Genomic DNA, 72,089 nt, shown 5'->3' on the forward strand with positions numbered 1-72,089 from the left:
CCAGCCCAGGGGAAGATCTAGAATGGAACACTGTTTCATAACATTTTTTCCATCTCTTAACTCATACCCACTTTTTTTTTTTTTAATATCCATCACTTCTCACAATCCCACTGTTTCCTTTTCTTCCTGAAATATATTTCAGGATTTCCATGAATACAAAAGTGAAAGTCACTGGGCAAGAGCATACCCACCACTGTCCCCAACTCGCCTACTTCCTTACTACTTCCAACTTCCATCAATGTATCATCTATGTGTAGACATGTCCTGTCAGGCCACAAGCATGAGATCTCTGGGAAGACAACTAACCATCTAACTACAAGTTAGACAGCATTAAAAGATGCACAGCTTAATATTTTTACCAGTCCTTTAGAGCTTCATAAAAAAAGTTCAAAATATTCCTACTTCCATTATTATTTTGACCGAACCCAGTAACTTAAGAATAGTATTTCTTCTGTTAAATGTAATGCTTCAAATACTGAAATTCCAAAATCCAAGATTCCTACAAGTATTATGAAAATATGTGAAAGTTTAGAAGACTGCAGCATCAAATATCAAAAGATCAAGCACTCAACAGCTGAAAGAACACACACATTAAAAAAAAAAATCAACAAAAAATGTTCCTTCAACAAACTTGGAAGAATGACTTCCTGAGATACAGCCTGGAGGACATGAAGACGACTATACAGATAAATTTTGAGAGCTTTATGCTCAAGGAAAGTCTGACAGATTGGGAAGGATTTAAATTCAGGCTAATTAAGAAAACCTGCAAAATTACAGATTTCCTTGTCACGATGTCTGCTCTGACACCAAAGTTGCAAAAATCAGGTTTCAGACAGGTCGTTGAGACAGCATGGGGACTCTCGTACTGCAGAAGATTGTATCCAGTCTTGTGATGACCAAGTGCTCAACTTCTGCACTCTCTGTAAAATTTATTGCTGAGAACTGCCCTGTAACAGACATTTCAAACACATTGTAAAAACTCAACTTTGGAAAGTGATTTCAAATGAACTTTTTGAGGAAGAGAGATGGCTAATTATTTTTCCCTAATGCACACTCTTATTTAAATCTGAAATTACTAATATGTATTAATAAAGTCCAAGCACAAAAACTTTGACATTTGTAGTTAGCATAGAATCTGCCATGCAACCCACAATTTTCAGAAACAAAGTGCTAATCTACACTTGGGTGTGATCACGTATGATCCAGCCTCAGATTTTCATTTCTCTCATTTCTATTGGTATGTGACACACTAATGTGTAACATCACGAATGTTGCAACATTGGTGCTTTGAATGTCCAAAAGGAAATAAACTCTTGAAAATGTATTTAAGAAGGGGTCTCTTGTTTGCAAAGGAACTGAATAAACTCCCCTTCACAGGAAGCTGTGCAATCAAAGCCATCTTCTGTAAAAGCAATAAGGAAGCAGGATATAACATTTCAAATTAATACCTAATATTATTTAGATTTTTGGAAAAAGGGGAAAGAATGTAGTCATCGAGTTAGACCCACAGTTTAATTGCCGTTTTTCAATCGAGTATTAGAATAAATTTCAAAAGATGGTATCCTCATAAAGTGTTTATTCTAAAACCATCTTTATTTCACCAAAACTGGTATTCCAAAGGGAATCAGAGGTTTTTAAAAAAAATACCACTAATGCCGTTTTCCTTCAGCTTTAATTATTTCTTTTTTATTTTTGTAAGTCAAATGAGTCAATATATTGGTATTCCTAAATCATCCATCTTGCATTTTGATGAGTTAGTCTACCATCATTGTTCTCAGTTATGAAATTTCAAAGTCTCTTTGGAATACTAATTTCATATTTATAGGTTTCAATTTTTTTATTCCATCCTATTTCCCTGAATTTTTTCTCAAGACAGTTGCTGATGTAAAATTTAATATAAAATATTTAGTCACAAAATAGTATTGCTTTTATGCACATTGTGGTAGGATTATTTTTTTTTTTCCAATAAAAACTATACCATCTTCCATAAAATCCTAAACATATTAAGAACTGTGATGCAGAACAAAATTACACAGGGTGAAACAGGTACCAGCACAACAGTGAGATTATATTACATCAAAAAATTTTAATGGTCCCAAATATATACTCAACAACTAAGCATACACTCAGGGGGGCAAAAAAAAAAAAAAAAAAAAAGACACAAAAGTGACCACATCTAGAATTCCACTCAATCTTTAATCAAGAAGGGACAAACAAATCCCCCACCTCCAAAAAAAATTCTGCAGTTTAAAGGGCAAAGGGAACAGATTAAAAAAAAAAGAGGAAACTTTATATTCGGCCCTCCCCCGTAGAGGTTTTTAAAACCTGTTGTAGCTTGACTAAAATGTTCAGAATGTACGATTTCAAAGGCAGGTCTCTTTTATACAAAGAAACTGCTGGCATTCTTAACTAGTGAAGAATTATGGCAAAACCCGCCTTTTCTTCAGAAGTCTCATACATGGTCCAAGAAAGCATATTCTGATTGTAGCAACTGACCAGCCAATCCAGAGTTCCACTAACAAAACTCCTGCCCTGTTGGCTTTTTTTGTTTTTGTTTTTTTTTTTGTTGTTGTTGTTTTTTTTTTGTTTTTGTTTTCCATTTCCTTCCCTGAGAAAAGGGCAATGTGTGGTCCAAGCTGGAGAGCTCAAAGGCATAAGTCTTTCCCCTAAATGAAGTATTTCCCCTTCTTCTGCTCCTTTGAATTGGCACTTGATTGGCAGAAATCCGTTTGTATAGGTTGATCTGTGTCACACACAGTAATTCACAAAAGATTGCTGCTTTGCTGTGGGTTTTTGTTTTTGGAAAAAATATCCTTCCCCCAACTGGTAATGTTCTTCAGCCGTTGCCATTATGATGACTCAAGCTTTGCTTTCTTTGACAAAGGTAAAGTTTCCTCTTTATCTTCATCTTCATCATCCTCTTCATCATCATCAGGATAATCTACAAGCCCAACGAGGCCTCCCTACAAAGACAGGCACAATTACTATAATTAAGAAAATGTTTGCACATCGATACTTCGCGTTTGTATTGGAAAATGATGTTTGCACAGAATATTGCCATAAGCATACTGATTCATGAAGTTTTGAATCAAATGAAGCAGAACAAAAATAAATCCTTCAGTATGAATGAAAATGACATTGTCTAAAAAATTTTTAAATTAATAAACCCAAAATGGGGTTTTACCTATGTAACTGGATAGAAACATGTCCAGTTGAAATTTAAGAAAATCCAAAAATCTACTCAGTTTTGCCAAGTGCCACAGAAGCTCCATCTGTAAAGATGTAAATTTTTTTTTCTACCAAGCATAGCTGACTGCATCAATGAGCAATCTGGAAGCACTTCAGAAACAAATACAGAATATTCTTCAATTTGAATTTTTGAATTATGATACTTTTAGAACACAGTCTGTCTTCACAAAAGCTAGTTTAAATGTGTAGTAACTTAAAGAATTTTTTGTATAATATAATTGAATGAGGTGTACAGGTTACAAAATTTAAACAACTTGGCAGCTGAAAATGAAAGTATATCTAGTAATATTAAAAACTCCCTTGTATTGCAAATAACCACAAATTTTAAGATTATGCGGCTCTGGACCCATGAAGAAGCGGCACGAACTTCTAAAACTTCCTCTAAGTACAGTATGTCACAATTTCTGAAGCTTAACCAGCATTTGACTACAATGGCAGCTACTGGTACTTTAGTTAAAGACCATATTACTTATTCAGGTGTCTAATGATAGACATCCAAAACAGAAAATTTCAACCAACTGTATACCAAAATACAACTCTATAAATAATTACACACATTCTGTACAGCCACATACAACATAACACTGAGTATACTACACGTAAAACAACCGGATCAGATAATTAATGAAAAACCCAATTTGAACACTGTTTCTAGTTTGCAACTGTGGCACATTATTATAAACAATGTACATTTTACTGAAAGAAGGTAGCTTATGCCTGAATCCACGAATGGTTTTTCAGTGCACTGCATATTCAGTGTAACCTGAACATTTTTCTTTTGCCACCACAACTTGAAGTTTTGGAGCCAGTACTGTATGCAACATGCTCCATACGTAAAGACTCCATTTCAGATTCAAGGAAATATACTGTCTGGGAGAGAACAAGCCTCCAGCAGAAATACAGAATAGACTGAACTAAATTCCAAGCCAATTCTATGCCTTTTAAAAAGCGCTTGACTAACTACTGTATTTTTTTCATAAATGAAGTAAATCTGCTTCCCCTTCCTCCAGAGAAGGATTTAGAGGAAGCGTCGCTTAGTTCTTCCATCAGCCAAACTCTTCTCGTTCAGATGTTTTCAACAGAAGGTAATCCAAACACAAACTCTTAAGCCATGTTCAACTGTAAGACAGAAAAAAACCTAAAACCCCATTTGCCTTTACCAGAAGGTTAGGTGAACAAGCAGTATGGTGGCATTAAAAAATAAGGATGAATTGGAGTTATTCCAAGGCTACCTGAGAACTGAGATACATACCGACCTTTCAGAAATGGAAACACTTGTTATGAAAGTAAATTCTCGTTATCTGAACTACGCTGTACCAACACTACCTTATCTGTCCCCCACTGCTGAGAAAACACTAGTCACTATTTCCCCGACTTAGTTTAAGTAGAGTTTTAGCCAAAAATCTGATAAAATCCAACCGCGTCCTAAAATGTATTTAAAAATGCTGGTTTTGGATATTCACTGCAAGTTATACTGACTCTTTTAAACAGGCTTTCTTCTTCTATTTCAATATATTCCAAACCAAAACTATACGTTATTTCAAAAGATAAAAAAGTCATGCTAGGATATTAAAAATTGTTTACATTTTGGCTTACGGCAACCAGCCCTCCATAATACAATTTATTTCTTTCATATGTGCCAGTTACCATTTTTAGTATTGTTCAGAATGATGTAACAGTAGAAATTCTCAGTGGGGGTGGTGGGACATCGTGGACTCTGGCAAAATTTGGCAATGTTTCCAAAGTACTTCTATATTTCTACCTGCCAAATACCCCTGTGCAATTTAACAAAAGTAAAGCGTTGTCTGTATTTCACAGTAAAGATTGCTGCAAACAGCAGCTAGTTGTATGCTTCATACTTTAAGAGTTTGGGCATTAAAACAGCTTTTATTTCTTCTTTTTATATACATGTCAGATCTCCTTAAAAATACTAAAGGCCAGACAAAAAGTACACACAAACTAGACAGTCCATTACTGCTTAACATGCCAGAATTCACACAAACTTGAGAGAGATGCTAAAGTGAATTCCTAGTCTGTAACAATGAAGTCAACCTATGTCCATTCAAAATTACCTTAGTTGTAATAGCTGCCATCTGAGATGTGCTTTTAGAAACTGATCCTGGAGATCCAGGGGACCCTGGGGATCCGGGAGACCCTGGGGATCCAGGCAGATTACTTGCAGATGACTGGCTGGTAAGGTTAGATTTTGTACCACTGGAAAAGGAAAGCTTGAAACTTGGGCTCTGACGACCTGAAAGGTTAGTTTTCAGAAGAACTTCCTTTTCTTCACTCTCTTTTACTGGAGAGAAAAAAATAAACAAAAAAATGCAAAAGTAAAGCAACATTATTGAGCGAAACATTTAATTACAAATCACTTTACTGTGTGGGAAAAGGCTTAATACTTTATGTACAACTTGGTAAAGGTAAGGCATCGTAGACTTTTTTTTTTCTTCATACTACTATACCACCTACCAGCTGTTGTCACTGGCCAGGAATGAACACTTTTATTCTACCAATGATATCACCTGAACATTTACATCAAAAAATTTTGAATTATAAACCTGAATAAAACACAGGAAAACGTGACTATCAGCTAAGATTGTCAGTCAAATGCTTGAAGAAATCACCAACAATATTTTGTATCACTCCGCTTTTAAAGACAACAAAATTTGTTTTGAAGAGGTGGTCCACCAACTTGGTGCCACAATTTCAAAATCTAAGAACTTCAGAATAAATACATGCAAACTCTTCATTGCAGTAGGACTAAAGAATACCAGTTATGGCTTCTGCATAAGCCATATGGCATTCTTCTTCTCATCACTTACATTTTTTCCTTTCCATGAATTTACTGATAGGGTCCATAATATCTTCATCATTTTTAGTTTTGTCAGAAGGGGGCACCACTGCCTCTCCATCTTCCATATCGTCTTCATCAGTATTAAACCACATTTCCTCCTCATCCTCCAGGGTTCTTGCATCCCTTCTGTATCTATGGTTTCTCAAAATGGAACGCATGCTGCAGAACAGTAAGTTTTAAAACTTTTGATTCAAAAAACAACTCATATTAATAATAAAACTTCTACTTGACATTTACAATGACAGCTTACAGATACAAATATTGTAGAGCAATAAAAATACCAGCAAATCATTCTGTAATGTGAATCTTTGTATTTTCAATGCAAATATCATTAAAAACTTTTCTTTATAAAGAATCAAATAAAGTACAATGCTGCTAATAGCACAGACTACTACATCTGTCCAAAATTCTATAGCTTACAACCACCACTATTAAAAGTAATTTTAATAAATGTCACTGAAGTGTTGCATTCAGACTTGGTTTAACAGTTTGCACTGGTAAATAAAAAGTTGTAAAACGAAGAGTTTAGAAACTATAGACTTCTTTTCTGAAAATACTTTGTAACTCGTCAGTATTTGGGGTTCAATGTGTTAAAGAAAAAAAAAACCCAACCCAAAATCTAACTCAAATATGACTCCAGTTTAAAACAGATACATTAGAAAGACACCTATCTCTTTCTGCCACATCCACCTGTTACAATTTTTGGTCACTATCAGTATTTTCCATTCTTCAGAGCCTTGGATACAAAGTACTACTTCTCCCTCCCCATTTGATCTATTATTAGTGTTGGTCTATCTCAGCTCCACCTTTCTTTTCTTTTTTCTCACAGAAGCAGTATTATGGCCTTGGAGGAGAGGGACAGTGATGTGCACCCTGAAGAAGAGGGGGAGGAGAAGCGGAAGAGAGATTAAAACCCCTCTTTTCATTGCTAGATGTTGATTCTAACAGTCAATTTCCAACAAAAGCATGAAACCCTTGACAAATTTCCTGTAACACTTGTTTAAAATTTACTGGCCACAATGTAAGCCTGAAATTTAATGTTTTTCATAAAGCTTCTGTTACTGGAATCAAAATGTTAATAATACAATCTGAGCTTATTCTATTTATAGAAAAAGTCTTGCATTACTGACTGCAGGAAAAAGCCAGAAGGGAAAAATTAGGAAATTACAAGGTATTAAGATGGAATGCTAAATGTACTTTTAAAAATAAATCTAATCCTGAATAATTTGCTTGCCAACACTATCATCTGGATCTATACATACTGCATCGTTTTACACTGCATTTAAATTCAAGTGCTGCTAATAGTGCAAAACTATTACTTAAGTGACACTCTTCTGAATACTTTTGTGGCCCATGTCAACAAAATTTTTGGCCTCCTTCCTTACTGAACTATTCTTTGCTAAAATGTGTAAACAGATTCTTGTTATTTTTGCATTTTATTATTTCTGGGTTTTCACTTAAGAAATTACATGGACTGTGACAGGGCTTGTGCAGCCATTATAAAAGATGTAGGAAGAAGGTAAAAACTGGGCTAGTTGAGCTACAAACATGCGGCACAGCCATACACAATCACTTAGCTCAACTTAAGCCAAGAAGAGACTAATGTTTTACTTCCTATACTGGATAGAAATTACTGAAGGAAGCGGCTAGGTGTTTTTTCCAACACATGCATTAATGTAAGAATCATAGGCTTGAATTTCACAGCTGTTTAAGTGATAAGCTTAGCTGACACAAGCCAAAATAATAACATCTCACCTGTAAAACATTAGTACTCAAAACTGCAGATCCCACACATACTCTTGAAAGTGCTTCAACATTTTACAACAAATCTACGATTATACTCTCATTTTAATTGTACAAGTCTCAAATTTAAATACTGGTTAAGAAATCTTGTAGCAGGAAATAATATAACTTAAAAGTCTGAAGTTTCAAGATGTCCTAGCATGACTAATCAGGATTAATTTTTTAATGTGTTTTCAAACTAATTCAAGACAACAGAACAAGAACAGATCTTGGTAACAATTCTTAAGAGTAACTCATCTATTCACACAAGCAGTCCATTTTGTTTGAATGCAACTACATGTAAAAGTAATACCATTTGCCAAAAATAAATGGAGTAAAAAGTCCTAAACTTCCTATTCTTATACACCCTAACCTTTTAACCTTAGGTAACTGTCCTGAGGAAGGGAACTTTTGCTTTGGCAAACAGAAGGAGTGATTCAAGTGTTACATCAGATTGTTTTTCACTCCATCAGCAAATCTAACAGTGACAAAAAAGCATCCTCTGAAAATTTCTTTGTACATTCTCTCTCAATCATTTTGGTAGAGCTTAAATATCTACTCCCACAACTAACTAAAATAAAAGGAAATCTGATGTGAATTTTTGAAGGAAAATTCCACAGAATGGTAATTCACAACAGAACAATCTTTCAAATCAAACAGTGGGAATCTGTTATTTAAGCAACTGAACTTCAGATACTTGACAGGCTTCCCGCCTCATTACAATAGTATACATAAGTTTAGGATATGACAACTTCATGTTATTACTGGGGGTCCAGCAACTAATATGTTAGCTGAAAGCTGATCAAGAGTTTGAAGCAACACATCTGGAAATCACACTATTAATCAAGTAAATTCAACAATGCCTGAGATGCAAGCAGGAGTCTAAATTATTTACTCTTCCCACTATCACACAACAACCCACCAATATTCCCAAAACAGAATTAAAGCACTGATATACTAATAAGAGCATTTAGTGCATTTTACCTGTCAAGTTTTGGATTATCTTGTCTTTCCCTTTGTTGCTCAAATCGTAGTTTCAGTCCTTTGAATGTCTGCACATAATCTACATCTTCCAGTGCCTTCCAGTAATTTTCAATTACATGAGCCGTTAACGATTTTATATCTTCCTATATGAACAAACAAACATAAAGTGACTTATTTTCATTCAAATGAATTTAATACAATATAAAAAGTAACTGAAATGAGAGATTATTTTTAAACATTCTGTAGGAAGCATCATATTAATTAGCTTATGTAAAAATGAGTATTATGCATATAAGTGTAGTTAAAAATCTAGAGCTTCAAATATTTGATTAGCGAAACAGGCATAATAGCAGCAATTTTCTAGCAATATCTCATTCAATACACATGAATAGAACCTAAAACCCTGGTATAAAAAATTTTATCAAAACCAATTCTAAAAGGTCTTTCCTACTGTAACTTACAAATATTTTTATATTGATAGATTAACTGATACCTGTTGTAATCAGTCAGTTAAATAATATGTTTACAAGATACAGACTTATCATTCATACTGTTTCTTTCCTTGCTACAAGTAAATTACTTATGTAAAAATAATTATTCAATGCATATTTTTCATCAGAAACTAACAACAAGTTTTTCCTTTGTGGCCATATAGTGCTGGTCAAGGTCCTTTACAAAAACCTCCCAACTGTTCTGCTACTTCAGTTTAGTGCTGTGGCTGCCCAAAGCCACTCTAGACAGCTGAGACTAGCACAGGTCTGCATCCTGCAGCAGGAAAATTGCTCCTGTGCATTGTTTGGCTTTCTTAGCACTGCTCAGCCCCTGGAATACACTGCAGAATAAACACCTGAATTACCATCTACTAAGGACAAGCAAAGCAACATAAATCTTAATACTCTGCTTATTTTCTTTTTTTGGTTATATGCTCAAAGGTCACCTCTTATGAATGGTAATACATCAGTAATAACAGAAGCACACATTTTTATTTGAGCTCTTTAAGAATAAACCTGAATGAAATAAAATTGCCAAAAATTATTTCCAGATACCAAGAAGTATTCTGGAAATGCAACTTGGGTATCTATGTGAAAAGGAGGATAAGAAAATAAAAGATGATTTATTTCCTCATAGCATGAACTGTAGAATCAGCACACAATCCCATGGAGTACTGAAAGACCACAGCACAAAAAGTGGTTAATCCACTTTTAATCCACTAGTTAATCCACCTATATGGATTAACTTTGTTCACAGCTTCAAAACCATTTTTAAATCAACTGTTCCATGATGATCACATCACTATGATAGCATAATTCAGGGTACAAGCAAAAAGAAAAGTCTTCTTGAACTACAAGATTAAACAATACAGTAATTATCTTCAGCATATAACAGCACTCACCACTCTGATAAATTCAAACATCTCTATTATGGCAGAGTTCATCAGATTATAACGGGAACCATTATTTAGAAATGCTTTGACCACAGGTTCAAACAAAAAACTTTTCATTATGTAACGGTTATAGAATTCATCCTTTAGTCCAATTATCTTCCTCTTGAAACGAAGGGCACCTGAAACAGAAGTGTTGTCACAAGAATTTTTAAATTTAAATGACAACAACCCAGAAATTACTCAGCATTAGTTAGGGCAATTTGCAATCTCAGCTTTTAAACAGCATTACATTATTAGGACCAGGTAATACATTCAGCTATTCACTGCTTCTCAACAGTCTTGACTATACCGCTGAAGATTACTTATCTATTTTATCATAAAGAAATCCTCCATCATAATTGTACAAGTGAAACCACCTCTGTTCACTGAAGAAATAGTATAATACCATTATAATAGTATAATACCATTCAAATGTAAGTTTGATTACATTTAATTAAATCCTATTTGATTAGGATGCAAACGATCTCATTTTAAAATTGGTGACATTTTCTTCACACACATAGTAAAGCAAAGACTTAATTTACATCCATTTTAAAGCTCTTTCTAAAACTCCAAAGCGTACACAAGCATGTGAATGTCCATGCATAAACAGAAAGTAGAGTATGATCTCACTATAAGGCAGCACATTTGGTTAGCAACTAGGTGTACATGAAAAAAGATTATTCAAGGATTATTCAAGGGTTCTAAAACCACACTCAGGTGACTCAGTTACAAATTCAAAAGGTACTTCTTATTGTATGGTACTGCTCAGTCAACATTAGGCTTTGTTCTACTCTATGTGCACAACAGAATCATAGAAAAAATCTCTTACTTGCCTCCAGAATTAAGTCACACTGCTTTGCTATTACTGTGCTGAGCATGGTCAAGAAACTATCAGAGTTTGAAGAGCAGCACACTGAACTTCTGTGCTGTTTAAAGCAGTCAGATAACTGTATGTCCAATTAAATACCTCTGATAATTTCTACTAAAAAAAAAATATTGAAACTTACAACGGTTCTCTTAGGATATTCAATATTGAGATACCATCTTTTCAATTCACCTCTACGTTGAGATTAAGAAAAAACCTTCTGCTTTTTAGAAAAAAGAGAGTGCAATGCACTGCAAAATTATTTACTAATACTAGCTGACATATCTATAAATTGGTATGACAAACACAGAGTATAATAGTAGAGTTTGTTTATTCAGTCACAAGTTGTCATGATCTGTGAACAGTTTTCTTCCAGCAGAATGAAGATATGCAACACTTCACAATCACAAAATACTAGCTTATTCTTTAGCTTTCAAACTTACACAATGCCAAGAAAGCGTGCTTTGAGGCCATGAGAACAAGTACCCTTCGCAGGATATCTTTGTTAATGATGTAGTTCTTTATGTGGTAAGTATGATGTTCTACACAGAAAGTCAGCAATTCCAGTATTAATGCCAAGAGTTGGGCTGTCTGAAAATCATCTATAATAAAAACAAAACCAAAATAATTAAACATATCTAGGATATTGCCTTCAGAAGCTAACTTCAAATATCCAACTGCAGTCTGGTAAACATTTCCAAGTTCTCGTATATTCCCACAGATAGCTTAGAGAACATGCTGGAGGGTATGTTTAGTCTTTAAAACAGAAATTGAACAAGCCTGTTATGGACTGAATATTTTCTATTTATACAGATATGGCAGGAAACTCTCTTAAACTATAGAAACCATTACATTTTGTCTGTCTTAAATCAGTGTTTGAAGGTTCAGAGAGTATAGAACTTAACACCAACATAAGCAATCAGGCTTATTTAACCAAATCTCATTATGATGTCCACATGTCTATATCATAAAATATTGCCCTATATACAGTACCTTGACTAAGTTTGTACCAAAAACGCCTTTTAACAAAAGTACTATGCAAGAAATCTCAGGCTCTTTTAATACTTCTAAGACATAATCATATCCGCATATACAGAAAAGTAACTCAAATCCTGCTTTTACGTAGACAAATAGATTAAATACACGTTAGATTTAATCTTTTTTAAAAGGTAATGCTACCTTTTTAAAAATATTGCCAGATTGTTGACCACTAAAGAACACAAGTATTTTAAATAGTAAAAAACTCACTTCCAATCTATCTGGAAGCCAGCTGAGATAAAACAGATTAATTTAACTAATCCCTTGGAAATCTATACAATAAATTCAAAAGTTTACAGAACATTTATGTATCATTTATGTACCTCCTTTTAAGTCTATTTTGGATGTGTTATAAAATTAATAAACAAACAGTACTGCTGCTAGTAGTCAGCAAGAACAGTTCCTTCATCACTGATCTCTGCTTTCTTAGTCTGATGTAGAACCAATACCCTCAAATTCAGCACAGTATTGCGATACACACCTTCTCAGGGGCAATTTTGCATCCTCTCTAGTAATCCCTGACCTTAAAAAACATTTACGCATCTTTACAAGTCTATGTCACTGAACAGCCCCATGAGTTACTAAAAAGTATACAAATATTTTAATTTTTGCTGAAGCAAAAGCTGCAGCAAGCACTTTTCACTTCTTAAATCAGATCTCTCTGCTGAATTTTATACTTTATATTTTATAAATTATTCAAATGACTAAATCATGAATCAACGTTTTACTTTGAACTACGTATCATAGTCTCAGATTCTCCTTAAGACAGAAAATGTCCTTTGACAGTTACTCCGTTTTAAACATTGACATTCAACAGCCTTGATGAGCCCAACATCCAGAGTGGCATTACCTTTGCTAGGCTTGTCCTCTGTAGTATTGGCCAATAAAGGGGCTGTCAGAACATGCATACAATGTTTGTAGAAGAAACCCAAGAACTCTGTCTTTTCTGTTTTCTAAAGAATAATAATAATAAAAAAAAATTATATATGTAACATATCACCAAATACTCTACAAAAAAACTGTAATTTCATTTGAAGGTATTTACTTACATTGGCAGTGGCAAGCATGTTTTCTGGATCAACTAAAGTACGAAGCAAACCCATGAGTAGCACTGCCCCTCCAAGTTCTGGATCTGTGTCACAAATCATGTGTTCTATAATGAGGTTAATGAGTAATATATCCTAACAGGAGGGGGGGGAAAAAAAAAGCAAAAAAATCAATTCTAATGCTACTCCCTTGCCCCAAATCTGAAATTATCTTCTAAAAGGGTCACCACCTGGTTAAAAATGACGTTCTATCAAAATCTTGTAAAATGTAAACAACTACCAAACAAAAACCCCCAAACTTAACAGAAACAAATTAACTTTACAGGCCAGTGACACATTCTGGTCAGTGGTTCAACAGTAAGAAGGCAAGCAGTGAAGAAGAATCTTTCAAAGCAACTAAAAATGGTTCTGAAATTAACAATCTAATGTAGAATCTAGTCTGAACTGAAACGTCGAAAGATAACGAGTACAGAGGCAGATACCTAACAGTCTCAAAATTCAACTGATTTCTGGAAGCGTTTTCAGAGTACAGAAGTTTTAATTTGTATCCCCCTTTAGAATACATACCAAGAGCTTTATTTCCGCAAACATAAACCAGTAAATTTTATAATGCTATTGAACTTACTAAGATTATTTTCACCTAAAAATAACCCCAACATGTATTTGCAGAAAATAAGAATAACGCATAAAAGTAGAAAATAACATTTACATTTAGGAATCCCTACACTAAAGTTGCTTGGTTACTACTGTCCCCCATAAAAGAGGGCAGCCGTCAGATTCAAGTGACTGGAACCACCAGCAATATTCCCTGTCCCAGCTGCCCCTTTCTTCCAGTACAGAAGTAGCAGCACCAGCAGCTTCCTGTTCTCTGGCATGTTTTTAGCAGATACAAGAAAAAACATTAACTATCTCCTCCATGGAAAAGGCAGAACGATGTTTTTTATCCACTGAATACCACTTTGAAATACCTTTCTCACTACTAGTTGTGTGCTAGCATTCTGTATTAATCAGCTACAGAAGACCTCTGGGAAATGTAAACCTCTGTCAGAAAGGGTTCTTAAACACTTAGGACCATAATTCCACTTTCAATGTGTGTGATAATAAACTGAACAGAGGTTTCTTACAAGTAAATTAAAAACACATGTACATGCTAAGATCAAAACTGAAATTTGTATTTCGCATTTTAAGGAGGCCATCGTTCAAAAACATTTTGTTTTGCTTGTAGGACAGCTGATGTTAACCAACATGGTGGTTTACGGTAACCTGTTTTACTTTACACACAGTGGAACAAGAATATGTAAACAGGCGAACACTCATCTCACCTGACTAGCAGAACTTTTAAAAACATAGTAGTTCAGAATCCTGTTACCATCATGACCATATTCCATACTTCTTCAGAACTAGGGCTCATGTCATGAATAGAGTTGTAAATACAAAACAGTAATTTCAAAAAAAAAAAAAAAAAATACACACATTTCTGGGGACCCTCTACTTACATCATCATTCTGCTGCGCTTCCTGCATGACAAACTCTCGTACCATGGATGGGTTGTATTCAACCAAATATGAGAATATATCAGTGGCTGCACTTCGTACTTGTGCATCATCCATACCCTGGAAAAGTCAAATAAAATCATTTATGTTTCCTTAAAAGAAAAGGCTTAAATGGAATGAAAAACAGAAAGCATATGGGTTTTAATTCCTACTTACAAGTCATACCTAACTATTACTAAAACTGTATTCTAAAACTGAATTGACTCTAACCTCTTCTTTGTACATTTGACAACTGTTGGGCAAAATAAATTTTATGGTTTCCCTGCCCTTTGGTCTATTTCCCTATTTTCTTTCTTAATTGTACACCAAGAAGCATGTAGAGATAGGAAAGCGAATGACAAAAGAAAAAAATATAAGAATGCCAGGGCACTTACCAATGTCATACTGTAACTGCTTTTAAAGTTTTACAAAAGTACGTTAAATGTTCTGAATCTCAAGCTAAGACAAGACAAATGAAGCAAACACTTCAGAAAACCATGTGACTGAAGTTTGGCATACTTACTTTTTAAAAAAACCTCTCTGGAGATAAACAAAATTGTTATCACAAATAAAATTGAGCTGACTTACCAATATGACTTCTAGTGCTGGCAGTATGCCCATATTTGACAAGGTTTTGAAAAATGCATCTCTGTTTTGAGGTTGCAGTGTTTGAGAAAATGCACAAAACTCTTTCAGAAAATTTACCTGAAATACAGGAATAATATACAGTTAGTAATTAAAAAAAAAAAGATGCACATATCACTTTGTACTAACTGTCCCTTTCATGTATATTTTACAGATTTCTTACCAATTCCTGTCTTTTCTCCTCATCTGTGGCTTCATCTGTTAGTTGTGCAAACAAGTCTGTCAGAAATTTTTCATCTTCCTACAAAGGCAAAACAATACCATTTGTTTATTTAACAAAAGGCATCCAAGTATAATATAAAGTTCTTCTAAACCATGCCTCCTGCAATTAAGAGAACATACGCTTGTGTACTGTAATTAATCATACCAGTATCAACTGTCTAATTCAATTTTCAAACAAATTAATATGAATCTTGTTTTTGAGCTTTTATCATGTTCAACATCACCCCACCCCCCAACACTTCATTCTCAGTTACAATGTATCTTGTATTGTCTTTTGGCTGTCCTTTTTCTATTTTCTACTGCCATTCTTATAATTTTATTTATGACTTCTTCTCTAACTTCCTTCCCCCTTGTCACATGCCCGTCCCCCTAAACCACACTACAATACCCTTGCTTCAACTATTTACATATTTTGATAAACATGAGCTCCCACTCAGCCCTACACACACATATATCTTTGGAATGTTATGAGATTTTTGCAGCAGAACTAAAGCAAGGACACGACGAAGGGAGAGCTGCGTAATAGCAGGAACAAGGTGAGATTCTTTCCCCCCAATGTTGTGAAAAGGGTGAATTCTAGAAACCAAATCAAAAGAACTGTTCCTATTATGTACAGCATTTATTGGGCATTCTGGCTGGCAGCAACCAAAAACCGTTATTTTTCATGCTGCTGTACCTTAGCAAAACTACAAACAGCAGCCAACACATTACAAATGTGTATTCAGACTGAAAGAAGCAGCAATACTTAGCTGCCCATAACCTTTACAGTCCTAACAACTAGAAGATTATTAAAACAGAAATAAACCTTCCCCCAATATTATACAGTAATAAGACAGCACTTGCTTGAAAAAGATACCTGTACATTAGATACGAATAGATTTTTTCAAAAAGCTGCCAGTGTTGTTTCTTGTGAAGTCAGTAACACCACGTGCAATACCCCTCCATCCCAAAACCACAGTGCTAGAAACCCAAGTTGCCTTGCTTATGTTTACACAGCATAAAGCAGAACCACTTCAGACACATCCACATAAACTTTCTTATATTGCAAATTATCTAGGTACCTCATCCAGGCTCACCCTGCAGCCTTGCCGAGAAAATGAGTACCTCAGTTCTGATAGCACACCATGCTAATGCAGCTATAATGCTGCCACAACCCAATCCAGGATCTCTACGTGGCACTGCACAACATAGATAAATCCAAAATAGGCTGGCATGAGCTACTACCCTACAAGGCATTTCATCACGCTACAAGGTAAACCCTATATTTAGGATATGCCACACCTTTCCTCTTGTTTGATACTGTGCTGTGCTTCTAACCTGACCCAACAGTCTAGTGATAATGAACAAAGAATGATTTCTGGACACAATTTCAGGTGCTATTTCTGTGACTGCTTCAAAATCAAAACAAAAAGAGATAGGAGAGACCTCATTTGAAGTTTACTGAAATTCACCGTGGAGGATCAAGCACTGGAAATGTAAAGTTTGACTTTCAGATTTCAACAGTCAAACATGTTCAAAACAACTATTAAGGTCTTTGATTTCAAGAAACATAACTTAATCTGTGATGAAAGAATACAAGGATGTTTGTCTACCTGCTATCCAGCTGTTACATGGCTTGATAAGTTTTCTATTCTAAAATTTAACTCATTAGACATTACAGGTAACGTAACTAACCCACAGCAGAGATACTGACATACTCGTTTACTGAAATAAAAAGAAAAAAACCAAAAACCCAGTTCTTTTGAAGAACATGCAAGTTATTCTCCATGATTTAAGAAAAGGCTAAGTAGTTTGCTTTCATTTCTCTTCTTGCTATTTTGATCAAGATGTAAAACTAATCTCATCTATCAAAACTTTTGAGAAGATGCATGCTTATCCCCAACTGGAAAGTATAACCTCTATTTCCATTCTTACTGTGAAATGAACTTTGCACCTCCTTTCATAATACCTGACAATAAGTGCAAGTCAATACCACAGAAATATCTCAGAATGATCACTGGGAAAAAGTAATGGAAATTTCAGCATTTAGATATGTCAGAGCCATGATTAGCGTGCTTCTGCATAAAAAGGTACACAGTATTACCCAAAGTATGAAACTATTTTTCTAAGTCAAAATGTGGAAGGAGAGAAGCAGACCCTGCACTGCTGGTGATAATACATGGGTCTTGTTTATGACCCACTACAGAGCCCCAGCGACAGAAGTGGCCAGGGAAGCTGCACCTCCAGCACTACATGGCAGAGCTCGGCAGGCAGGGCCTTGCTGGGCAGGACCCCAGCTCAGCTCTCTGATCAGATCCCGCCACACCCCTGCCTGGTTCAAGATGCGGCCATTCGCAGCGAAGGCCAAGCCACTCACCCTGTTACTGGGCTTGCAAACATTTGGGGCTTGTAGAGGGGACTTCCTAACATTGGGAAGCGATGAAGACTTCAGTGCTTACACTTAATGTTTCAGGAAGAATTTGCAGAAGTTCGGTATGTAACCATTTTTCAACCCTCCACATATATACTATAATACAGTACTTTACAATTCTGTATTAAATATAATATTGAAGCATTTCCCACACCATCTGCTCTCCCAAACTCCATTAAATACACTGTATTTTTAAATTAATAGGATTATCTGAAATCTCTAGACCTCAGAACAACCGTGATCTATTTAAAATCAGACGAATTAAGATGGATCCGAGTGATTTGAAACATCCCATACTTACACGGATAATACACAGTAAGTGGCAGTTATTACAAGAAAATAAAAACAACTTATTACTAACTTCGCAGTTATGTCTTAGCCCTGAAATGCGTTTAGGCGTTGTCTCATTCCAGAGACTTAATGAAAGGTAGACAGGTTGTTACCGATGGGAAAAAACCCGACCCTCTCACATTTATAGAAAAATTTGGATTGCAGTGAACATTCTAAATACAAGATTCCCTCTCTCAAGCTGTAAAATTACTGACAAGGGCAGCATATCTAAAGATACATTCCTGAACAACACTACCAGAATCTATGGAAACGCGCAGTCAGAGCAGAGTTCACATCTTAGAAGTCACAAAGCACCAACACCAAATGCTAGAATGACACAAGCTTAAATGTTTCCTGTTTTTTTTCCAACTTGCAAAAATCCCCCAAAATATGTCTGTGAAGTGAACACAGCGCAAATGCGTAATTCTTTACAGTATCTCGCCTCTTCATGCAGACAAGTATCAAAACCCATTTGGATGTACCTTAGAAGCTGTGAAGGTCACAACTGTTTTCCAGGAAAACAAAACTGCAAACGATAGTTTATGGGCCAATTGTAGAATCTAGCTATTTTCTCCATGCACAAAAATTATTAAATGTGCAATACGTAAACTATGCATATACCAAACACTAAGTATATTCATTTATGCTTTTGCAAGATCTAAGTAGATGCTCCCAGGATTTAATACCGTTCAAAGTTCATGAAGATAAAATTAAGCCAGGCCATCTACTCACTCAATCATTTATGACTTTAAAAACAAGAAAACCCACAGACAAAGTAGGATCACAAAAAAAGACACTATTTACATTTGTGATTCAACTTTCAAAGCAGCCCTCCTCCTCCCAAAAGGCACTTCAAAAAAAAAAAAGTATTCTTCAAAAGTAGGCCTCTCAAATATAATTAACTTTCCGTTATCAGATACTTCATGTCTGTGATTACAGATAAATGACGAAAAACATCCCTTTCTCAAAAAAAAAATCCAAGAAACTCAGTGACACCTGAGCTGGAAAAAGAGTATACTTTCCATCCTGTTTTCCGCCTCCATGTTCATTTTAGGCAGAAATAATATTTCAGCCCAGAAAGTGAAACTTTCATAAAATGTTACCAACAAACAGAGAATTACAGCTTCAAACATACATTCCTTCCTGCTACCACACCAGAAGACTTCATAGTTTAAAAATGTTTCAATCTCCTTTATCTCAGACTGCCTTCCCACACATGCCTTCATTTGCTATCAATAAACTACTTCCACTGGAGACAACACACTGAAACAGCAGCGGGATCCACCTGATCGCATTTGGAGTTTCTGTACACATTGAAAATCATTTTCTACAATGAAAAAGTTAATCTCAGAAATCATTAGCATGCACCACTTGTAAACGTCTTTCACTAAGTCATTGCCCCCAGAAAATGGCATCCTTTTACACTTTATTGCAAGGTAAATTCTGCTGAAAGTAAACCTCCAGAGTTATTCCTGAGCCAACTACTGCAAAACAGCAGACCGCAGGAGACGTTCCAATCCTAATACGTTTGGGCAAAACTACCAACATGCACTGACACAATTGTTCCTCTAAAACAACTACAGATAATTACATTTACATCCATGGAGTTCTGTTAAGAATAAGTAACTATCTGTAAAACCACTTTCAAAATTAAAACCAGCCTATTGTTATATATAAATCCAGTAAGATATACAGATGTACCTAAATGCCTACAATTTTTTAGTTATTGAAAAGGGGGATAGGGACTATGAGTAATATGATTTCTGTATTTTAAAAAGCTGATTTACCAGAACAGTAATGCCATGTGATCACTGCTCTACTAGGCACATAAATTATTTTAACGTATATCCAATTTTCCCCTTTCACTCTCCACTTTCCTGAAAATAAAAGACTCTGAAGTCTAAATACACATACTTGAAAGTAACCCTAACAATATTCTGTATTCTGGAAGATAAAAACACCACAGGATCTTGCTGGCAAAAAGAACACGCCAATGAGAAAGGGGGGAGAGAACGGAAGAAACAGTGTTTGCTCACTCTATGGCGCAGTTTTGCAAGTTTTTGGTTTTTAAGAACTGGTTAATAATACAAAGGGAAAGAACTGGTGGCCTCCAGTGTGAACATTAGTATAGATTTTTAAAATTGCAAAAGAGCGTCATATAAAGTAAGAAACACCACTTACCTGTCCCACCCCCACTCTCAAAACTTGGCGAACTCCATGTTTCAGCAAGGTTTCTTGGTGGCTATGACATCTCAAGACTAGAACAGGCTGGAGCCCAAGCAGTAAGAGCATATTAGGAGGGGCTGAAATTGGAAAAAAATGTTATATACCTCTTTCATATCTAACGCACAGCGAATCATAAAATCTGTAACTGAGTAGGTTTCCACAGCAGTTAATTCTGTAGACTGGAAATACTGGTATCATGGATTTACTATCCATCACAACCAACAGTATCTAGTTTAGTGAGATCTTGACGTAGTTACTTAAAATGACAGATCTTAGACAATTAAATCACAAATAAACTCCATTTCCCAGAAAAGCCCATCAGTGTAAGCATTTTTATAAAGATTATGGGAAAGCTAACCTTAATGAAGAAGGAGGGAGGAATACAGTTCATAACCCTAAGTGACAGAGGTGACCCATTCTCTATTTTTGGTTTTACCACAGAACGGGCAAAATTTATTTACCTACCAAAGAAAGCAAAATCTTGGAAGCAGGTATCTTCCATGACTACAGAATTTATATATTTTTTTCTTTCTTTTTTTAAAAAGACGTCCAAAATCTCTCCTAATAAAGCGAGAATTCTTAAGAATCAGCATATTCTTATTTACAGAATTCACTAGTTATAATTGAAAAACTGACCTTAAATGTCAGTGACCTTTAATCACCTTAAATGTCCTACCTTGACACCAAATACCTTAAATAAGACACAGTGGTAATTTTGAGTAAAGTCACCCGGCCTGTCAAAAAGCATAAGGTACAATCTGCAGAGTCTTGTACAAGTTTCTAGTCACTTTTCTGTAACTAAGGTATGGCTGAGTTAATTTGAGATGAGGGTATTGCAAAGTGTCACTTTAGTTAATACACCGCCTGACATGAAAAGGGCTCTTTAGAGCCCATCTTTTTTTCCATGGTGGAGGTAACAGTTTTCCTTCTCCTTTCCTTCACAGCCAGTGAGAGAAAAGAACAGAATATAAAACAACTCAGTTGTACACGCAATAGTTGCGGTATGTCACAGGATACCAGCTGCTCAGAGAGTTAACTTTTAATCTGAGAAGTTTCCTAAAAAGATAGCTCTTTCGTCACACCCTCAATGCTTCAGGAGAGACAACCTAAAGTCAACAGCAGAAGCATAATGACCTGTATTACGCATCAACTAAGAACTTGAGACTCATCTGTGGCTCCCAGTAAACTACCATGAAGCATCCTAGAAACTCTTCAATTAATAATGACTTATAGAAGAAACAGCTTCTTAAGTACACACGTAAGGTTAGCAAGCACCAGGATCTCTAAAAATCTGAAATAATGAATGCCAGGAACTCCAAATCTTTCATTAAACAACACACACACCCCCACCAAAGGACTGCGATACAACCAGCTACAGAAATGCATGTTAAACCATACACTAATGGAAGAAAGACCTTAAGAATTAGTTATAGAAGTGAAATCAACAAAAGCTTGTTGATTTTAGTTTTGTTCTCAGAACATTATTTATTCTGCTTAAAGAAATGAGAAGGAACAGTATCACACATTTTATACATGGACTGTGAGAATGGGCACAGTGGAGAAACGAAAGGGGAGAATGAAACCTTAGGGGGCAGAGATTACAGAAAAGTGCAACCTGACATATTGCTCTATAAATAAATGAATAAATAAATGCCAGGTAAGTAGGTTTAAACCTTGGCTTAGAGCTACGCTGTGAGAACTTGAAAAATAAATCAATCAAGCAAGCAAGTCTTTTAATCTCTTTGAAATGCAACGGGCATATAATTTGTGATAGCCTCTTTTAATTCCCTCAAAATCAAGAATTGATTATCAATGTAAAATAATTCCCAACATCTTATTTATAAACTCAGGGAGCTCCCCCTCGATGCTATAGACCTGTACCGTGAAAGGACTAGGAAATGCAACATAGCACAGGATATATTTTCGTCCTTGTGTGCTACCACTCTTGGCTCCTCAAAGCTGTAGAAAGCACTTGAACAATTTGAAATATTTATTGAACTTCGAAAGTTACGCAATCCTAATTCTTCTGGCTCCACCGCACAGGGAGTATACTTTATTCTCAACCATAGACAGCAGCAACAGAAGTGAAGATAAGGTTCAGAAACCTGCAGTCACACAACAAATCAAAATGAGATCTGAGCCTCTATTTCAACTGTAAACTGCAACTAACAAGTTTCTCAACCATGCTAAACCTTGATATTCTACCCCAAGCTTACCCTACATCTATTGACCTAGCACAGGTTGTAAGAGACAGAAAAAAGGAAAATCAGCCACTAGTCCTCAGTCAAGTTACCTCGGGATTTCTGGGAAACATGCCCTTAATGATTTTGCAGGATCAGGTCCCCTTTCTCCTTGCCCAGTTTCCTTTTCAAAGTTCAAGATCCCTCTCAGAATCAGCCACTGACACCAAGACTCCTGAATAATTCTTCCCTTCCTCCTCCTCAAGCCAAAATGCATCATCCTCAGGCTCCGCTTTTAGCAAACCTTGCAAAGAGGTCAAGATATTTTAGAGACACAAGTCATACTGGATACTCAAGTTGAGACCCCTTAACTGAATCTTTTTCAGCACTCTCTCAAAGTCAAGCTTGTAAGCTTTCTCAAACTGGCCACTCCAAAATGATTAAGGCCTTTTGACTGCTTCAGATACACATTTGTGACTTTGTTTATCAAGGACACACATACAGACATTAAGAGTTTGGTGGTTCAGCTGGGCATAAGCTGGGGTCTAGTACTACTGAAGATGCCCTAGGTGTTCCACCAGGCCTACAGTGACTGCTCCAGTGAGTGATGGTCTGCCTCCAATAAGTGAGGCACATGACTCAGCTGCCAGGCCTGGGTGACGTCTTGCACATCTGGCTGCTTATCAAATACTCCATGTGTAGACATGACAGACTAAAGCTTTGAGAGAGTGGATTAAATAATATCAGTATTCTGATCAACTGAGTGTGGTGGATGAAAAGTCAGGAGGCCTAGTTTTGACAATGATTTGCCATATAAGCTTGCAAAAGGAATTTTCACTCTTCTTTGCTGTATTTTCCATGAAATTAAACAGGGTGCATTCTGAGATTCAACTGAAGATAAATGTGATTAAGTTAATCAGTAGCATCTAGCACTTTGTCCATTTCTCCAGATCAGACAGCCCCTACAAAGACAGTGGCTATTCATTTATTAAACGTTAGGAGCATTAAGATAATGATAATTAACTTCTACAAACCAAAATACATGTGCTGTAACACTTTGCTGAGATAGTTGAAAGCTTTAGGAAGCTCCCATTACAGAGATGTGCCACCTATTTCTACACAGTTCAGGAAGTTCATGGATTGTTGTAGAATACTTAAGACATGTAGGTAAGATATCTAAAGCATCATATAATCTCTTTACATTTGCAGTAATACATATGTCATGAAAAACTGGTAATCCCAAGCAGTATTATTTAGGGACTTTTAAGACAAACTAAGAAAACATTCAAGCACGTAAGGCAATGTTATGTTCTGAACCTGTACTTTCCAAACAACTAATTTAATTTACTTCAAAATTAGAAACAGTTATATCCTGGTATGAGATTGTATTTGTGAAATTTAGGTGAAGTAATTTTTTTTTTTTTTGGTCATGGTAACATGACAAAAATTATCCTTAATTGTAGTGCCTAAAAAGTCCCAAAATACAGAAAAAAAAACCCTAACAAAAATCAACCCTTCAAAATGCAAACAGTACTATTCATTCCAAACAACCTCATTCAGGATTCTACGTTTGCTCCATCTAAATCAGTTACAGAAAATCTAGTCCAAAATCTGAAATTTTAGAACATGTATTTAACAGCTCAGTACTCAAATCCATGCCTTTTATATGCCATACTTCAAAATGACTTTCAGAATCACAGAAGTGAAAGTTCCACTGAAGCACCTCAATTTTTCCATGAAAAATTATCCAACTTTCTCTGCTCAAGTGCAAATAAAGATACTGTGAAATTCTTAAACTTACCTGTAACATACCAACTATTTCCACTTTATTAAAAAAGATGAAAGAATGAAGTGTTGATAGCATATTTTCCTCAAAAACTGAGGGAGTGGGTAGGACCATATCTTGAATATACTGTACTCTGTATGTCTGATGTATTTTTTGCTTCAGCTCTGGATCAGATATAGGAATCACCTCTTTAAATTTTGCCGTTTTAGTCAGAAATTCCCTGTGTTTCCGTGACTGTGATAAAGATGGATCATATTCTAGGCATCCAATTACATCCATTATACATTCCTCAGAAAACATGACTTCAAAAAGTGCAGTTCTGTTCAAAAGAAAAATTCCCTTGATAATTTCATATAAGTGGTGTAGTCCTTCAATGTTCTCCAAGTCTTCGCACACATGAAAAATTTCTAAGAGCTTCTTAATATAGCCCTCATTTTCCAGTGCTAGTGCGAGTTTTTCACGACGTAATGGTGAAGGCAGTGAAGATGCCACAAGTTCTGCAATTTCTTCTAGCCGACTTAATTCACAAGATGGCAATTCTAGACCTGGTGATGACATATCATCAAAACGTTCTTCCTCAGATTCATCGACAAGGTCCTGAGTAATATCGACAGAAGGGTCTTTGCCTTGAACCTACAAAATAAAATGTGTTCAGAAAAGTGGAGTTTAATGTTTACTGCTACTTGAACACTGTTTTAAAAATACCATTTCAAATGTCACACACTTTTTCTTTGTATGGCCAAAACAGAAGTGCAAATGGAAGTTTGACATTGAGTACAGCTGTTTTGAAAAATAAGAGATAATGAAACAATTTCTTCAAACAGAAGGCATTACAAAATTATTTCTACCTTAGATATTTAATTCTATTTAATTCTATTTATTTTCTATAAAAAGGAGGAAGATTAAAGAAAAAAGCTACATTTTCTGAGTACTTCAAATAAAAAAGGAAATTCATAATTACTAATATGGACAACAACTTTTTAATAGACTACTGAACTAAGCTATTTGTTTCCAGTCTTTATTCTCTGCAGACAGATTTTCAAATGCAAACCAGTATTACAATATTGCAGTGGTAGCTTTAAACATTTATCTATAGGCTATTTAACTGCTCTTGATGCTTTTCAAAGCTTCTGCTACCTCAAACAGAGGAGAGAGACCAGTCTTGTTAATTTAATTGTTGTTTTCAGTCCTGGAGAGCTGCAAGTCAAAATCCGTTACCGTGCACTTTCTAAATACTCAACAGAAGCATGGAATCCCCTCTTAAGAACAGAAAACCCCAAACCAACATTAACAAAAGAGTAGTGGAAATCTGGAGCTGTCAGAAAAACAAGGCACAGGATCTGCAGAGATGTCTCTAGAGATACAACGAGGAAACTGCAGAAAGTATGACTTCGTGGGAAAAAAAAAAAAAAAAAAAAAAGAGGCAGATGCTTGGGCACCAGAGTGTTTCAGCTTTAATGACATCTTAATTTTAGAATTTTAGTATCTGCTTGGAGTCTGATGTATCAAATCCAGAAAGGCACTGCTGTATAGAACGGTAGAAGGTACTGTTCTTTTTAATCTTGAAAATCAGCAAAAAAAAATCTGGGAGAAATACTTCTTCATGGATAACAGCAAGCCTATACTTAGATTAAAATCCAGAATGCTGTTAAAACCCACATACTGTTCTGTTTATACATCAGCAACCACTTCCAGTGTAAGTGGTATCAAAGTTTTCCTTTTGGAAGAAGCTTTAATGCCTGAGGAAGCTTAAGATCTTTAAAGTACACTAGACACAAATACAATAGCATGGCCTCAAAACAGGATGTAAAGACACTGGTTTATTACAAATATTAGATCTTTACATGAGGCTGAGGAAGCTGGGCTTCTTATCTGGGTGTTTCCCAAGAACACAATTTCCCCTTTCCCCCATTTTGTTTCTGTCCCCAACTTTTGGTCCTTTGACTGCTATGGTTCCTGGAAATGTTTCTGTACTTATTTACATAAGTTTCTGTACTTATTTACATAAGTGGTAAACTGCTGAAAAGACTCATTTCTAAAAAAAGGAATTATCTATACACATGCAATTATGAAACCAGATTTCTTTTGCTTTATTTCTGAAATCAGTGAGAACAAACTCCAAAAGACAGAGTGGAGAGAGCCAGACGTCTGTTAAGAACAGAAAGAGAGAGCACATAGAGAGAGAATTAGACAAATTTAGAGAAATCCCACCTAATGTAGCACAAAAATTAAAAAAAGGTGTAATGCTTTGAATGGAAGTCAAAACCCAAACAAGAACTGACAAATTGAACTAACATCAGTGAATATATTGACTGAACTCTTTTGGGTATTGGTCAATAGTTAATACCTGACCAAATGTTATCCAGAAACAATACCGACTCAGTAACTACACAGTCATCTGGTCATAGTGGTAAAACATGATGAGTTAATTAGCACATATTAAAATACATACATGCTACATATAAATTGTTTGATTTCTTTAAGCTGTAAGAATTATAGCTGTGAGGTGACAATACAGGGATAGAGCTATCTCCTACTTCAACTATCAGATCAACATTTCATACCCTGACAGCCAACAGAAGCATATCGTCACATTTACATGGAAAAAAGTTCTGCTGAGAAACTACTATTCCCCTCACCTGAAACAGAAGAATGAGATAAGAAAAAGAAGAATGAGAAATGCAGAGAGAGAGATATGAATAAGATACGGTTAAATCAATGAGAAATACATTTGTCCTTGTTTCAGTTGGGATAGAGTTAATCTTCTTCCTAGTAGCTGGTATAGTGCTGTGGTTTGGATTTAGGATGAGACTAATATTGGTAACACACTGATGTTTTCGTTACTGCTGAGCAGTGCTTACACAGAGTCAAGGCCTCTACTGCTCCTCACACCACCCCACCAGCAAGTAGGCTGGGGGTGCACAAGAACTTGGGAGGGGACGCAGTCGGGACAGCTGACCCCAGCCGACCAAAGGGATATTCCATACTGTATGACGTCATGCTCAGCAATAAAAAGCTGAGGGAAGAAGAAGGAAGGGGGAATGTTCAGAGTGATGGCGTTTGTCTTCCCAAGTAACCGTTAAGTGTGATGGAGCCCTGCTTTCCTGGAGATGGCTGAACACCTGCCTGCTGATGGGACGTGGTGAATTAATTCCTTGTTTTGCTTTGCTTGTACAAGTGGCTTTTGCTTTACCTATTAAACTGTCTTTACCTCAACACATGAGTTTTCTCACTTTTACTCTTCCGATTCTCTCCCCCATCCCACCGAGGGGGGGAGTGAGCGAGCGGCTGTGTGGTGCTTAGTTGCCGGCTGGGGTTAAACCACAACAACATTATAAAATTCACTAAGAGCTCACATACATTCTTCTCTCTACAATAAAACTTTGGACAGGTAACCTTCTCCCTTCTGGCCAACCTGGAAAAAGTTAATTATGAAATTAATTGTTATGAAACTTTTTAAGCACTCATTTTGAGCTAAACTTCCTTGGGTGATAATACAGCTAAAAAGTTACGTTAAGCAAAAAGACCTGAAAATGCTCTAAAAAAACCCCAAACCCCTCCACACATAGTTTAAGTTCATATCAAATTTCTGGAGGAAGGAGAAAGTTTTCAAACTAAAAAATGCAAAATTTGGGGGAGGTGGCTAAGACAATAGTTTTTACTTTCTATCTACTGTGTTCAGATTCACCTCTTAGAACTGTCCAAAAATTGTGAACACAAACATTATGACGATTTAGGTTGTCTCAATCTTACATTTATCAAACTTACCTGACATATTTTTTCCCATATTTCATCACATCCTGCTTTTTCTTGAAAGCTAAGTGCCAAATCATAATTTTCAGCTTCAGACCACACAATCAAGGTATCCTTTAAAGAGAGGAAGAGTATTTTCAGGCAATGTATTTCAGATTTTACAAACGTGAATAGTGTTTAAAGAGTAACATTTTAAAATAAAAACAGCTTGATACCAAATTATGACAGGACAGTATTACAATACAAATGTAATCATCATACTTTTTACGTTTTTTTTATATGTTCTGAGATTCTTAGGATTAAAAACATTTTTGCATAAATCAGAATAAGGAAGTTCCAGAAAGATACTGAAAGTTTTAGTTCTTAATTCACATGACCATAATATTGTAAGTCTCAAAAAGGTTGATCTAGAATATGTAATTCTACCTCAATGCATCCTCTGATAAAATATGGTAACAAAAGCAACAGGTTTGGTTTGGGTTTTTTTTTAAATCTGTTTCAACTGGACCAAATAAAACTGCACAACTTTTGTAGGATCAAAGTTACAATCATTTTTCTCATTTTTATAGGTCCCAGAAGACACTGTGCTAACACACAGAAGAGCTACTTAAAAAGTAGCCCCAAGATACCTACAAACTTTAAACAAGAATAGAAACTTGAATATGCACACAGTTAACTGCCTAAGAGTATGCATACGTATTACACTGAACCACGCACATCATTTTTACTCATTCCAAACTACAATTCTGAAAGGATGTTTTGCCCTAGATTTCTAGAAGTTAGTTGAAACCGTGCTTAGCTATGTTTACTACCCAGACTCTTTAGCTCTCATCTACTTACTAGAATAGTTCAAGAGTTTATCAGAGCCCTCACACTGCATGCAAAAACAATATATGGAAGTGGAAGCTGATGCTGCAAACACCAATATCGCACACTGATAAGGTATTTGATGCAGTAGTTCACAGACAGCCTGCTAAATAACTGTTAGAATAAAAAAAAAACAAAGAGAAAAAATATAACCTGCATTATTTACATATTGAATCAAATTTTTGGAAAGTCTTTTGTCTTGCTATAACAGCTAGCTGAAATATAGCCACATTAAATATATACAGCCCCATGAAACTGCATTATTTCAGTTAAGTGCTAAAACATGCATTTACTCACTAGGACAACAGACATGAGAATTTTTCTACTTATATTTCAATGAGAACCATAAAAGAGATTATTTTTGCTTAATTAAGTATAGTTTTTGCTTATAGTGATTATTCCTAAAGGAATTAATTTTAAATATTTGTAAAAGCACTATAAGTTGCCAGACATTTATAAAGTTTAAGACAGTTTATTAATTAGGCTTAATTTATTTCAAATATTAAAATGAACACTGAAGATAAAGAGAAATCTTGCATTTAGATTTCAATGTGCACTTACTAAACTCCTTAAACTAAACTATCATCTAAATAGCACAATCAGCTAGCTCTGTTAGGATTCAGTCAAGCAACACAATATAATCAATTTGCCATTACCAGAGCAGCTATACTGCTTCAGAGGCACTAATGGCTTTACCTTACAAATGGCAAATAGTTTACCTTTTCCTTTTCCAAAGGGTTGAGGAAGAGGTGGTACACAGAAGAAAGGGTTTTAGGAAGACCACCTCCAAAATACAAAAGGAAGAAGAAAGTCACAATTAATAGTTTATTCTCTACAAGACAGGTCATGGTGCAAATACTCTGGTAATAACAGATTGACAGCACCTAGTACCGCTGACTCCTATAGAGTAAGAAAAAAACAGTTCTCAAAAATTTAGAGAGGGAAGGTCCAGAAGAAAAAAAAATTCTTGTTTTTTAACCATCTTTTAACAGTAGGTACCTTACTGCAGCATTTATTGTATATATCAGGTTCAAAATCTAATACATTAAACACTGCAATTAGTATTTATACTGCAGTAACTTTCAAGGCCACTCTCATCAGAGTCCCACTGAGTAGCGCTTGTTTAATTTAAAAAAACCAAACAAATCCCTAACACTAAATCTTAAGTAGACCCTAGCAGAACTTGCAACATTCCTATCTAATTACATTTCCATTTAAGTGAAAGTGGTTAGATTTCTAAGCAAGCCATTTCCAAAAGAAGATCAAAACGTATCTTCTTCTCTATAAAGAATATGACTAACAAATAGGGAAATGACTAAAAGAACACAAATAAGGACAGTGTTATTTACAGTAACTGCAGTAAGTTGAATAAACAAAAGCTCTAAATCTCTGAATAAAATCCAGCACTGGTCCAAGACAGGTCGTCTGTCTTTTTCCTCTGGGGAGAGGAGGGATGGCGGGAAGAAAGCAGGCACAGGAAAAAATGAAAGGGAAGACACAGAGGTAAAGCTGCTTTTGAAAACTATCGTCACAGATGTACAGAAGTGTATTTGGCCATAGTATAGCAATCGTTCTTGTTAAACAAGATCATCTACTATCATACATGGAAGTTCAGACAGTATTTTTTCACCTCTACACATTCTGATTTTTTTTTTTATTGTTTCTTCTTTGGAAAGCAAAACTAAAAACTGCTGAAAGAAACTATTTGAGCAGCAGAACAATAATCTTCAAGTTTGGTTTATTAATATTAGAAAAGTATTTTCCAATTGCCAACATTAACAATTTCAAACTATTAGTTATCTGTTGCCTTATCACACAAGGATTTCATATTATAGATTAATATCAGTGTCTTAACAGAAATCTATCAATTGCTACTCTCCGGATCTTTAGTAAGAGAGTATTTGCTTGTACATCCTTTCTTGCCTCAAAGGGCTTTTAAAAAGCAAACATGAAGCAAAGTGAGAAAAGCACTTCACTCTGTTGCATAATACACAGTTCAAAGTTTAAATTCACTGTTAAATGCAGACAGTTAGTAATGTAATTCCATTTTCTTAATCCTACAAAGTTTATAATCATCAAAAAGAAGAGCAGTACAAGACTTACACATGTAGGAAGAAGTGACTGAAGGAAATTCTAGATGTAGTTAAAGATAAAAAAAACATGAATGTAAGTCTAGTTTCTGCTTGTTTTATTTAAAGGAACCTTTCTATGTGTTTGATCTGAAATCTCCTCAGTGTAATCTGAATCCACTAACTACTCTGGATCTCTCAGCTACGGAATAGGACTATCTGTTGCTTCCAAATGCCAAATCTTACTTCTTGCAACTCCAAAAAGCAAATGAAATTTCTTAAGACTGCCTCCTCCATTCCAAGAGGAAACAGGAGTGTGAATAAATATGCTTAGTAATAGTAGCTATTGGTTAGAAAGGTAAGGAGATGAGTCTTGCACATTACCTCTCTATGAGCATAAAATCTTCAATCTTTTATGATTCATAAAAGCAGTTCTGGCTCTGTTTGATCAAAAACATATCCTTTTTTTGCATTACATACAAAATGTTAGCCTCTAGACAAGGAACTGGATGGGATGACTAAAACATCTAAAATTTGTTCTTACCTAGCTTGTAGTTATACACAATTAAAATGTGAAACTGCTGTATTAAATCATAGCTAGATTGTGTGAACTGAGTCATAAACATGGACAAATGTTTTATCATTGAAGGCTTTTATACTGAGTGCTCTGCAAGAATGCTAGCATTCTAGCTCCTCGCATTTTTCAAGATGCATTAAGAGTTCTTGGCAAGATCATCTTTAAATAGGATGGTAATCAGGAAACTACTTATGTAGAGTTCACGATCTTATTTCAAGTTTGAAAAATCATTTGCTGCTTTGCAAAAAAATATTTTGACAACAGTGCCAGCTGGATGTGGCATCACTACCTTAGCCCATACAAAATTTGCTGTCTCCCTAAGACCATTTATATAAATTTGTCTTTTCATATTATTGTTCATTATGACTGTGCAGATATAATCAGGAATTCTTAATTTTAAGCAAAAATTCTGAGCATGGCCTCTTTTTAGAAGACCTGTGTATTTAACATTCCCATAAAGAGGTATTTATCATTTCTGCCAATGGAGGTTAACTTTTTGCACCCTTATCCTTATAAAGATACAGCCTGAAGCAAAACTTCTTCAGCATACAGTCGGGCATTTCTCTGCTGCTTGTCTCATAAAGCCCACATGGAGCAAGTTCTGGTTAGTAAGACGTTTTCAAGGAAGCACTACTGTGTGCTACAGCTTTATTTGAGACTTCATTCCTAAGAAGCTAACCTTCAAAAATACTACTGCAATAGTTCAAGCCAGCAAGCAGTGGCAATTGTACTTAGATGGACAGGGCTTAGTATCTACCACATGATTTCTCCTCACTTTTTGCAATGATTTCCAAAAGGCTTACTTTCCTTAATAGACAGGTTGTTGAATACACAATATCAGTCTCAAGTTCTCACCGTTAACACTCACCAGAAATCACGCTTTTATTAGATATTAAATTAGTTTTATTTAACTATTAGGAAGCTGATTAGCAGGTGTGTTGTACAGCATTCATACAATCTCCAAAGCAAGCCCTGGGATTTCATAATGAAGAATTTCAGAGCAACTAGTACTCAGGATTTGATTCTGCTGTAAAATTGATTTAAGATTTCTTTCCTAATGTGATAAAATTAAGAAAACTGTTATTGTTTGACAATGCCCTCTCACTGGTGTTCATGTCCAGGGAGAATACAAGTCTTCTCTGTAGCCCCAAAATATTCTCTTGGCATCCCTATGAGATTTAGGCTACTCTCAAGAAGTAGTGATCCCCCAAATTAGATAGGCTTTTCATAAATTCTTGCCTTCTGTCTTAAAAAGCAAGTTAATTTCTTCCTACTAGCCCTTAAATGATTTAGGCCTATGACACTTTCCTGGCGCCCACTGGAACTTCAACAGAGGGAGGTTGTTTCTCCCCCTCTTGGACTGCCTGATTACTAGTCTTCCTTATCTATGCCCTTACATTGTTTATAGTTACAGACACTTCCCTGGACATGCCAAGCCACCTTTCAGCATCTTGCTAGCTAATTATTTACAGTCAAAAGTACAGTTTCATAAGCAGCTTTCTGCTTCTGAAATAAACTACTGTCACTACTCAGGTTTTTTAAGTTAAAAAAAATATATATATATAGTTATCGTGGTAGGCTGCAGCAGAATCTTCAGGCTAAAAAAACTCGCCCCAGTAATGTAATATAAAGTTTCAATTCTGCATTTGGTTTCGTGCATTTGTTCACCTGGATATCTGGATGTGCTAACAAGTTATCCCCAAATCTGGAATAACATATCAAAGGCACACTCAGTCTTTTGGCAGAATGTATTCTATTAGCTTCTATGAAAGCTCAACAATCATACATGATTTTTCAGTTAGCAATTTCATAGCTGCATTCCCATGAAAACACATAGAATAAAATCAGTTTATTAGTTCTATAACAGAACCTCAACTCACTAGCCTAGTGACCACACCCAGAAACAGCAGAAGAATTAGATTTCACAGGAAAACTATGAAGATAAAGGAACATGTGATCATTTAAAATGGATGAACTAACCCATCCCAAAACCAGGAGCAGCCACTCCCCTTGTTTCTCCCCTCACCCCACAAAACCAAACACTTTTGCTTACTATCTTAGCTACAATAGGAACAAATTTTATTGAAATAGTTTCACTGTTGGCTCGCTTGTCCTGACAGCAAGGGTAGGAAGTTCATCTTCTCTGAGCATTCTGCCAGTGCCTTTTTGGATCTTTTCAAAATTTAGCTTTGTAGTAAGTCTGCTCTCCATCATTCAAGGATAGCCACCTTCAAGCTACATAGCTAGTAGATGGTATTCTGGATAAATTTAAGCTTTGTATTCTTGTGAGGAACTGAAAAAGGGACTGCAAAAGCAGAGAACACAAGACACTGAAGTTTCTAGTGCAGAGGCAAGACTTTGTAGCTGGAAGCTGTAAGCAACTCAAGTCTTCCTTGTTTCAGGCACAAAAAGGGATGCAATACATTCTTCATCACTGGGTTACAGGATGTACATGGATCTATCTAAAATAAAGTTGAGGATATAAGTCTTTACTGTTCTATTGCTAAACAATTGCCAAAGCATATTGAAAGTACATTGAAAAGTATATACCCCAGTCCATACCCATATCAGCTTTCTCCCTAGATAAATGCTAGGTATACAGAGTTTATTCCTCCTTTAAGGTTGCATAGGAAGAGGTATGTTGTCCTAAAATACCAGTGCAATTATTCGTTTTCTGAATAAGGATCACTTGTTTAAAAACAGCACCTCTGTCACTAGCATTCTGGAATTGTGTCATTTTAATGCCTTTAAAACAAACTGTAAAAACAGAGCATGGATTGAAGTGTGTAAACTGACTTCACCAGTGTGTAAACTCACTTACAATTAAAATATCTTCTACCTTTACTAGTATATTAAGAAAACAACCAACAACAGAAGAGGAAAACTAAGTATTTTATGTGTGGTCCAGCAACCCACAGTATAATTAAATTCCACTTACTAAACAAAATCTGCTTTTAAGCTGTGTGCTACTTACCCATAATTAAATCCAGTATATTCCATACCAGAGTTATAGGACCATTATTGTAACATTTTAAAATAAGAATACCAATAAAACTTAACACATAGCCCTAAACAACAACACAAGTCAGGAGGCCGAGAAATCTTCTGCCTACAAATCATACCTTAACATAAGAAATACTAGTCCTTTTTCTGAGCCACAGGACATTAGTTTCTCAAGTTGTTTTCTTTCTAGCTTGTTTTCCTCATATGGATTCCTTTCTTCTAGTTCTAGTGTAAGTAATGAGTTTGCCAGGAAGTACACGGTTCAAGAGCATGCAAAAACTTCCACTGGTAGCAACTCTGTTACAGAATCAGATATGTAGACATATCTTTCTTTTTCAACACACAGCAGAAAATGACTCTTCATTGTGACAGAAAGACTAATCTAATTTATCTGACTAGTGAAAAGGTAGTTAAAAGACTGCCTATGTGTTTCATGCTTTAAGGAATTATTTCAAACTTCTAGATGTCAGGTAAATCAGGTAAGTCTGGGAAGACCAGGGACTAGATTGTGCAAACTGAAGTATCTCGGGACCGTGTTGATGTATGAAAAATGAGTCCCCAAGCAGGTCTCAAGATCTGCCAAGTATTCTTCCCCTCCAAAAGGAAAAGCAGACAGTGTTATCTACCACCAATTAGATCAACATTTACGTGCACACAGAGACCTGACTAATCCACAATAAAAGGCAGTCATTGCTTTCAATCCTAAACCCTAAGAAATCTAAAGCAGACAGTTTGTCAAAATTTTACTTGAAGGTCAGGTTCACAGGGTATGGCTTTGGTTTTGTTGTTTTTTGTTTTGTTTGTTTTGTCTTTGTGGTTTCCATGGATGTTTTACACACCAACAGAACAGAGGCAGCAAGGCAAACTTGTACTCAGGTCTTTACACTATTATTTTGACAAATAATGATCTAATGTGACAGTTATCATTAAAATATACATATGTATATGCTGAGATTGCATAATTTGTGATATCAACAGTTACTGAGACACTCCCTTTCACACTGGCACTAATAGTGCAGCATAGGTAGAAGGTTCTTTCACCAGTGGAAGAACTTCACTGTTTATCACAAAGGTATCTATAGGCTTGTTGAAGAACCCAAAGCAACTGGCACAGCAAGTTTCCCCAAGAGTTTAACTAACACACATCTCTCCTTCCCTCCAACCACAAATTACGGTAGTTGGTCCAATAAAAGATTGTTTCTTCTTACAAGCCTCATGTTAGCCTAGACAAAAGTCAGAACTCATCCACTTACTCCATTAGATATCCGAAGTGCCCACAAGTCACACGCTAACTATGTCACAGTAAAAACAGCTCTGATGTACTGCTATGTACCCCTTTAAAAGGGAATGGACATTCACTCTCACAACAAAATTTTGAGATAAAAGGCTGGTAAGACTGTAACACTGGAAAGTTACTTTGAAGTTTTAAGTCTTATATTTCTAGGAGATTTTTCTTGACATTTTATGAGTGCAACTGACAACTGCAGGCAAACTCAAAAGTAAGTCTTCTATCTCAGGCTGCAATTTCACTAGTAGCTGAGGTGACCTAAGTGGCATTCTGCAGCCAAAAAGGAAAGATCTCGCTCGCTCTTCCATCCCACAGTTCCACAAATGGATCTTGTGTGAGGTGGCTTGAACCTTCTGCTGACATAGAGAGTTACCAGTTTTTGAAGAGGGATTTGGAGTACCAAGTTGATTTTCTTGTGGTTTAGCGAGTTTAGGCAGTTCAGAGTTCTATGAGCAGAGCTGGAAATAAGCAACTCTTCCTTTCAGCTGCTAAGCTCCAAGCTTAGCTCATATGGAATCAGGTTTAAACTCTGAACTTGCCTGTTACTAAGGGAAAGGATAAGTAGGCTCACCTGAAAGACTGTGCTACAAAGTAGGATTAATACACGCACCGAGAAAGATTTGGTATTTCCAAGGCTCAGAGTGGAGCCCTACATTCAATCTGTATTAGATACTGCTTTGCTTAAATAATATGAACAATCCACCTGCAAATATAAACTTCTGTCTGTGCAGCACTTGAAAGCTTTAAGAACAGCACTTTTCCTTCTCCAGCACAGAAAACGTACAGTGCTGTTCTAACAGGACAGATTCATGTTTAATATTTTTATTTCTCTAACCATGTTTTCACAATCACCAGTATTGATTTGTGCAGTGCTAAATTACAATACGTCTGACCCAGAGCAGCAATGAGCACAGATATGAAATGCTGTTGCACTGACAGGCATGTGTGCTAGTTTGCCACTGATCTTACAATTTTATGCCTACTTTAAGTAGGCTTCATGTTTGATCTGGCATAAAGCCTACTGATACAAAGTTTGCCCCTCAATGCTCTTTGAACAGATTTGAACCAGCAAAGCAAGTTAACACTAGATCAGCACTTTATGCCATAGAGCTGTGAAATATTCAATGTCATTTTAGGAGTCCTAAAGCTCAAGTTACTGTATCATAGAACCATGACCTCAAGCTAGTCAGGATTACAACTAAGACTTAGCTTGCTTAGCATTTTTGCTGGTCTTGTCCTTTCTTACTCCCTGCAATTGGTTCTCCACCCCACATTGGCCTTACCATTAGTTCAGTACAGACTGTTTATATAGTGCATAATGAATTATATCAAGGGGCAGATACAGGTTAAATTTTCCAAGGAAGGATATTTTAAACCCAAACTGGTTCTCCCTATTCAGTTCAACATACAATCCTACAAACAGCTGCAGCCGCACAACCTCTGGGACTGCCTGTGAGCAAAACTACAGTATGTCTATGCTTATAATAAACTATTAAAGCTGAAGACTGAAGAGTGTTTTAATACATTAACTGTACCTGATGGGATTTTAGCAAGTCTGAGCTGACCAGACTGGCAACTAAATACAATCTGGTTCAGCATTTCTAAACCTCTCAGGGTAATTCTCATCATCCATGACATAAGAACAACAAACAAAGTGCAAGACCTACAGTTCACTTCTCATCCATCTCAGTAGCATTCTTTAGGGGCTCACAATATATGGCTTAAATAATTGAAGCAAGGTGCAAACTAGAGGTGAGAAGCTGCTTTTATGTATACAGAATGCTCTGAAGCAGTAATAACCTGTATGTATCTTCCAAGTAAAAGCCAAACAAAGGTAAACATGCAAATAGCTTTAAAGCCTTCTAGTCTTCTCTTAAATAAAATACACTGAAAGTTGTAGTATCTGAAATATAAAGAAAAAAGGCAGATGATATTAAGTTTCAGATACCATAACTCTCAGGAAACTCAGCTACTTTGTGATTTTCACAACTATGCTTTGTCCGTCTCTCCCAAAGCATTTTTTGGTGTAAAACAGAGTGCAAGTTATCTATATAACTTCACAAAAAATGCAGAGAAGTAACACACATGTCATGAAATGCACAAAAATGTTGAGAACTACTTTGCCTCCTATTTTTGGTACAAGAACATAAGATATAAGTTGCAATAGAGGCAAAAAAAGGACTGTATTGCTGAAGTTAAAGAACTTGCCTTTAAACGTGAGGAAAAAAAAAGTATGTTTACCTGTTGCTTCTGGTACGCAGTGTTCGGGTTAATTTTGGACTCCAAAAGAAGAGAGCCTAGGAAAAAAAAAGTTCCACTTATTTCTGAGTGTACTAAAATTTCAATCTCAACACGAATTTTCTGATCACTTGTTCCTCAAGTAGGTATTAACACCTTTCCTCCCAACAATAAGTCTGTTAAACCCATATTCTACAGCTTTATATTTCATTTTTCCCTCAAAGACATCGTTCACATAGTACAGAACATTCAAGAGTATTTTAAGGACTGGATTTTAAACCTCTTTCTTATTCTGAGTAATGACTTTTCCACAGAAAATTTTTTAGAGATGATAAAGTCTGCAAAAAAATCAGCACACAAAAAGCATCACAGCTGCATTCCGTAGATCTCCTACAGTTGTTTTGTACGAAATTTGCTAATCATGTGGCATTTGTTCTTAAAGTTTAGCTAAAACACTATTAGTTTGCTGGAAAGCATATCTAGAAACTAATGCTTAGAGTGGCAACCATTGTGACTGCCAATACCAAAAAACTTCAGACGTGATAAACTTAGGAACAATGGTTTCACAGCAGCTTATACTGATTTAAGACACAGAACAGCAGTTCCATTCTCATGTCTGTGTTTTCTTGCCCTTCCTTTTGCATAAGCATTAGTGTTAATACATGTCACATTTAAATGGTTCGGAGTGTTGATCTAGGTGAAAACAACCCTTAAAACTACTTTTATTTTTGGTCCAATCACTTCCCTCATCCAACTTGCTGTTCAGCTGCACCAATGCCAGAGCATGAGGGACTCTTTACAGCCATGACTTCAATTTATGTATCTGCAGAGCTTCACTCAACGTACATGAAGTACTGATAAATTAACTTTCATAGTCAGTCTTGTAATTAAAACATAAGGCTGTAATCACCCCTTTAAAGAGGTGCTTCTCCATTCATTTACCTGCTAAAATTTATTCTTGTGTCCAAACTTTAAGAAAAGTATCAACTTCTCAGTTTCATAGGCAGTTCTAAGGCAGTCTTATATTTATATTACTGGAATATTTGCCAAATATCTTCACAAAATCTACACTAAAGAAAAATTGAAATGCTTCAACCACCTTAAATATGGAAGCTAGAGAACCTGAAGACAGGACAAGGAAATAAATCACTTGGATTTGAAAAACATACTTGGAATTGAAAACTGTACTTCCAAATCTCACAGCAGAATCAACAACGACTAGCTGTTTTTCACTACCTGATGAGTACACCAATTATAAAATCCACAGCAAAAAACATGCCAAACCAATGGTTGTTTACTAAGTATCACCATCCTCAATCTTATAGGTTACATTTACAAGAAAATCCACACTCCTTTCCTGAAGAATTGCTACTGACTAATAGAAGATTATAGAATCATAGAATAGTTTGGGCTGGAAGGGACCTCTAAAGGTCATCTAGTTTAACCCCCCAGCCGTGGGCAGGGACACCTTCAACTAGATCAGGTTGCTCACAGCCCCGTCCAACCTGACCTTGAATGTTTCCAGGGATGGGGGATCCACCACCTCTCTGGGCAACCTGGGCCAGTGTTTCATCACCCTCAGCATAAAAAATTTCTTCCTTATATCTAGTCTAAATCTACCCCCCTTTAGTTTAAAGCCATTCCCCCTTGTCCTGTCGCAACAGGCCCTGCTAAAAAGTTTGCCGCCATCTTTTTTATAAGCCCCCTTTAAGGACTGATAGGCTGCAAGAAGGTCTCCCCAAAGCCTTCTCTTCTCCAGGCTGAACAACCCCAACTCTCTCAGCCTTTCTTCACAGGAGAGGTGTTCATTTTTGTGGCCTTCCTTTGGACCTGCTCCAACAGGTCCATGTCTTTACTGTACTGAGGACTCCAGAGCTGGACACAGTACTCCAGGTGGGGTAAGAAAGGTTATTACTTCATGAATTTATAAGCTTTACCAAGGATTTTTATATTCATTAGCTTACTATATATGTGATAATCAGATTAACAAAAAAAAGAATTAATTGTAATTAACAAAGTAACTTACTTGTGATGGCTGCTTCTTCCTAATTTCTAAGTCTGTTGTTCTAAAAGAAGCAGCCTTCACTAATGAAGTTGGCTTGAGAAGCTATCACCCTGTCTCAACTGCTCTTGCACTAAGAGCTGTTTACAAACTAAGGTACAATCCAACAACAAAACTCAGCCCTCAAGGGAAAACAAGACAAAAAAAAAAAAGCAATCTCCCCCCAAAACCACATATACTTCCCTTTCTTTTTTTAATAGTTTTTCCAGTTTTCTAACCCACATCAGCTCTGTTAACAAAGCAGGTTATCTGCTTAAGTGTGACTGCATAACTAAAGAAAAAAATAAAAATCACATACTATAGAGCAGGACAGAGAAAGAAAACATCTAAGATGAGCTTTACTGACGAATCCAATACACTGTGGTACTTAGGCCATAGTCTCAAGCTCTGAATTTTGGGTTTGGCCAGTGAACATCTAAAAACGGCATTCCCTTTTCTATTACGATCATCAGTATTAGGTAGTATTTCACTTCACTCTTACTTTCAGTTTCAAAGCCTCAGCTTCAACTACATTAAGTTTCAGAATACTATTTTGTGCTATTGACTTGGTTGACTACTTTCTAGAAAGTCTTTACTGTCTAGAAATATTTAATAGCAGCAAATACAAATTAGAATCTTGTAAGAATTAAAAGCAATTGATAATTTCAACATTATATTTTAACTGCTGAACACAGATCTACAGACCTGGAAATCCTGAAATTAGCAGAATATCATACATATCTTGAACACCATGTTTGACAAAATACTATCAAAAAAAAATCTTGAAGAGAATTGAATGCAGACATTTCATCTTCCAGGCTAGAAGCAGACACTAGAGAATGACCTCTTTACTAGACTTACCACAAAAGAGCATTTCTTCTTCTCTACTAAACCTGATGCTTGCAGGCAAGACAAATCAAGCCTTACAAGGCTTGACTTGCTTCTCATTACCACATGATTCAACGTATTCCTCACCATTCCAGACAATAACTAGAAAAATATGAATTTGAAGATAGAAACATACCAAAGTGTAAACTGTACTCTATAACCTATACCTGCCCCAAATCCATCCTCCTGGAAAATCTGATGCTCCATTTGTGCAATTTGTTCCCCAAAAGGGGTTCAACGACTCAAAATCAGTGACTGTTCTACTAGTTAGTTCAGTGAGTTTATTTTCATACAGTAAGTTTTACAGGAACAGGCCCCTTCCTGGTATGAGGCAGTCTTAGGTCTCTGTAACTTGCTTCTGGGAACCAGGCAACACTAACAGATGTCTGTAACACAAATATATTATCTAGAAAAAGGTTACAGAAATTTAACATACAGCAAATAATGTCCTTCTCCATTCAAAGTCAGTATCAGTATTGATTCCTAAATACAGTTCAAGATGCTTACTCTTGCATTTGCCATAAACAATTACTTTCTATGTAGGTATTTTTCTCTTGGCACTATCCTAGAATACGTTAAGACTATCCAGTCTACTTTATAAAAATACACCAACAAAATTTCATCTTCATTGACCCAAAGACTCTATTCAAAGTTAGTTAAGACCTGAAAACTCACCTTAATACAAACTATGGTTTTAATAAACCCCCCAAAATTATGCAGATCTAGTTATTTTCTAAATTATAGCCTTGAATGAATTTGTAAAGGTAACTGCAAAACATTGGTGCCAGAAAGTAACATCTGAAACCACCTATAAAGACGAAAACATTCATTTGCAGAATTCTGTTATTTGCCACTGTAATGCAATATAGCACAGCTGGGGTTTTTTGTTACAACACCGTGCTGTGAAAGGAATGCGTGTATAGGGAAAGACTTGCTGAAAAGAGATTACATACAGATATACAATGCTATTTTCAAAGATATTTAGAGAACATCAGATATCCCAATCCAGCAGTCTTAAACAACAAATCTGCAGACTTGTTTACATATATGCATATGGAGGAGACCTGCTGATATGGAATACTGCTCCTCTCCCATCAAACTGTTACGTGGACCCTTCCTCAAAAGGAGAAAAGGTACAGTGTCACTCATTGCTCCTCACCAGTATAAAAATGTTTATGTTTAAATGAAAATTTCAATTCAAGAGCTGTTTTTTGCAAGATGCACACAGAGGTTTAAGTTCTGCAATCAGATCTGCTGCTACTGAATGACAGAAACCAATCCACAGAAACTTAGGAAACAGCTCAAACCGAGGTCCAAGAATGCACTCTGCATTCGCAAGAGACTATTCCTCAGTCTAACACATTTCTGAAGGGTCAAACCCAAACATTAAGGAGAGGGGAGAACCAGGAGAAAAGAAACAAAAAAAAAATCCCTCCCATATTTTTTTCATTTTAACCTAAGGTAAGTACATAACCACAAAATTTTCTGTGTTGCTTTCCTAAAAAATAAAATTCATCCCTTGAGTTTGAGCAAAGTAAAGCAAACTTAAGCCAAATTTTGGCTAAGCCTTCTGTCAGTATTACGGGGTTACTGATACGTAGTCTAAAGAAACAGCTAGGGTGCAGATGCCTACCCTGTGGCAAAAGTCATTAACATACAGAATTCAGAAGTGGCAAACTACAACTTCTGAATAAAAGTGATTAGATAGCTCCTAAAAGAAAGCTGGCAAATACGGCCTCCAATGGGGGAATTCACTTTGGCTTGTCAAAAAGTTTAGTTACAGGACTAGTAAGCTTTAATTAAAAGTTTAAGCCTTCAAATTAACCCAAGATAGTTGAACAGAAAAGGTCACTTCAGTCATCTGGGCTCAGAACAAAAAAGCGATCTGACACCATGCAGTGAAAATCTAGCACATAGACATTTTAAGTATGAAGCAGGCCGCAGCAGCCTAAAATACCATGTGAGAAACAGGTTAAGAAATCAAAGGCTTCTGATTATACACAGAAACTCACATGGAAGGTGATCATTTGTAAGAAAAGAGTTTGCTATTGCTCTACTGCAATTCAAGTAGAATACACTGCAACTAAATCACACAGAGAAACTTTTTAGGGTTTTCAGTAAAAAATTCAACAGTTGTTTAAGTATAAAAAAAAAATTTCCCTGTTTCAAAGCATAACATATCTGATCTGAAAGCAGTTTATGATATTTCTATACTATAATAGATTACTCCAAATTGCCTGCAATGACTCTTAAAGTTTAGTGCCTGGGAGCATTAGATGTCTCAGATAGCAACACAAACCACTCATCTGCTCTAAATTTTTTTAAGATGGTGTTAAAAAAGCACCAACGCAAGAAAAAAAACATTCCTATAGATAAAAAAATTGCACTCTTATTCACTTCTTATTGTTCTAGTTCCAGATAATAGCTTACCTTGGACTTGGCATACTGATTGTAGTTCCCTTCTCTGAACACCCTGACCCTGCCATAAAATCTCAACCGCTTGTAAAGTGACTATGGAGCTACACCAAGTCACAGCTGCACAATCAAAAGACTGAACTATGTGCTAACCCACATGGTCAGCCAAATGAACCTCTAGTAATTCTGCTGTGCTCTGTGCACAGCCGAACTGGCCCTTTAACAGGAGCGGGAATTTCCCATACACAGCAGGAACTACTGCTAACATCCCCCACGGCCTCCCCCACTCAGGAAATGGAGCCCTCAACTTCACGCAGATCCCGAGGTTTTCAGTCAGCTTCCTGGAGTAAGTCAGTAAGAACATGCCAGCACGCACAGGATGAATCTCAGCTCAAACGCTAGGAAAAGCTGGTTTAGAAAAGGAGGAAGGAAGAAGTTTCATTGTTGAAAGAGGAGGAGCTGACAAAGAAAGACAAGACAAGAACGCAATGGAAACACGGAGGCAAATGGTGTATAGGTCAGATTCCTAGTATTTGTATGTTTTTGATAACTAGAAAAAAATAAATCAGTCAACTACCTCATGTAGGTAAAAAAAGCACATGAGGGAACACACAAATTGCATAGTACCTAAAACACAAGTCTAGCATTACCTTTTTCCAAACCATTTGCTCACATGCAAAAATGACTGCATTTGCCTTCAAAATCAGCCCACAAACAATTGATGCTGGGAGTAAACAAAATATAAATCAAATTTTATGAGGTGTTTATACAAGCAAGTTAGAAAGACTAGCCTATTAATAGAACGCACATTTACCCAGGACTGATACTACCTACTAAATTAAGAACTTAAGCTCCACATATTATTCCATACTCTTGAAGTATACATATGCTGTTTGAGAGAGGTCTAATGTGTGTATCCTATTAAATATACTTCTGTGTATTAGGTGCAATTAGTAAGTTTGAGCCAGTTGTGCTTTCATTAGAGTATCTTAGCTATGCAACACAAAGTAATGACTTCATCTTTGTTTTGGGATCATTTATACCAATTTGTATTTTCCTTCTTACAAATGTTCATTTACAACAAATAAGCTGGCAACAACAGTCCAATTCAGGTTCTAATCGGTCTTGAGCATACATATCCCACTGAAAGTCAATAAAGGGATTTTAGTTTGAATGGGCTATTTCTTCACAAGCAGGTTATGAACTGCAGTTCTTTTGCTTTCTTTTCTACAAAGAATAAAAAAAAAAAAATCAGGAAATTGTTTACTGTATAGAAAACATGACAGGTTTTAAACATGAGCACAGCAGCCACATAGACAGAAAGGACTGTATCTACAACAAAATATACTGTAAAGATTAGCCTAAAAATTTAGTGATAACCTTCTCTTTACCTCCCTCCCTCATTTGAAATTAAACTAAGTCTATTTCCATTTTGAATGTTTCCTCTTACATTATGAAGTTGGCCAAACTATAAATGCACCTTCTTCGGTGTAAAATTAAAAAGTTAAATTGGTACTAGATTTAAGTATAATCAAGAAACTACAAAAACCTGACATTAATGCTTATCAGAAGCTCAATTATAAAAATCCTGCTTAGATGAAAGTTTGATTCCTCCATATCAGTTTATGATCTTTGCTGTAGAAATTATTGTACAGTTTGTCAGAACTTTCTCAAGCAGTAAGAATTAATGATTCTCAAGTTGCTTTTCATCCTGGTTCCTACAATGAAAAAGCCAAATAAAGAAAATTGCAAGGTCTGTTGACAGTCACAAGCTACAACTAGATCTACAAGTCACTAGATATAGTAGCTATATATCTAATGAAGCTGTAAGTCATGCACTGACAGACTTTACTAGCAAAATGGTACATGCTAGATATTGCAAAGTATACATTTTAAAATCTACTCTGATCATAGCTGTCATGAACTCACTTAACCAATAATCAAGACTAGCCCAAACATGTAGCTACAGGGGTAGACAGTATTACTCAACCTATACTACTATCATACGTTGTCAGAAAACGTGAAGGAAGTTGATAATGCATTGTTTTAGTTTATTTACAGGAAGATCTACAACTGCTGAAGGACTGAAAACTACTATTCCATAAAAAAATAAATCTCTGAAAATGCTGTTCTGTCCATTGTATTGTCTTTACTACTATAACAACTGTACTTTGATAACTGTTGATAGCTTTTAGAATGTCTTGCATAATTCTTGCTACCAAGGGGGGGGAGGGGGGGGGGGGGAGGAGAAAAAAGGAGGGTGTTAGCCATCCAATGACCTTTTAAAAATTTATACTAAAAAACATGATCTAAGTTTTGAACAACTCCTTTCACGAGGGGATCATTTCCAGAAGCATCTAAGGAAGGATGCATCACAGTATTTGTTTTGAAACTGGAATACATTGGGCATCTAGTGATAGATCACTAGATATCCAAACCCATACAAGATTTACAAGACCTGAACGTATTTTGTACACAACGCTGTGTATTCACTACAACACAAGTGCCTACTATGCTTGCACTTGATGGCAATCTTCCATTTCTTTCACTTGGGCTAACACAAATGAACTATGGTTGATGCCTAATTGCTTTTAGGAATCACATTTGAATTACGCAGCAAAACATTAAGGCAACAGACACGAAGCTAAGCCCAGTTCCTTTTCTGGGTAGGATGAGGAAAGATTGTACCTTCAGACATACACACTTACCATCACTCTCTGCCCTGACTAGCAGGGACATGCCCTTCAGCCTCTCCACATAGCAAGAGGACACATGCCCTGTGCCTCGATCATCCCACTGGCGGTCCTCATTTAGCGTGTAAACCTTCACCCTCCGCCGGGTGTCAGTCATCCTGCCGCCTGCCACACCACAGCCACCACTCTGGCTTGCAATTGCTGGAGGAGCAGGCTGGTCGGGGGCTAGGCCCCCCTCAAAGGAGGGGAGCGGGAAAGAAGGTAGCAGCCCCACACGGGCACGCCAAGCAAGCTCTTCTTACTCCTCTTCAGTGCTCCAACAGGATCCTCATTATCGAGGGTAACAGAGGATTGGGGGCGCAGGAGAAGAGGGGGAACAAGAAAAGAGGTGAAGATGTGAAAGGGGAGCTGCTCCAGGCAGAGTCAGGCGCTGCACAAAAGGCGAGTAAGCCTACGCAGGGGACAGCTGCAGAGAGGAGAAAGGCTCTTTGCAGGGTGAAGGGCAGGCAGGAGAGGCGGTGAAGAAGGGATCCTGGAGGAGAAGTGGATCCACAGGAGTGGAAGCAGCGGTGGACAGCAGATGGCACGGGCGGCAACGGGCAGCCGGCCCGCGGTGACAGGAGCAGGCGACCCTGGAGGCCGGGGCCCTGGCGAGGGAAGCAGGCGGGAGGCTGGCGAGGCCGGGGTGAAGCAGGCGGGGGGAGGCAGGCGGGAGAGGGGCCGCTCGCCCCGGCCTGGAGCTCGGCTCTATTGTGCAGCAGCTGCCCAGGCCCGAAGCCCCTCTCTCGCCGTCCGTCAGCGCGGGGCTTCGAGAAGCCGCCCTCCTTCCCGCCGGGGCTGGCCGGGGCCTGCGGGCACTGCCTGTCCCGGGGCGGGATGAAGCTGGCGGGCGGGCTCAGCGCCCCGTCTCCCCCATGGGCTCCCGTCGCAGGTGGCGGCTTCACTCCCAGCCCGACTCCGCCGCCATATTCTTCTTCCTCCTCCTCCTCCTCCTCCCGGTGCTGCGGCGGCTCAGTTCCGACTCCTCAGCGCGCCCTGCGACGTGGCTGCGCTCCAGGCACTCAGCAGCCCGACCGGTAGAGAGGCACTCTGCCCTGCCGAGGGGGCGAGCGGCGACGGTGCGGTGCAGCGCAGCGCGGCCCGTCCAGCCCGGCTCCCTCCGGCTCCGCCTCAGTCACTGCGCGGCCGCCATCTTGGTTTCACCTCTCACTGGAGGCGCGGGGTCTCCCAGCCAGCGGCGGCACGGGCCGCCCGCCAGCATTTAAAGGGCCAGCTGCCCCAAGCGGGCAGCGGGCTAGGGGCGCGTTCCGCGCCCACGGGCGGGCACGCGCCGCCGGGCCCCAAGCGCTCCTGGGCGCTCCACGCAGCACCAGCAGCCCTGCCGCGCAGCAGCGTGCCCTGCACCGCGCCCAGCACCACCCCCACGCAGCGCCCTGCCAGGATGGCACTCGGACTGCGCGGGCGTGACACGCGTGAGGCCCTGGCCGGGCCGCTACCGCGGGCCCAGGGAGCGGAGGGGCGGCGCGACCCAGGCCGGCGGCGCGGAGTGCAGCGCCGGCTGCCCCCGCTGCCTGCCGCGCCCGGCGGCGGCTCTTCCCGCGCTCTGCGCGGCGCCTCGGTCCTCGCCGGGTGCTGCCGGGGCCGGGGGGTGACAGCGCGGCGGCCAGGCGGGGTCTGCCGGCAACCGCACGTGTGCGCAGGGGGGCAAAGGCGCGGACCCGGGTCCCAGCGCAGAGGAGCCCTCGGGGAGCTGCTCCGCCCCTCACCTCCCTGAGTTGCACCTGAGACCTTGTTTCGGGGTTTCTTTCGTTTGTTGAGCACGGCTGGACCAGTCCTCTCGCAAAAGGATTTTTTTCCTTCTTTTTTTCCTGTCACACATTGCGGAGTGATCCAAAAGTTAAACGGTTTCTGGTTGAGCGGCTGTTGGATCTCCATAGACGGAGATAGGATCTAACAATTGCAATAACAAACAGAAGCTGTCAAGTCTCTGCTTTTGCACTGCTGCCAACATCTGAATGTATGTTTGACAGATTTCCCTAAAATATGCAAAAACACTTGTGCATTTGGGACCCCACAGACACACCACTGCATGAGAGAGTCCATTTCAGAGTATACTCTAGATATGCAACGTAGATGGGAGCTCATTGCAACTTATATACTCAATTAGATCGATCTATTTTTATTTTATACCTTCAAATAACTATTGACATTTGTTTGTCAAAGTGAGTTATACTCACTGGTATATGGGGCTGGTTTGAGCGAAAACCACAGATTACGAGCTTTCACCCCAGAATTAATTACGCATCACAAGGAAGCCTCCGGTCAAGCACTGCTGGAAAAGACAGACTTTCTCTGTCTTCTATTTTGCTTGCCCCATGAGAAAGACAGTCTCCAGCTCCACAATTGATCCTCAGTTTCCTGACGTGCTCAGATGAAGCCATTTGACCCGTGCCTTTAGGCCTGGCTCTGATGCCCAAGGACTGGTTAAGAATACAAATGTCCCTCAAGTATCGTTTGGGCGTCCATAATGTAGCTGAAGGCATGTTGCGCTCAGTTGTTCTCAGTATGGTGTTCTTGGCTAATGCAATGAAAGGTTTGGAAAGATTCAGTTGTCTGAGAACTGCAGATTATGGCCCCTGATGAAGGGAAACTGTCACGCAGCATGTGCGCAGACAGATGCTCGCCGCCTTCATTTGGCGACCTGTGCAGCCCCCGAGGGGATGTGCCTGGGGAGGTGCTGTGCCAGAATTTCTCTTACGCAGTTCTGGAGATGGATTTTTGCGACTTCAAAAAAGATTGATGTCACTTAGGGAAACCTCCGTGGGACCGTTATACTCATTTACAGTTTACAGATTGTACCCTCTTGTGGCCATCAGATTAAGCATAGACCATCATTCACTGTGGTTTTGATTCTTTCAGGGTTTTTTGTGAATTGAAAACAAGAAGTTCAATCAGATTTCAGTTTGCATAGTTTGCTTTATGAAAAGTTTGGGTTTAGCTTCTTTTCATTGGCCTTGTGTTATTTTGATATCAGTCTGAACAATCCTCAGCCCGACAATAGTCCCCACTCGTCAGGTTGTATACCGATTGTCATTATATTTGCCAAGAGCTTTTATTTTTTTTAAACGTTTCCACCCCAGTGATTCCAGAACAAAGGGTGGGCACTGAGGGCAACTTCTCATGCTGGAAAGCAGATGTGAAAGAAAAAAAACACTCAGTTTCTTTTTCTCAGTCATGAGTTAGAAGGCAAAAGTGTGTCAGGTCACGTCTTCCTTATATCTAGTCTCAATCTACCCCCCTTTAGTTTAAAGCCATTCCCCCTTGTCCTGTCGCAACAGGCCCTGCTAAAAAGTTTGCCGCCATCTTTTTTAGAAGCCCCCTTTAAGGACTGATAGGCGGCAATAAGGTCTCCCCGAAGCCTTCTCTTCTCCAGGCTGAACAACCCCAACTCCCTCAGCCTTTCTTCATAGGAGAGGTGTTCCATCCCCCTGATCATTTTCGTGGCCCTCTTCTGGACCCACTCCAACAGGTCCGTGTCTTTCTTATGCTGAGGGCTCCAGAGCTGGATGCAGTTCTCCAGGTGGGGTCTCACCAGAGCAGAGCAGAGGGGCAGAATCCCCTCCCTTGACCTGCTGGCCACGCTGCTTTGGATGCAGCCCAGGTTACAGTTGGCCTTCTGGGCTGCAAGCGCACATTGCTGGCTCCTGTCCAGCTTTTCATCCCCCAGTACCCCCAAGTCCTTCTGGGCAGGGCTGCTCTCAATCCCTTCATCCCCCAGCCTGGATTGACACCAGGGGTTGCCCCGACCCAGGTGCAGGACCTTGCACTTGGCCTTGTTAAACCTCGTGAGGTTCACGGGGGCCCACTTCTCCAGCTTGTCCAGGTCCCTCTGGATGACATCCCATCCCTCTGGCCTGTCGACTGCACCACTCAGCTTGGTGTCATCTGCAAACTTGTTGAGGGTGCACTCGATCCCACTGTCTATGTCACTGATGAAGATATTAAACAGTACCGGTCCCAATACAGACCCCTTGCGGGACGCCACTCATCACCAGTCTCCATCTGGACATTGGGCCGTTGACCACTACCCTCCGGATGCGACCATCCAACCAATTCCTCACCCACCGGACAGTCCACCCACCAAATCCATACCTCTCCAGTTTAGAGAGAAGGACGTTGTGGGGGACCGTGTCAAAGGCCTTACAGAGGTCCAGATAGACGACATCTGTAGCCCTTCCCATGTCCACTGATGTAGTCACTCCATCCGAGAAGGCCACTAGGTTAGTCAGGCAGGACTTGCCCTTGGTGAAGCCATGCTGGCTGTCTCGAATCACCTCCCTGTCCTCCACGTGCCTTAGCATAGCTTCCAGGAGGATCTGTTCCATGATCTTCCCAGGCACAGAGGTGAGACCGACTGGCCTGTAGTTCCCCGGGTCTTCCTTTTATCCCCTTTTTAGAAATGGGGGTTATGTTTCCCCTTTTCCAGGCAGTGGGAACTTTGCTGTACTGCCACGACTTCTCAAATAGGATGGATAGTGGCTTGGCAACTTCATCCGCCAGTTCCTTCAGGACCCATGGATGGATCTCATCGGGTCCCATGGACTTGTGCACCTTCAGGTGCCTTAGATGGTCTCAAACCTGATGTTCTCCCACAGTGGGTGGGTCTTCATTCTCCCAGTCCCTGCCTTTGCCTTCTGCAGCTTGGGTGGTGAGGCTCGAGCACTTGCCAGTGAAGACCGAGGCAAAAAAGTCACTGAGTATCTCCGCCTTCTCCATGTCCCGGGTAACCAGGTCTCCTGTTTCGTTCTGGAGAGGGCCCACATTTTCCCTCTTCTTCCTTTTATCCCTGACATACCTATAGAATCTTTTCTTGTTGCCCTTGATGTCCCTGGCCAGATTTAATTCTATCAGGGCTTTAGCTTTCTTAACCTGATCCCTGGCTGCTCGGACAATTTCTCTGTATTCTTCCCAGGCTACCCGTCCCTGCTTCCACCTTCTGTAGGCTTCCTTTTTGTGTTTGAGTTTGTCCGGGAGCTCCTTGTTTATCCATGCAGGCCTCCTGGCGTTTTTGCCCGTCTTCCTCTTTGTTGGGATGCATCGCTCCTGAGCTTGAAGGAGGTGATCCTTGAATATTAGCCAGCTTTCTTGGGCCCCGCTTCCCTCCAGGGCTTTGTCCCATGACACTCTACCAAGCAGATCCCTGAAGAGGCCAAAGTCTGCTCTCCTGAAGTCCAGGGTAGTGAGCTTGCTGTGCGCCCTCCTCGGTGCCCTCAGGATCTTGAACTCCACCATTTCGTGGTCACTGCAGCCCAGGCTGCCCTTGAGCTTCACATTCCCCACTAGCCCCTCCTTGTTGGTGAGAACAAGGTCCAGCATAGCACCTCTCGCCATTGGCTCCTCTACCACTTGGAGAAGGAAGTTATCATCGACGCATTCCAGGAACATCACGGATTGCTTATGCCCTGCCGTGTTGTCCCTCCAACAGATGTCGGGGTGGTTGAAGTCCCCCATTGGGACCAGGGCTTGTGAGCGTGAGGCTGCTCCTATCTGTCTATAGAGGGCCTCATCCGCTCGGTCTTCCTGGTCAGGTGGCCTGTAGCAGACCCCCACCCTAATGTCACCTGTCCCTGCCTTCCCTTTAATCCTGACCCACAAGCTCTCGGTTGGCTCCTCATCCATCCCAGGCAGAGCTCCATGCACTCCAGCTGGTCATTGACATAGAGGGCGACACCCCCTCCTTGTCTCCCCTGCCTGTCCTTCCTAAAGAGCCTGTATCCCTCCATCCCAACACTCCAGTCATAGGAGCCGTCCCACCACGTCTCCGTGATGCCAATAAGGCCGTAGCCCTGCAGGCGTGCGCACGTCTCTGACTCCTCTTGTTTATTCCCCATGCTACGTGCGTTTGCATAGAGGCATTTAAGTTGGGCCCTGATGAAGCTGTCTTCCTGGCTGGAGTTCCTTTGTGCTGCTCTTCAGGTGCTCTCCTGCTGACCTGTGTTCCTTCTCCAGGCTCTGGGCACCTACTGCTGGCCCTGGCATCAAACTGGTAGGAGTGGGATGGATTGAGGTTCCCCTCCCCCGGCATGTCTAGTTTAAAGCCCTCTTCACCAGCTTGGCAAGCCTATGACTGAAGATGCTCTTCCCCTTCTCTGACAGATGGACCCCATCAGCCCCCAGTAGACCAGGTTTCTCAAAGCGAGTCCCATGGTCTAAGTAGCCGAACCCCTGGCTGTGGCACCAGTCCTGTAACCGTTTGTTGACTCGCCAGATTCGACTGGCCCTTTCAAACCCCTTCCCTTTGACCGGCAGGATCAATGAAAAAACTACCTGTGCTGACAAAAACCCATCATATTAGGGAAACTAACAGCTTCAGGCTTTATTATGGTAAAGATAATTGCTAGAATGAAAGTCAGCGGTTGCCTGAGTATTTAGATATGGCTACATTCAGGATGTGCAAGCAAGGTTACAATCCATACTATATGCACACACATGGACACCAGCTATGTGTTCTTGTTCCCAAGACACATATTTTGACTTGTTCCCAAAAAAGCTGTGGAAATGAATGACTGAGCAAAAGGAAAAATTACATAGAAAAACTGTATAAAGTAGGGGGAGTCTATAAAGAAGATGACATCTATAAAGAAGTCAGGATATTGTGATCAAGAAAGACGGGAGATTCAGAAAAATACATTTCTAGTTTAGTGGGGAAGTGAACACAGCAGTTTGAAATAAATACATACAAGAAGTAGAAAAAAGGCAAACCTAGCAATCATTAAAAGTTATAAAGCATAGAGAAATGGATGAGAACGTCAAGGAATATGCACAGTTGGTAGTTTTAGGAACAGCTCAAGTTTTCTAAATCTAAACACTATTATAGGCCTGTTATATTTATATTTTTAAAAAAAGTTGATATTGGTACAAAAAAGTAGGACTGTTTAACAAATAAACGTTCTATACTTGAAAGAATGTGTGATGTATTTATATCGTATGATGATGACTAAGTACCTTCCTGGTCATTATTAAGAAGGGTATTGAACAACTTTTATTAGAGAGAAACATTTTAAAGTACACAGGTCCTAAAGAACTTGAATTTGAGAGTCCTAAAGGAGTTTGCATGTGTGATCTCAGGAAGCATGAAACCATATTAATTTTTAATAAAGCTTAAATTATTGCAGAAATTCTGCAAGACATGAAGACTGACTATAACCAAATGGCTGACTATAACCAAATGACTAATTAAGAAAATCAATTACAGAACACCCACAGAGGAGCGCCAGTACGGCTGCTCCATCCCTCGCCCGCCACAGGTGTGAGGCTGCCAAGATGGCCGCCTGCTGCGCATGCTCCAGGCCCTGCTAGGTGGGAAGCAGTGGCGGCCTGGGACAGGGATGGCGAAGAAAGGGGCTACTGGCTGGTCTCAGCAGGGGTTTTGAGCCCGATACCTGTAATACTCAGTAAAGGTCAAGTTTCTTGTCTGTGTGACATTAGCAAAAAATCCAGGAAGGCTGTGCTCGACATTGAAGGAGCTGAGAGTTGCAGGAGCACTGGTGACCCCTGGGTTGAAGACTTGTCCTGCACTTCTACCATGGAAAAAAATATTTTGTGCTTTTGGATGATTGGTTCTGTGGGAAGAAATTGCAAATTATGTTTAGAAAATTTTTTATTTTAGTGGATGAGGGAAAGGCTGTGGATGTGGTCTACCTGGACTTCAGTAAGACCTTTGACACTGTCTCGCACAGCATTCTCCTCGAGAAGCTGGCGGCTCACAGCTTAGACAGGTGGACTCTGCACTGGGTAAAAAACTGGCTGGACGGCCAGGCCCAGAGAGTTGTGGTGAATGGAGTTACATCCAGTTGGCGGCCGGTCACGAGCGGTGTTCCCCAGGGCTCAGTTTTGGGGCTGGTCTTGTTCAATGTCTTTATCAATGATCTGGAGGAGGGGATTGAGTGCACCCTCAGTAAGTTTGCAGATGACACCAAGTTGGGCGGGAGTGTTGATCTGCTCGAGGGCAGGAAGGCTCTGCAGAGGGATCTGGACAGGCTGGATCGATGGGCCCAGGCCAATTGTATGAGGTTCAACAAGGCCAAGTGCCAGGTCCTGCACTTCGGCCACAACAACCCCATGCAGTGCTACAGGCTTGGGGAAGAGTGGCTGGAAAGCTGCCTGTCAGAAAAGGACCTGGGGGTGTTGGTCGACAGCCGACTGAACATGAGCCAGCAGTGTGCCCAGGCGGCCAAGAATGCCAATGGCATCCTGGCCTGTATCAGAAATAGTGTGGCCAGCAGGAGTAGGGAAGTGATCGTGCCCCTGTACTTGGCACTGGTGAGGCCGCACCTCAAATACTGTGTTCAGTTTTGGGCCCCTCACTACAAGAAGGACGTCAAGGTGCTGGAGCGTGTCCAGAGAAGGGCAATGAAGCTGGTGAAGGGTCTGGAGAACAAGTCTTCTGAGGAGCGGCTGAGGGAACTGGGGTTGTTTAGCCTGGAGAAGAGGAGGCTGAGGGGAGACCTCATCGCTCTCTACAGCTACGTGAAAGGAGGTTGTAGCGAGGTGGGTGTCGGTCTCTTCTCCCAAGTAACAAGCGATAGGACGAGAGGAAATGGCCTCAAGTTGCGCCAGGGGAAGTTTAGATTGGACGTGAGGAAAAATGTCTTTACTGAAAGAGTGGTTAAACATTGGAACAGGCTGCCCAGGGAAGTGGTTGAGTCCCCATCCCTGGAAGTATTTAAAAGACGTGTAGATGAGGTGCTTAGGGACATGGTTTAGTGGGCATGGTGGTGTTGGGTTGACGGTTGGACTAGATGATCTTAGAGGTCTTTTTCCAACCTTAATGATTCTATTCTATTCTATAAGTATTCAAATCGGACAAGTGAGAACACAGATAATAATAGACTGATTTATCTGACATCAATCACAGACAATAAATGCTGATACAGGATGCAATAAGGAATTCCAAGATGAGAAGATAGCAGTAGCAGCTGATGTGGCTTTATGGAAAAAATTTTTTAATTTCTTGTTAATTACAAAGTTGCTCGTAAGGGTAATGGTACAGACACTTGGATAGTTCTCAGGTATTTTTCTGGAAAGTCAACATTGTATGCTATGAAGAAAGCTCACTCTGCATGGGTCAGATATGGGGCGACCAAAACCAGGACAGTAGCTCAAAAGGAATCGATCAGTGGAGATGATTCTAGATGATTGTGCAGAAATCAAGAGTAGGACTGATGCTATTTAGGATTTGTAGTAATGATTAGAAAGTCAATATAAGAGCTCTGTGAATAAAAACTGTGTATGACTCCGAGAGCCTGGAAAACTTATACATATGGCTGAGGACAGAGTGGTTGGAAACAGACAGGTTCACCTACTGAAGGCTCTGACGGAGGAGAAGAAATGGCTTAGCCTCGGACAGCTGGCAAGGTTACTGGCAGCTGCTTCTGTCTTATTGCAGCTTTACAAATGTCTGTGAGCTCATAAGCACCTCCCAGTCATCACTGCATTTTTAAGGCAAACAATGACACTTTAACTTAAAATTCTGAGCTGTAAACAGTGTTGATTCAAGAGCTGATGGATGAGCAGCTCAGGCAGCCGGGATGGGGGGCACCATGGTCAGCTAGGGATGGCCTGGTTGTGCTCTGACTTACACCTCCTAAATGGGACCGTTCTGAAACAGCCAAATACAAGGTCACACCTATGGGAATAAATAGTAAGGCAGCTCTGAAAGAAGCTAGGCTGCATAGTAAACAAGCAACCCAACACAAACTTCTTATATCACGCTGTATCTATAAGATCTAATACCTTTTGGGTATATTGTAAGCTAGCAAGCTGTGGAAGAGTGTAACATCAGGTCTAAAAGTAGCTTTAATGCCACGTTCTATAATTCTGGTGTCCTCATTAAAAGATTTTAAGAAACTGAAAAGGGTCAGAAAGGACTGCTCTGAAGAATGTTATTTTTTTGCAGATCCATTTGTTGCACTTCAACATCTCGGATTCCTGCAGCATGCACTGTTTTGCAGCATACCCCATGAATCATGTCTCAGATGCTGCTGCTCAGTTTTCACATCCTGCCGCAGATCCCCTAGAAGCAGTAGCCCTGTTCTTGTACCTGAACCACAAACCTGACCCTGTGTAGGTCAGCAGCTAAAATTCTGTGACTCTTCCTCCTACGTAATGTGCATATGAATCCCCTCAACAGAAATGTCTTCTTTTTTCTTTCAACCCATATCGTCATCTTAAACTTCACAGTGCTGAAAAGACCCTAGTCTTCCAAGCAGAGCTTCCTTTTAAGAATTCTGGGCAACTGCATAGTTGTGCAAAGGCTGTATTTGTTTTGAATTCCTGCATGCCTCTCTGGAAATGCTACACTTTATCTAAATATGTAGGCCTCATCATCAAAGACTGAAGAATTTCAAAGCACTGCTGAAACTATTGGATGCAGAGAACATGCCTGGGTCATTTATTCATCCAATAGTGAAAATTCCCCTTTTTCTGAGAAGGGAACTCTGAGACATCTGAATTATACTAGCTGTCCCTATGCAATGCATATTTCTATTTTTACATTTATTATTGTGCCTGTTGACTATATTTGTAAACCTTTTAAATAAGATGTTATTGGGTACTTTTTCTCCTTTTTTTCTGGCAGACTTCCTATTGCTAACTTTTGCTCCCATGTATCCTATTTTATTTTTTCCCCAGGATTTCCAGTACTTTATCTGTAACTCAGACTGCAACAGGCTTCTCTTAGACCCATACGGTTGGTGGTCTTTTGAGAAAATGATGGCTAGAGAGGCAGGAAGTATGAGATCCACGTCATAACCTTGTTTCCGAGAAGCTTTGAAAGTCCACCAAAAATCTAGAAGAGAAAAAACTAGCGCATTTTCCTATTGTGTATCTACCTAATCACCTAAAAAATTACTAACCAATGCAATACTCTCATTAAAATAAATTCCTCATTACCTTAGATGCATCCTGGGTTGAGTGTGGGAACCGTTAAAGCTGTTTCCAGTTTGTGTAAATGAGAACTACACAGGTGGATTTGGAGCGAAAAGGGAGAAAGACCAAAAGGGGAGGAGAAGCGACATTGTCAGAGCCAGAGCAAGACAGCAGCATATGAACGCAGACAGACAGACACTCATCCATGAACACTCACATACAGAGTCTCAGTAGGTTGATACTTTAATTAGAGCAGTCATCTGGGATGACTGGACTGGACCTGTGTAAATTTAGGATCAGGTTCCTGGACAAAAGCTGGTAAAGCTAACAATACCTTTGTACGTAACAAAATGTAACAAATGTAAAAAAAAGTCAGAAACCTGAAAAAATGTTCTGGAAAAAAAGGAGGAAGATGAGTTTTTTGAAGAAAGTGTTTTAGGATCAGCCATTGTACTGACAGCAACTCAAATATAGGCTTATTTTTTCAGTTTTAAAAGTTATGAATCACTTCAGTGTTCGTGACAATGATGGCCTTAAAAATGCAAATAATTCGAGACTCTCACAGAGCAGGAACGATTGTGGTACAAGTTGCAACTAGGTAATATGAATAGCAGGCAGATTGGGAGCATATCCAACTATTAGAGAGATTACTAATTATCTGTCGGCTCTAATGTCTTCCATTTTGCATATGAAGCTAACAAAGCAGAGGTGAGAGCCTGACGCACAGGCTCTGTAATCTGTGCATGAGCTCTGCAGTAACAGAGGCTAGGCATTTAGGGAGGGAAATGTGCACTGTCCTCACATCGCATCTCTTCTCTAGCCAACAGTGAAGCTTAGTAGACCAAATGCAAAATTGGAGTTTTTGCTCTTATTGTCACCTAGAAATAACAACCTAAATTGTTTTGGAATGGGTGTGCCTCAATAGTCACATTGAAATTCTCCTGATTCTACATTCGCAGCCTAGTCTCCTGATTTTCCATACATGTTGGCTCCTTTCTGGCTCATGCCAAAGGCAGGACGTGGCAGATGTCTGTAACATCTTGAAAGACATGAAGCAAGGATCAGTTGTTTAATGTCTTCTCCAATACAAGAACTGAGGAGCAAGAAGTCCAGCTAGTGGGTGGCATGGTCAAAACAAGAAAAAGAGGTCTTTCTTCATACCTCATTGAAGAAAGTGACGGAATGCTCTGCTTCAAGGTGACATGGATGCTGAAGTCCAACGTACTAGTCCAACGTACTAATCTACTACCAGGCTCTCTTGCAGAGCGTATGGATAGTCTCAAAGAAGAGCTCTTAAGTCAGAGACTTTCTGTGACTGATGGGCAAAGGCATTAGTGGCATGTGGGGATTATCAGCGGATGTGCAGGAGGAAGAAGGTTGGGAATGGTGTGTGTGCTAGTAAGGTCTGGAGCAGTGAGGTGCAAAGGGGGTATGGCAGCTTTCACGCCCCAGTGCGTTGAAGCGTAGTGGGAATGCAGTTACACGTGCTGCAGGGCCCTAAGGCCTCTACTGTGCGGCTGTCTGATGCATGCCAATAGGACTAGGAATAGTCCTAAATAAACAGGACTCATCAATAGTCCTAAATAAATACAACTAAAAGCACACTTGGACATTGCTACCAAAGACAGTGTAAGTGCACGCCATTTCATTAATCACCACTACAGCTTGTCATTATGTAGAAATTACTTAGTAGTTATTAAATATTAACTCACAATTGCCTAAACTAATTAACATGCAGGATTTATTTATGAGGTTTACAGTTTTCATTGGTGATGGAAGCTGAGAAAATAATCATGAGAGAATCTGTAAGAATATATCTCAGTTCTACCTGTTTATTCATGCTTAATACTGACTAAAACAGTATGGTGAGAAGAGAATTCTTTACAATTTCTGAAATCCTATGCATAAAAAATCTTGTAACCATATACTTTCTGAAGATGTCAAAAACAATTTGGAAATGATAACTCAAATTCTAATGGAGAAGTTACATATGTAAAAATAAAAATTACAGAAGGTTAGTAATATATTATCAAATCAGGAGCTACTTTTAACATAAAGCATCTGTAAGAGGTTCAATAAACATGCAGGGGAAGAAATAGTTTATCTTTTGGGTATCTTCTTGTATGTAATTTTAGAGCACTGCTCCTCCACCTAGGCAGAAGTAGCAGTTGCAGTATTTGAAGTTTGTAATGGTGATCCTTTCTTGTTCCCCCTGAATTTATATTTCTTTGTTCTTTATGATTCCATCATAATTTTGTCTCAGGGATGCTGCAAAGATAATGCCCACTAATTACATAATTGCTAATATCCAAATAAAATGTTTTTCAGAAAAGGTCACAGCATCATCAACAGAAATCTGAAACAGAAAACATTTAAAAATCTGTTATTCAATTATTACTAAAATTCTATTTAATATAGCAACATTTTAATGCATTGAATTTATAATTTCTAATACAAAAACTAAATTGTTCTCAGCACAGAGGTAGAAGAGTATGGTCTTTTTCTTTTAGATGCAAACAATCTGGGAGCTCAGCAGAAATTTTGTCCTGCTTCAGTATTTCAGAACAAAATCGCTAGGTTGCAAGGTGGAAGGTGGATGGTCACCACAGGAAAGCAATTTCAGTGATGGAATATCAAAAAAGATGTTTTTACACAGTAGGTATCAATTGTGTTATGGCAACATGGTATTTTGTAAATAAAAAGCTGAACCAGAATTATGTACATTTCATTAGTTTCTTATTCTACTTTTTTTGTGTTTTCTTTGACTACAGGTGTTTTGGGCTAAGGGCTGTATCTACGGCTATTTTTTATAGAACATTGAATCATGAAGCCCCAAACCCCAGTATGGATCTTTGTGTGTTATCATTTTCCAACTGAAAAACGAAAATAATAATAATGACCTTTTCAAAGCACTTTCTGGCTGTGTTCTAACTATCAATAAACATAATCTTAACAAATAATATATACTGATGAAGGCCCGCTGCGTGCAAACCTCTGTGGGGTCACAAGGGTCACAGGCCAGCAGTACCTTTTATTGGAAACTTCTCTGCAGGTAGGCAGAGGGCTGGAGACTGAGTGGGAGTTAATGTGCAATCCTGGTGCTGATTGTCTCCTGTTAGAGATGTGCACTAAGAGTAGGTAGGTCAAGAGCCATGACAGGCCCCAGGGATGATATTCGAGGGAAACTGATTCTGCAAATGGCCAAATATGTGATCAGGACACTGTTCAACCAAAGAGTTGAGGTTGGACTTGCAGAAGTGAAGCTTTTGAGGTAACTAATTTGTTTTTCATATGAAATGGTATGATTGTTATTTCTAAATAACACTCAGTTATAGTGACACAATGACATATCGTGACTATAAATAACATAAATTATAGTCTATTTATGGTACCTGAAATTCATCGGACAGGTGACAATGGGAAAGTCCAGGAATAATCGATACTTTGAAATGGAAAAGCCCAGATCCCTTTTAAAAGAAATCATCATTGTCATTGATGGATTCTTTCTTTTGCAGAAAAAAAAATAAACAAAATGTAGGCTTTGCTGAGCAGAAACATTTGATGCCATTTTCAATCAGTTCCGTAAGAATTGCTGAACTTTGAATAGAAAATCAAGGAAAAGTAAGGCTAGGAAGGAACATACCTATGCTGCTCTTAAAAGCAATCAAGGAAAATTTAAATAAGGAGCTTCAGCTGACTAACAATTTTGTCTAGTGGTGGGTATTTGGGGCATTTTGATGCTCACAAAAGGTCTGCTATCAAGGAGACCAAAAGCTGGGCCACTGTTTTCTTTACATGTTTTGTTTCTTCTTGATCGATAAGAAAGGTTTCTTTATGAGTCGGATCGAAAAAAAAGTGCGGCTTCCTAGTTTGGGCAGCAGGGCCACATTCCACTGCAGATGTAGGCTCATCATCACAGCCCAGCTCTAAATAGGTGACATGGGCCCAGACTATAATTCCCATAAGGCAGTGCATTAGGAGAAGACAGCTTCCATAGAGGCATTTAGGGGGTTCAAAATCAACTAGTATCATTCAATTCATTCAAATAAGGCATAATTATTCTTCTAAAATCTATATGTCAATATAATGACACAGATTAATAAGTCGTATTTCTAAGGAAAAAAATCTAGGTGACAGTGTACAGAATAAACTGGTTAGTTAAAAAAGGCAGGATTTTTAACAAGATGTCTAAAGCAACTTATTCCAAAGGTTCATACATGAAAGACTCATCAAGTTTCCTTCATTGTCTCTGGGACTGCCACCTTAAAATATTACATGATGCATAAAATATAAACCCCATTTATCCCACCTAGATATGGGCCCAAATTATAAATGTGTTGTTGAAAAGATATTTCAATTCATATCAGAACTTCCTCAAAGGTAAATGGTGTTTAGTTCTGGAACTGTGGTTTATACCCATTTCTGGTCATTATATTTATTTTAATTTGAAATTATAAAACTTACAGATATGTTTAAGAACATAGACTCTGGATTATATATGGTAGTCTGGAGTATTTTTCCTGAATAGTCTTTTATTTTTAACATTCCTGGTGCTTCATTGATACCTGTAAAATTAAAAAAACCCCAGCACTTAAAAAATATTTTCAATTTTTTATTTTCCCCAGATGTATTAAATGGACCTATTTTAGTTTTTGGTTTCACAGACACGTAGGGAAAGAGAATTAGTTAATTTCTTTTTTTTTGTTCTAACTTTTCCCCTAACTGACTCCTGTGAGGCACTGAGCACTGTCTCCCGTTAGGTGACAGATTACATTCACCACTGACAGAAGCATTTGGGATTGTTTGGAATCCTGTCTCTAACACAATGCTCAAGGATCAGTAGAGCAAGCTGCTGACTGAGAGGTTGTCCAAATGTATAAAGTGAAGCTTCACGAGAAAGAGAATAAAAACCCAGCAATGTCATGCAGGGTCCATACCTGAGTCGTCATTCATAAGCTCGAGCTCAATCTGATCGAGCATCATCCGTGCTGGACAGTCTTGAGACCCATTACAAAACAAGCCCAAATTCCTTGCAGGCAGCTGTAGGTGATGTTCATACCGACTGAGACATTTCAGTAGCCGTGGACTTGGATCTTTGGGTCAGCAGCTGGCTCAGGATGCTATGAAAGCTGTGTGGGGTCATGCTCTAGGGAGTCCAGTACTGGAGAGTAAACTGGATAAACAACCTAACCCCCCCACTCTTTTGGTGAACGTAGTATATAAACAGCAGCAGGAGGTGTCAGGTGCACTCTTCACATTCTTGTAGCAGTGCATGGAAAAATTGTGGGCCTGATTTTTTTCCTCACTTCCATTTGTTACCTATTAGACTTTGGGGGTTTTCTGATTTTTATTAGCCTCCATAGGTGTTTGATGCTCACTGATTTCAAGACATTCTCAAGTATTTCAAATATGTGGTTACCATAGCCATTGAATTTAATGCATATGTATGGGGACAACAGAATTGCCAGCTGCCAACAGGCATTTGTTGAGGTCCCCTGACACTGCCACCCTAGAGCCCTGATCACCTAAAGATCTCACAGTGCTTTGCAGGCATGAGAGAATTCTAGGGCAACTAGAGATAAAGGAAAACAAGACTAATTCCAGCCAGTAAAGCTGCAGACTTGATCCCTTCCTGCTTTTCTCTGTGCTTCTCACTTCTTATAATCTCAAATCATTGGGATTATGATTTATGCTTTCCTGTTACCTTTTACATATCTCATGGACCAGCACTAAATCCCTTCCCTGACCTCACCTAGGAAACCATGGATCCAATCATGCTCATCTCCCTCTTTCACTCATGCAGCTGCCCTCTTTCTCTCTTTACTGCATTTCTCCTGACTCCTTTCAGCACACCCAAATGATTTGTGCTTAGGTTATGTTCTCACCTGCCATTCTGCTCATACCCATCACTAGTTCGAAAACTCTGCTTTACCATGTCCCCTGCTATAGGATTAATCTCTACACTTGCAAGGTCCTACACAACTTGGTTCCCTCCTCAAGCCAAATACATTCTCAGTGTTTTTTACTATCCTTTTCCTTCCTGTCTTATACTGCCTTGAAAGCCTTCCCCTATTAATCAGCATGTATCAGCCTCTGGTTTACCCCATGGGTAGTGCCCTTTCTTCTTCACATTGCAAACACTGTTCTCAGTTTTCCCAGGAAGTGACTTTTTGGGCCTTGTCATTTAGTTCAGTTTAGCCTCTTTGTAGGCATGAGGACTGGCAAGGGGAAAAAGATTCCTGATAATACTGCAAAATAACTGTATAGAGAATCCACTGTAACCACAAACTATGGTGAAGGCATGGACACGAGAAAAGTAACAGTATGGGGGAAAAGGGATGCTTTTCTTAGAGTAATACTCAGAAAGATTTCTGGCTTCTGTTATCATGCAATAGCCTCTAAAGATCATGATTCCTGGTTTCACTGAAATTACTAGGTTTTGCCATGGACTCATTGGGGTCAAAGTTGTTCTACAATTTCAAATTTCAAATTATCCTTACTTTTGACTTCTCAGCCTCTCCTTTGGTTGACTTCAGTAACTGTGACAAAATAAGGAAATGACAGATTTCTAATGGGCCTGAAATGCTTAAGTTTGAAACGGATTGGAAGCATTGTAACTGGATACTTCATTCTTGGAACCTGAAATTTAAGTTGTATATTGTTATATGGCTACATTTAAAGGAAAAACTGCTCTGGTTATTTCAGGCATTCATTAAGCCTTTCAAGCCTTGGTGGTGGTTTGGAATGTCTCCTTTATAGTCCAATTTGAGCACAATTTTCCTTGAGGAGTTCTTACTCTAATACTGGTTGGGTGTCTGGCCAAGTACCAGAATTTAGCTTAGAGGCAATAATTTTGATACTTCTGCTTTATTTCTTACCTTCTCTGCACAGTCTGAGAAAGCTGAAAGTGAAGACATTTTCTCAGCCAAGGTACAGTTGCATTCAGCTCGAGATGACTTATTAGCACACTTTTTATACAATTCAGGAATCTGTGGAAAAGCCATAAAAACTGATTCTAGCTCAGTTTCTTGACTAAATCCTGAATACAAGACTTTACAGAAGAAGTTATGAGTAAACCAATGCAACTATCCCTATATGGTGTAGGTGATTTCAAAATAATGATATTTGCTACAAGTCAGATACCAGCAGATACCAGGTTATTTCATTTCTAATCAGGAAAAATATTGAAATCTTAGGATTTTTCAAAGAATCTGATATTAAAAAAAAAAGTGTTTCAGACTTACAAAATGCTTTTGTTAAGATTAAAAAAAAATATCTGTACCTTATTGTTTCCACTAATATGACTACATCCAAAAATTCTGACCTTTTAAAATTTCGGTAATTTTCTATCAAAATGTTGACGGTATTCTTTGTTTTGATGAGGCAGGATTTTCCAGCAGAAAATTGTTCTATTAGGGAAGAAAAACGAACTGTGTTTGAAATTCCTAAAAGGCTCTTTGGAAACCAAAAAGAGACCAGCACTGGATGGATCCAGCTCCCCCTGCCCAAAGCAAGGAGGAGAAGGGAAGGCAAGGGGAAAGACGAACCTCTATGCCATCTTCCTACTTTTCATTGCTGGAGAGAATACCTCTACTTGCATGGGCCTTCCCCTTCAGTAGCGTGGAACCAGGAGTAAAGGCAGGTGCATACTGGGGCCAAGGGCATAAGCAGTGAGTCCAGAGCCAACTGGCACTAAGAGAGCTCTTTGGGGAGGATGGTCTTGGGGAAGCTCCTCTGCCGCCCCCGTGAATTTCTGGCCTAAGCAGCTACCTTCTGTACTTATGCCTAAAGCCAGCCCTGCCTGAATGACCCAGCTGCTCACCTGAGATTCCCTTTAGTCAGCCCCAGCTTATCTCATCGCCAAAGGTTCTATTTCTTTAGACTCACAATATGGTGACAAGCCATCTAATGGGCCTTCCCCTTTCCTGCGACAGGCAGAAAGTGAACCTGTGCTTTAGTTGTTAGGAAGTGTCTATAAAGAGGAGATCTTTAAAGTTTAGAAACCTTTTGTAGTGTAGGCAAAAGCCAGGAACATAGAGAGGCAGGTATGAGTTAAAAAAAAAACCTGTGAGCGCATTCCACATGACATTTTCACAGAGGAAACACAAAACTTCTACTACTTCTTTGTACGGTGTCAAGTCTGTATTAACTTTTTAGGTTTATTAACACACAAAATAAAGATCTGTTTAAAAGTCTCAATTGGAAAATTTTGATAACAAAGCTATTTTTTTCCCATATGTCTTACAATTTCAGAATTACCATGACTGGCACACTATGCCAGTTGTTTTATCAACAGTGTTCTGGGAGGGAAAGAGCTAGGTTTACAGATACCCTCTCCTGTCTTTCTATTTTAACTCATGACATCTTATCAGTACCTCTGCCAGCGGTGATGAGAATAAATTTGAAGTGGAAAATCTGGCACAGATGCTTTCCTCATTAATGACTATGATTTAAACATTTACATTGAAGTTACCTGATTTTATATTTCAATTCCTGTTCTGTCCCACTGTCTATCCAATATTCATAATTTTACACCATCACATCCTTCAGAGCCTAATATAAGAATATGTATCCTCCAATAGTGTGTAACCAAAAGGTCTTAAATGAAAGAAAATGGGCTGCAGTAAGCACACCACTGAACTGTCCTGTCTGTAGAGTCTGCTTTTTGAAATACTGATTATTAAAGTACGTTGTAGAAAAACAAAGAACACTGTGTATGAAATAAATGATGGTAAAATAATTCATTTTAAGATACGTTCAGTAACCATGAAATGATTAGAAAAGACTTACTTTTGAATCCTTAGGACAATTTCTTGTTCTTAGTTTGCTGGGATCTTCATTATAAATGTTTTCACCAAGTGGAATACCTGTTCTCTGTTCAGATACAGGCCTGTAGTTTACCTGCATATAAATGCACCGTAAAACAGAGGGATGTAGATTAAGTATACATTTATTGTGCAGAAAGGATGATGAAAAGTTATTCTTAATGTCAGGATAATACAACAGAAGAAATGGTATGGTATTAAACTCCAAAGCATACAAAACAAAGCAATTCATTCATCTATATCAAATATTTCAGTTCCCAGGAAGTCCTTCAGAGAAAAAGAACTATCTTTTTTTCATTCTTAGCCATCACCTCAGCAGCGACAATTGAGCCAACAGGTGCTTACTACTCATACAAATTATGTGATTTAATATATGGCCATAATTTCTTGACTGGGTCCTTCGGACTCGGGATTTTCAGGTGGTCTCTCACCTCTACCTGACACTGCTCAGAAACCATGTCCAGAAGACATCAGATGCTTTCAGTCCACTGTGACTGAACCCTAGAGGTCTTTAGCATATATGTTACTTTTACAGGATTGTCTTAAGTTTAAAACAAAGAAGTGAACAGAGTATATGTCTTATTTAGGCAACAAAATCAGAAATATGAGTTTAATATGAGATACAAGCTCTGTTAATCAGTTGCATTTTAAACACTGGACATACGCAGTTTTATAATAGTTTAAACTCAAGACCACGCGTTTCACAAAATGAAACAAAAACTTGTTAGGAAAAGAAATCTTCAGCCATTTAAACAGATGTTTATAGAATGACGATTAAATGGTACTTTTCTAATAGCAGTACAGTGAATGGTATTATAATTGGGAACTGTGCTGTTTCTTGCCTCCAGCTACCTCAGTTCAGATCTTTCATAACAGAAGAACTTAGGGATCCTGAGGGAAATGTCTTTTTTTTTTTTTTTCCAAAACACTGTACTGAAAACAAAAGCCCTGGGAGGTCATGGGGTTACATGGAAAGTAGCAGTTTAATTTATTCAACTGAAATAGCAAAAGGCATATTTTAGCATACATTAAAAATAGACTCATTTTATGCACTTTTTCAATCTAGTGTCTGATTTTGCATGTTGATTTATTTCTGCACAATGCATTCTCGGTATAGAAATTGGTAAGCTGTTGTTGACAACTTCTTCAGATAAACATGCACATAAGTATACACACGCTCCTGGCTCTTTTGCAAAAGTGAATGCACAAGGTGGGAAGTCCTTCCCTTTCTATGCCAATTCCTAGGCACCACCTAATGGCTGCTTAGCTTTCTTACCAGCGGTTCTTTTAGGAGCGGAAAACCATTTTCACCTTTTGGATCTTTCTGTAGCCATAGTTCAGCAGTCATTGGAACTGGAGAAATGTAATGAATTGATTTCCCACATACGCTGCAACACTTCAGTGTAATAATATATGCTACTGTATCACAAATAAACGATGCTTCTGGGATAATCACAGCTATCGTAGATTTACCCTATAGGTAGTTATGTTGTGAAAATAAATTAGTACTCCCAAAACAAAGATGGCCGTTTAAAAGAACGTAGTAAATACCATGTTTGCTCTGGCAGACATATCTGCATTGCAAAGTTTGCTCCTCCTGCCTACTAACCTAGTGCAAGGGTATAAAGGGACCGGTTTGAATTCATTTATCTTGGAGCCACTCATTGTGCAACTGGCTTTCTCCCTTTGTAATGCTCCTACGGTAATGATCAGAAGACCATTTAATTGATCCCTCTTTTTGTTAGGAATGGCCTCATAGCAGAATGTGCTTAGTGAGGTGTCTTTGACTGAAGAATCCGTAGTTCTACTTTTAATGTAACAAAGCCTGATTTTGTTAGTTTATGTGTGTATGCGGCAATGCCATACTTTTATGAGAGTACTTGGGGGAAGCATTCATAATTGCCAATTATGAATTGGTAAAACCGGTAACAGAAATGACGTGGACAAGTATGGTACAAGCAGATCACTGCCACACATGATTGGCACTGATGTTATTTATGGGCCTGTGTATTTTTATCTACTGGCAATGCCTGCCACAGTGGAGAGGGGTGGTAGATACAAACGGAAAGAATACTTTGAAAAGGATGTTATTTTTATACTGAACTTCTCATATTGCTCAACTGATGTTGCCTCAGCGTGACACCGAACACAGTCAAAGAAAAAGTGTCTGTCACAAGACTGTAAGAACTGCCACACCGGTCAGACCAAAGGTCCATCTATTTCAGCATTCTGTACAGTGACCAGTTGTGACTGTTCAGAGAGAGAGTGTAAGAAACAGGATAATAGAAAGTGGTCCTTATTTCTGACAATAGTTGTTAAAGCATTTTGGACTATTGAATTCAACAGCAAACAATGGACATATCCTCCATATATTTGTCTAATCCCTTTTTAAACCTATCTATACTTTTGATTTCCAAAGCATCCTCTAGCAATGAGTTCAGCAATTCAATTAAGCAACATGTAAAAAAAAATGTTTCCTTTTGTTTGTTTCAAATTCCTATACAGCTTTTGCACTTCTGAGAAACAATGAATCACCATCTTTATACCACTGATTTTATGCCCTATCCACCGCTAATCATCTCTTTTCCACGAAGGAACGTCCTATTCAGTTTCCCTTGTATAGAACCTATTAATTGTTTCTGATCACTACCGTTTAACTTCTCTGTGTCTTATCTAGTGCTATTACATTGGTCTTTGAGACGAATGACCAGAAGCGCATGTATTTGAGAGTTAAGATTGGTACAATAACATCGTGATGTTTTCCTGTTTTGTTCTCTATTCAATTCATAAGGAAATAATTGTAATATTCAGTTTGTCTTTTCTTGCCACAGAGCATGGTGCTGCCTATCCAAATAACTCCCCGATCCCTTTCATGAGTAGTAACAGCTAAGAGCTCTCTGTCTTGTATTTTTCTTTCAAGTGCATTTGTTTGAATTTTTTAAGCATGTGTTATATGAGAGGTTTTACTGTCTGGCTGCTCAGCATTGGTTAAAACTTTGTTCAACTCCTTGCTGTCTGCTTTAGTTGTGACTTCGCTGCACAGCTTTTTATCTTCTGCAAACTTTCCTGCTTCAGTATACACCTTTTCGTTGTCATTTGTGAATAGCTTGTACAGCAGGATCTGGACCTCTGTAGATCCAGTGGTACCCCACTGGGTATTTTCTTTATTATTTGTGAAAAACTATCATTTATTTAGATCTCCCATCCAGTTGCTAGCCAATGGATGATCTTTGCTCCCGTTCCATGACAGCTTAGCTTCTTCGAGAGCTTTTAGTAAGGGACCTTTCTCAAAGAAGCATTTTACAAATCCAAGTGGGCAAGAATCACTAGCTCAGCTTCATGATTGCTACATTTGCTACACAATTTCCTTTCTCAAAATCCATGTTGATTCTTCCCTCATATTTTAATTTATTCAAATTTCTACTAGTTCTATTTTACAATAATTTCAATCAGTTTGCCACCCATGAAAGTCAGACTTTGGGTATTGTAGTTCCTCAGATCACTCCTGAAGTAGTTTTTAAAAACTGGTGGCATGTCTGTCATCTTCTGCTCTCCTGACTGATTGAAATGATAGGTTACACACCACAATTTTCAAGTGAGGAATTTCATGTTTAAAATTCTTGAATGACCATTCTATGCCCTGGCAGTTATTTTCTATTTCTTTAACCAGTTTGTTCTACAACCTTTTCTAATGACATGTCAGTGTGAGAGTTCTCAGATTATTTTCCAGTTCTTGAAATCTCCCATTACCCATCTAAGATTTCCCTGCTATATCAAGGTAGTTCCATTCCATCAGAAGACATTCTTACAAAGATCGATCTCACCCAGTGCCTATAGTTTGATCTCCTTCAATCTTTCTGAACTCTCTCTCATGTGATATTTATAATTAAATGCACACCTCTATGTAATCAAATAGGAAAAGGACTTCAAATTGAGAAAGTTCAGAAAGAAACTGGCTGTTTAGAGGACGATATGAAGGAACTGCAGGAAGTAATAATAAACAAGAGTGAACCAAAAACAGAAGAGGGATACTCCTACCCACAGTTTCATATATCGTAAATTTTTTTTTAACAATGATGTTCATTATGTAGAGGAATGCTTTGCTGACATATATTAATGTTCTATCCAAGCACTGAGAAAAGATGATGAGGAAATTTCAGTAAAATTTTACATAATTACTTTTTACACTGCATAAATAAATCATTACTTTTTCGGACTCAATCTAAAGATAACTCCCCCATTTACCAAAACTATTCAGAATAAAATAATGCCGTATTTGAATAACCGTTCAGAATAAAAGAGTGGTGGAAGCATGGCTATTGCTCAGAATGAATTGTCTTCCTTTACTGGCTTGTAATCTTTGCTGCAAACAGAGAATTCCAGTGTGTAACTATCCATTTCATCCCAGTCCTCTTTTGCATTCACTTCCAGTAGTGATGAATTGCCAACGACAAAGTTTATTAATCGCATTTGAAACATTGGATAAGCTGTGAAATTGAGCAAGAAAGTGAAGATACATATTCAGTACTCTCTTTTCTGTAGTTGAAGAAAATCCCAAGGAAAGAAAAAAAAAATAATTCAAGCTCTAGAACTTACTTCCTTTCAAAGCCATGTGAATGGAATAGGGAAAATGTCTTCATCGTAACTCTATGTCTGCTCCCTCCACAGTACCAGTAATCGCTTCTTTGCCAGTTTGGCTGACTGGCTAACTAGTTCTTTATTGTACTGTAGCCAAGGGCAATGAAATTAACTGTGGAAGCATATTTAACTTTTTTTTCTGTAGCCTTTTCATCTCCACTTATTTCACACTTTAAAATCTGTACAAAGTGTTGGTTGAAACATTTTCTTTCTGCCTTCCACTGCTTTGAGCTCTCCAGCCCTTGGGTTTAATTCTTTCTTACGGGCCAGCTCCCTCCCTCTTTTTGATGTTTCTTTTTTAACACACACACACCACACACACTTCTTTTTAAGTTTATCCATGTTAGTACATGAAAGAAAATGCATACAAGAGTAAAGGAAGTTCTCTTCACAGCTGGTTTTCTTTGCTTTGATCTCAGTGAGGACTTGGGTACTTAAAACAGGATTTATCTGAGTTTCAAGCACCAAAAGCTGAGTGCGAAGCCAGAGTTTGCCCTTCTGTTTGGCCTTCAAATTATCAGTGTTCACAGAATCACAGAATAGTTGAGGTTGGAAGGGACTTCTGGAGACTGCCTAGTCTAAATCCCCCATACGAAACAGAATCCACTAGAAAGGGCTGCTCTAGTCAGGTTTTGAATATCTCCAAGGATGGAGAGTCCACAAGTGGTGTTTTACCACCCTCACAGTAAGATAGTTATTTCTTATATTTAAATGAAATTTCCTGTGTTTCCTTTTGTGACCATTGCCTTTGTCGTTGTGTTCTTTCAACACTCCTTCTGAGCATTACCAGGCTGCTCTGGCCTATGTGAGCAACCGCCCAGCTCTCACACAAGTTAATAGGGATCCAAATGTAAGTGGACTGGCACATCAATTTCCTAAGGAGATCTGTCAGGTTGGCACATTGAGTCAGGTTAAAAGGACTCTTAAGCGCCCCTCTTCAGTTTTAAAATGTATGTGTAGCTACTTTAGTTTTCCAAAACCAGCTGTTGCTAGGCATGCTGATCATTGGCAGTACAGTCTACTAGTCAGAGCACTCACCCAGAAAGTACAAGCCCTATGTTCAACTTCCTCCACAGCCTAAGTCCAAACTTTTCTCAAGAGAGCATCCTGACTGTTAGCTTATAAAGCTGGGTGAGCACGTTTCTGTCTCCACCTTCCCTATTGCTGAAATACTTGCTGTTAGCCGTGTACACAGGGAAATGAAGCCAGAAATACCGCATGCATGGGGGAGCATGATGGTTCAACCTGATAGCACTGCAGGGGGAAGAGAGAGTCCTGAGTTCCTGG

The 72,089-nt window shown here is 38.7% G+C and overlaps 1 protein-coding gene across 5 annotated transcripts; it reads right to left on the minus strand.

The window, feature by feature from the left end:
• Positions 1–2,066: 2,066 nt before the first annotated feature.
• PPP4R3A (protein phosphatase 4 regulatory subunit 3A) lies at positions 2,067–47,585 on the minus strand. Of its 5 annotated transcripts, XM_076345298.1 has the most exons (18): positions 46,426–47,585; positions 38,377–38,432; positions 29,918–29,982; positions 29,765–29,766; positions 28,855–28,913; positions 28,347–28,445; positions 24,594–25,211; positions 15,588–15,665; positions 15,368–15,484; positions 14,744–14,860; positions 13,251–13,382; positions 13,052–13,154; positions 11,607–11,765; positions 10,266–10,435; positions 8,873–9,015; positions 6,075–6,265; positions 5,322–5,548; positions 2,067–2,963 (listed from the first exon to the last, which is right to left on the minus strand). In XM_076345298.1, the coding sequence occupies exons 1-18, from the start codon at positions 46,565–46,567 to the stop codon at positions 2,850–2,852; spliced, it is 2,592 nt and encodes an 863-aa protein (XP_076201413.1). In that variant the 5' UTR covers positions 46,568–47,585; the 3' UTR covers positions 2,067–2,849. The 5 variants fall into 5 exon arrangements, with proteins under 5 accessions (XP_076201413.1, XP_076201412.1, XP_076201409.1 ...); XM_076345297.1 differs by lacking the exons at positions 28,855–28,913; positions 29,765–29,766; positions 29,918–29,982 and adding an exon at positions 34,202–34,306; XM_076345294.1 differs by lacking the exons at positions 28,855–28,913; positions 29,765–29,766; positions 29,918–29,982 and having other exon boundaries at positions 46,426–47,584.
• Between the last annotated feature and the right edge of the window lie 24,504 nt (positions 47,586–72,089).

The sequence above is a fragment of the Aptenodytes patagonicus genome, chromosome 7, assembly GCF_965638725.1.
Source record: "Aptenodytes patagonicus chromosome 7, bAptPat1.pri.cur, whole genome shotgun sequence".
In the NCBI taxonomy this organism is placed as follows: domain Eukaryota; kingdom Metazoa; phylum Chordata; class Aves; order Sphenisciformes; family Spheniscidae; genus Aptenodytes; species Aptenodytes patagonicus.

Excerpts from the sequence above, each read along its gene's own strand:
- PPP4R3A (XM_076345298.1), bottom strand. The coding sequence starts at position 46,567 with ATGACTGACACCCGGCGGAGGGTGAAGGTTTACACGCTAAATGAGGAC. Across the intron at positions 15,485-15,587 it reads AGGAGAAAAGACAGGAATTG|GTAAATTTTCTGAAAGAGTT; the intron begins GTAAGAAATCTG and ends CCTGTATTTCAG. Across the intron at positions 9,016-10,265 it reads TGTTTGAATTTATCAGAGTG|GAAGATATAAAATCGTTAAC; the intron begins GTGAGTGCTGTT and ends TTGTTCATATAG.